Source organism: Crotalus tigris, unplaced genomic scaffold, assembly GCF_016545835.1.
Source record: "Crotalus tigris isolate CLP2741 ecotype Arizona unplaced genomic scaffold, ASM1654583v1 scf7180000024119.3904262, whole genome shotgun sequence".
NCBI lineage: Eukaryota > Metazoa > Chordata > Lepidosauria > Squamata > Viperidae > Crotalus > Crotalus tigris.
Window position 1 is genome coordinate 1,297,692 of NW_024100396.1, and position 71,526 is coordinate 1,369,217.

Here is a 71,526-nt window from a genome sequence, read left to right on the forward strand (position 1 = left end):
GCGGAGGATGTCAGATTGCATCTTAGCTTGATTGTAGCCTTCACAAACACAGTCACTCCTCTATCTTCTTTGTTGTACTGCCTTTAGTAGCTGATTTTTGCATGTTCATAATTGGCACCATCTTTTTGCCTTGCTCCATATTTGTGGGTAGCTCTGGATGCACTCTTATCTGCAAGAACCACCAAGGTGCTAGAGCAGGGGTGTCAAACTCAATTTCATTGAGGGCCGCATCAGCATTGCTGTTGCCCTCAGGGGGGCGGGTGGGTGTGGCCAGGGTGGGAGTAGCCTACTGGGTGGGCATAGCCAGCTCTACATTGTTCGCATCAAGGGTGTCTATGGGGGCTTGGGCAGGAGTGGGACAGATCTGAGGGTCTCTGGCAGAAGGGGGTGGGACCGGGGCAAGTGCGAAGGCAAGTGCCAAGATGGCCACTACAAAATTGTACATTGGCTCCCAGCTGGCCTGGGCGAGGGCCAAGGCAACAGGGTCTGTTCCCTCACTGTTTCCAGGATGGCTTTGTGGGCCACAGGAAACCACTTTGTGGGCTGCATCCAGCCCCCAGGCCTTGTGTTTGACATGTTTGTGCTAGTGTAATCTAGTGCAATATATATAACCAATGCTTTTTTTGTAAAAAAAAAAAAAGGTGCTGGAACTCACACGTCATGGTTTTGCTGGCTGAGGAATTCTGGGAGTTGAAGTCCACAAGTCTTAAAGTTGCCAAGGTTGAGGACCTTTGCCCTAGACAATTGACCAAGCCATTTCTTCTCTTCAGCTTTTTTCCATTGTGGAGAGGCAGTGGGGGAAGTCTTACTGAAGGTAGACCCATCTTCTTAGTCTGAACTTCCCAGCATTCCTAATTTGTACAAGAGTCTCTTTTGGTCCAAAATACAGATCAGAGGATGCAATACTGCAGTGTTCCATCCACAAACAAACCAGCAACTTTGCGACATCACCTTCTTTGACCTCTCGGTGTGTATCTCTCTCTTGCTCGTCCCTTGTTCCCTCCCCAACTGGGAGGCACAGTTAGGGACAGCCAAGATCACAGATTACAGGTGGCGCCGAGCACACAAATGGACAGGCGACAGGCAGGCTAGCCAAGGCGCTTCCCAGCACCATCATTCATTTGGGTAACTGGTACCACCATGTCCTTGGCTGGGTGGGGGTGAGGCAGACAGTGTCACCTTGTGGTCATAGTAGCTCAAGGACAACATTACTACAGGCAAAACACAACATTTACCTCCACTCCCTCCCAGTTCTGGCCATACCGATGTAAATGTGTCAGAAAGTTCACAGTGTTGTTTTTTTTTAAAGAAAGCACAAAACATTCTTTTGCAAGTGGTCAAGGAAAGCCGTGTCCACAAACATGTGACAACACAGCACATTTCAGGATTTGAGCAACTTCAGAAGCAGCTTCCCTACAAGTCTTAAGGCCCTTTGCTGTGAGTAATCTATAAACACTAAGCCCAGCAAATCCCCTTTTTTGAATATACTAAATGTGGTTCATTCATATACAGGAAGTCCTCAACTTACCATCACAATGGAGCCCAAAATTGACGTCGCTAGGTGAGAAATTTGTGAACTGAGTTTTGTCCCGTTTTATGACATTTCTTGCCCTGTTTGTTAAGTGAATCGCTGCAGTTGTTTAATTAGTTACACGGTTGTTAAGGTTTCCTTATTGACGTAGCCTGTGAGAAGGTTGCAAAAGGAAATCAAGTGACTCCAGGATGCTGTAACCGTCATAAATGTGAGTCAGTTGTCAAGCAGCTGAATGTAAATCACGTGACCATGGGGATGCTGCAATGGTCATAAGTCACTTTTTTTCAGTGCCGTTGTAACTATGAACGGTCACTAAGCCAACTGTTGTAAGTTGAGGGTACTGCATACATTGTCCATATTGGATGTAGTCCCCCGACCCCCAAAGTGATAAAAGAGGAAGTAAAGAAGAATGGAATATGGCTGAAAGCAAGGAAGAACACACACCCCTTGGTCACTAAGTGTCTAACCTGTGAGAAGTTCATCAGAATTTTCTTTTAGGACTAAATTCTTGAAAGGGAAAAGGCAGAGAACAGGGATGTTATGTGCCAGTTCAGAAAGTTAAAAACCAGTCAGTACTAGTTAAAAAAATGCTTTTAAATACAGATAGTTCTCCACTTCTGAGCATAATTAAGCCTGGAATTACAACAGCAGTCGCAAATTGAGAGAACATGTGACCAGACTTGATTTTTCAGCATTTTATGTGGTGGTCGTTAACACAGCAGTCATTAAGGGACTGCTGCAGTCATTAAGTGAATCCATTTTACCCAATGGGTGTTTGTGCCATTCTAACTTTGATGCTGTATTGCATGTAGCTTTTAGGGAGTCATAATTTCAAGTGGTAGCTAAGCAACTGGATGTAAGTTGGAGAGTAGAAAGATAAAAAGGAAAGATAAAAGATAAAAAATACATTGAAAGATAAAAAGGACAAGTATAGAAAGTGGAAAGAGGGGAACATAACTAAGTCGGAATATCAGCAAATAGCCCGAGCCTGCAAAGATGAAGTGAAGAAAGCCAAGGCTCAAAATGAACTAAAGCTTGCGACCAAAGACAAAAATAACAAAAAAACAAAAAAAAAGCTTCTTTCAACATGTAAAAAACAAGAAAAAGTGAAGGAAATGATTGCTCCATTAGTGGGGGAAAGTGGCAAGAAGGTGACAAGCAACAGGGAGAAAGCAGAACTATTTAACTCATTTTTTGCATCTGTCTTTACACAAAGGGAAAAAACAGACCAACCTACCAAAAATAGTGCCATAAAAAACAGAATAGAAATGCAAGTTAAGATAGGCAAGAAAACGGTAAGTGAGCACCTGTCCAGCCTAGACGAATTCAAATCACCAGGACCAGATGGATTACACCCCAGGGTTCTCAAGGAACTGGCAGATGTGATCTTGGAACCATTGAACTATATTTTTCAAAGATCCTGGAGCACTGGGGAACTACCGGAGGACTGGAAAAGAGCTGATGTAGTTCCCATCTTCAAAAAAGGAAAAAAAATGGACCCAGGAAATTACAGACCTATCAGCCTGACCTCAATACCTGGGAAGATTCTGGAAAAGATAATCAAATAACGAATCAGTGAACACCTAGAGGCAAACAAAGTCATTACTAAAAGCCAACATGGGTTTGTCAAAAGCAGATCATGCCACACAAATCTTATTGCATTCTTTGACCAAGTGACAAAATTAGTGGATCAGAGGAATGCTGTGGATATAATTTACTTGGACTTCAGTAAGGCATTTGATAAAGTAGATCACAACCTACTACTTGATAAGATAGAAAACTGTGGGTTAGACAGCATCACCACCAGATGGATCCGTAGCTGGCTGATCAGCCAAACTCAGCGTGTGGTCCTCAATGGAACCGCATCTACATGGAGGAAAGTGTGTAGTGGGGTGCTCCAGGGCTCTGTTCTGGACTCTTCAACATCTTCATCAACGATTTGGATGAGGGGATAGATGGGGAAATCATAAAATTTGCAGATGACACCAAGCTGGCAGGAATAGCCAACACTCCAGAAGACAGGCTTAGGATACAGGAGGATCTGGACAGACTTGAACACTGGGCGCTATCTAACAAAATGAAATTCAATGGTGAAAAAAGTAAGGTTCTACATTTAGGCAAGAAAAACCAAATGTACAGTTATAGTATAGGGGGTACCTTGCTCAATAGTAGTAACTGTGAGAGGGACTTCGAAGTCCTAGTGGACAATCACTTAAATATGAGCCAGCAGTGTGCTGCAGCTGCCAAAAAGGCCAACACAGTGCTGGGCTGCATTAACAGAGGGATAGAATCAAGATCACGTGAAGTATTAATACCACTTTACAATGCTTTGATAAGGCCACACTTGGAATACTGCATCCAGTTTTGGTCACCATGATGTAAAAAAGATGTTGAGACTCTAGAAAGAGTATAGAGAAGAGCAACAAAGATGATCAGGAGACTGGAGGCCAAAGCATATAAGAAAAGGCTGCTGGAATTGGGTATGTCTAGTTTAATGAAGAGAAGGACAAGGGGGGACATGATAGCAGTATTCCAATATCTCAGGGGCTGCCACAAAGAAGAGGGAGCCGAGCTATTTTCCAAGGCAGGACAAGAAGCAACAGATGGAAACTCATCAAGGAGAGAAGCAACCTAGGAGAAACTTCCTGACAGAACAATTAACCAATGGAACAACCTGCCTCCAGAAGTGGTGAATGCTCCAACACTGGAAGCTTTTAAGAAGAGACTGGACAGCCATTTGTCTGAAATGGTATAGGGTTTCCTGCCTGAGCAGGGGATTGGACTAGATGACCTCCAAGTCCCTTCCAACTTTATTATTATTATTATTATTATTATTATTATTATTATTATTATTATTATTATTATTGTTGTTGTTGTTGTTGTTGTATTGGAACAGAGGCACAAAGCAAAGATGGGTGGGAGTATGGGGGACGCTGCTCCACCTGCTTTTCAAAGATAAAGGTACAGCCTCACTCTGGTTACTGCAAAACTCAAGAACCCAACATATTGCAATGCATACTCCAGCTGATAGAAACCACTGGACTTTTAGAACAGGGAGGAATAATATGGGATCTTCTCAAAAGCTCTCTTATCTCCAAGCAGTGGCCCTGCTGGATAGGAAAGATCACAGCTCTAAGATCTGGAGGGCGACATCAGGCTTTAGATATTTCTTTTTAAGCGCTTTTATGCCACTTCAATCCAAACAACAAGGCATCTTACACAAAAGTAAGGCCTTAAATATAGTTTGCAACCATTTGGAGGAACACATGCACTTGGAATTTCAATAGGTGGCAGAGCCTTCAAGGGTCAAATGGATCACAATTTAAATTGATGTTACGGGTCCTGTAAGAACTTAGTTTATTCACTGGGATGGGGGGGGGAGCATCTGCAAGGAAGGGGTGGTCGAAATCAAGACGGTGGATGGAATGTTGGGATGCAAGCCCCGCCCCTTTGGAATGCCCATGTTCAAAAGGGCTCCCATCTCGACATTCCTTCTTGCCAACTTGCCAATTTCATCCCCCCTTCTCTGGATGACCCTAGAAATACTCAGAGTCAGGAACTGGGATTCTAGCACACTGATCTTCCTGAAACCCTTGAATTATCAACATTTCCACTGCACCCGTAAGCAAGAAAACAGATTGAGCATGGTGTACGTGCACGTTGAAGGGGCAGGATGGGCACATTTTGTCCATCAGGAGTGATAGCAGCATTAAGCTTAGTTGGGCAGTGAACATGGGAACTAGGGCATTGTAATCCCAAAGGTGCTTTTTCATGAGGCAACCGGACTTTGTTTTTCTTGGAAGACGTTTTGCTTCTCATCCAAGAAGCTTCTTCAGCTCTGACTAGATGGTGGGGAATAAATCTTTCCATTCCCCACCATCCAGTCAGAGCTGAAGAAGCTTCTTGGATGAGAAGCAAAACGTCTTCCAAGAAAAACAAAGTCCAGTTGCCTCCTGAAAAAGCACTTTTGGGACAACCCTGATATAAGCTAAGTTAGTGGACCAACACAAGGCAAACACACGCTCCAGTCCACTGACAGCCACAAGCATCCATTGGGTGATTTTGGACCAATTTCCTCTCTTTTACCCCAAGGACTTGGGTGAGGTAGTGGTGAAAATGCTGGACTAGGATTGGGCAGACCCAAGTTGTAGCCCTCTTTCAATCACCACAGTTCAACTAGGTGATTCTGGATCAGTTCCTGTAAGCCCAAGATCCAGTGTTATGTATGGAACTGGAAAAGTTCATAATGGTATTGAAAAGCCAGGTTCTATTCTCTCTTCAGCCACCAAAACTGATTGCTATCACAGAACTGTTGTGGTGGGGAAAACAGGCGAGATGGTTATATACATCGGCTTGAGTTCTCAATGAAAGGGAGAATCTAAACCTAATGCTGAGTCTAATAAATAACTGCTGTACAGGTGATGTTCCACCTCTATCTATAGCGTTAAACCAAATGCAGCTGTCTTGTTTGGCCATAGAGATAGTCCTTGACGTACAACCCTTGGTTAATGACCAGTTACAACAGAACTGAAAATAATAATAATAATAATAACAATAATAATAATAAAGTTGGAAGGGACCTTGGATGTCATCTAGTCCAACTCCCTGCTCAGGGAGGAAACCCTATACCATTTCAAACAAATGGCTGTCCAGTCTCTTCTTGAAAACTTCCAGTGTTGGAGCATTCATCACTTTTGGAGGCAGGTTGTTCCACTGGTTAATTGTTCTAACCGTCAGGAAGTTTCTCCTTTGATTGGTTTCCATCCGTTGCTTCTTGCCCTGCCTTCAGGCACTTTGGAGAATAGCTTGACTGCCTCTTCTTTGTGGCAGCCCCTGAGATATTGGAACACTGCTATCATGTCCCCCCTCGTCCTTCTCTTCATTAAACCAGACATACCCAATTCCAGCAGCCTTTCCTTATATGTTTTAGCCTCCGGTCCCCTGATCATCTTTGTTGCTCTTCTCTGTACTCTTTTAGAGTCTCAGCATCTTTTTTACATCGGGGTAACCAAAACTGGATGCAGTATTCCTAGTGTGGCCTTACGAAGGCATTGTAAAGTGGTATTAGCACTTCACGTGATCTTGATTCTATCCCTCTGTTAATGCAGCCTAGCACTGTGTCGGCTTTTTTGGCAGCTGCAAGCGACTTATGACCATTTGTTGTGCTTACGACCGTTTACAGTATCTCCATAGTCATGTCCTCAAAATCTGGATATTTGGCAACCAGTTCCTATTTATGACGGTCACATGTCCCTAGGTCACGCGATACCCTTTGGCAAACTTCTGACAAGCAAACTCAATGGGGAAGCCAGATTCACTTAACAACCGTCTTATGTCATGACCTTTCTTGACACCGTTGTTAAGTGAATCACTGTAGTCATTTTATTCCACCCTCATAACCAACCCAAGGAATTGCTGAACCACAAAATGATCAGATAACAGTATTTTTTTTCTGTGCAGGTTTTTTCTTTTTTATATATAAACAGATTTCCTACTTTGCAACAAACTCCGCAAGCCAACTCCTTAATCTTCTTTTTTAACATATATATTTATATATACCATATGCTTTTTTTTCTGCCTGATTTTTGCTTTGTTTTTTTTTCCCCCTCCTCATATTCACGGAGGTGTCAACAGGATCAAACAGTACAAATTGTGACTATAAATCCAGTTGGCAACCTTAAAGATATTTTTTTTTCCTTTTTTTTAGGGAAGGACAGGTGACTGGTATATATAGATATCTTTTTTTAAAAAAAATCAGATCTACGTTACTTGCTGTTACAATAGTATTTTATCATTTTAGGAACCATTTATTGTTTTTCTTTTATTTAAAAAAAATTCTGTTCAGAAGTGGGTAGAAGGGAAGGACACAAAATAGAGATTTCTTTTTTTAAAAAAAAAACTCATCTCCTGATTTTTTTTTCTTTTAACCTGAAATCCTAAAACACTGCTGAAGTTTAATTAAAAAATTATATAATATCAAAAAACACACACAAAAAAAGCAACCCTGTTGTCATTCAACCCACCACTATTGCCTTTCCTAACGACCTGGGTTTCAGCTATCATACAAACACCGTACCTCTATACAAACGCGCTTTTAAACTAATAAAATAAAGATTACTTACAAGAAAGAGAAGGGGAAAGAGAAAAAGACAGAGACAGGGAGGGTGACTGAAGGGGGAACTTTTTTTGGGGGGGAGGGGGTGTTTCTGCCCAGTGCCTTACAAAATGGGAAAGTAAAAGAATGTGAGACAATGATTGGAGGAACTGGGTGCCTTGAGTTAAGAGGGCGGGAGCAAAAAGGCATAAATTCGGCATCATGCTTGTTCTCTCGGGGACAAAATGCAGCTAAAAATCCTGTTGGTTGGATTTGCAAGTCCCCAGAAACTGAGATAGATTAAAAAGAAAAAAAAGAAAAGAACGCACCTTGCCTGCAAATGCAAGTTTTTTTCTTTTCTTTTTTTTTTCTGCCTAAGCCCGTTTCCAACCTCGTCACGAAACGGTGCGCTCACTGTCTGCAGGCCGTGTTCAAATTAACTGGCTAGTTCATGCACGGAGTGTGCATGTGTGTGTGTATATGTGTGTGTGAAGCTGACCCGGTGCATTTTTTTTTTCCATTACACCAGACGTACCTCTGACAAGGAGTCCCTCTGGCTATGTTTGCACCCAAACAGGAGAGTGCCCTGGGTTGCAAGAGGCCCAAAACGTGCAGAAGAGACAAGAGAAAAATCTAGGGGGTTTTGTTTTTTTTTCCTTTTAAACAGCCAAACTCAAGGAAGGGTGTGTGCTCCCCACCTCCCTCGAGTCCCCACCCAGGAAAGGGCGACAGAAGTCAGTGAACCCGTGTTAAAAATCTATTATATATATATATATATATATAAAAAAAAATTGCAGGATTTTGCCTGTTAAATCTTAATACGTCCCGGGGGAAAGAAAGGGAGGACAGAGGGAGGGAGACAAGGATGCACCTTTTAGAGCAGTAGCAAGGTTTGGGGTAGAAAAGCCCCCCCCCCCCCAAGTCCCCTGACTCCACTACCTCCTCCCTCCTGCCCCTCCCCTCCCCACATCCCTGCCCTCAAACGGATCCGCAGGCCATGGTTTTGGTGTGTCATTGTTGTCGGGATTCAGAGGGGATTCGGTTTATATAAAAAAAAAACCCCAGAAGAACTGGAGATGCTGAGATTCGTTCGGCGTGTAGGCAGAGGCGAAAAAAGGGGCTACTGCCCTGGGGCATCGCCCACCATTTCAATTCCGTGCTGTTGAAGCTGTGCTCTCAAAAGGGCGTTTTCGTTCTTCAGCTGCTCGATCTATTGCGGAGGGGAGGGGGGAGGAGGAGGAGGAGGAGGAGAAGAAAAGGATGAGTGTCTCAAACTTGGGAAAAGCAGAGTCGAGAATAAGGAAATGCAACTGGGTACTGCAAAAAGGTACAACAGGCGGACCGTAATGGAGCCTGAAATTTCCATCATAGGTCATGACGGTTGTAAGTTGGGGGGGCTCACGTCACCAAGTCAGAATAACAGAATAACAAGAGTTGGAAGGGGCCTTGGAGGTCTTCTAGTCCAATCCCCTGTAGGCAACCTTGGCCCCTTCATGACTGGTGGACTTCAACTCCCAGAATTCCTGAGCCAGCCATGCTAAGGTGAAAGGGAGAGGTTTCCATGCTGAGCCATGCTGGCTCAGGAATTCTGGGAGTTGAAGTCCAGAAGTCATGAAAGAGCTAAGGTTGCCTACCCCTGCCCTTTACCATTTCAGACAATTAGTTGTCCAATCTCTTCTTAAAAACTTTCACAACTTCTGGAGGCAGGTTGTTCCACGGATTAAGTGTTCTAACTGTCAGGAAATTTCTCCTTATTTCTAGGTTGCTTCTCTCTTTGATGAGTTTCCATCTGTTGCTTCTTGTCCTGCCTTCAGGCGCTTTGGAGAATAGCTTTGACCCCCCTTTTGTCTGTGGCAGCCCTCAAATACTGGAACCTTGCTATCATGTCTCCCCTAATCCTTCTTTTCATTAAACTAGGCATACTGAATTCCTGCAATTGTTCATAGTATATTTTATCCTCCAGTCCCCTAATCATTTTTGTTGCTCTTCTCTGCACTCTTTCTAGAGCCTCAACATCTTTTTTTTTTCTATCACAGCGACTAAAACTGGATTTCTATTTTTGTAACTTTTTTTTGTGATAGCTCTAAAGTGGACACCATGGCCATAAAGGAAGTATTTATTCTTAGGGATGTTTTTCAGCAGATACAGGCTGAAAGAAAACACATACCAGGCAGGCAGGTGTATGTGCGCAGATGCAGCCATTTTGTGAAAGCAAAGGGACGTACTCTGTTTATATTATACATGCAAACATATAAACTGCCCGTCTCCTCTTGTTCTGATAGCATTTAACTGCAACAGCTGAAATTATACTTTGCCAGACCTAACAGAATTTGCTCCAAGACCGTGTGACCTGGAAGAAGTCCCTGAAGCAGGACATCTGTACCAAATCACAACTCACTACTGTGACTACAAGTAGCCCTCAACTTACAATTCATTCAGTGAATGTTTAAGATTACAACGGCACTGAAAAAAGTGATTTACAACCATTTTTCACAGTTATGACCTTTGGAGCAGCCCCCTAATCATGGGATCAAAATTCCGAGACATGGCCACTGGTTCATATTTATGACCGTGTCCAGGGATCGTGTGATCCCCTTTTGTGACAAGCCAAGGGGTAAACCACTCATTTAACAACCGGGTTATCAATTTATCAGCTGCGGTGACTCACTTAACGACTTGGGCAAGAAAAGTTGTAAAATGAGGCAAAACCCAACACGTGTTTCACTGAACAACAGAAATTTGGGGCTCCATTTTGGTCGTAAGTCAAGGACTACGTGTACTCGGTTTTATTGCTCTCTACAATCCCAAACCCTGCTCCAAAGCAAGAGGGGAAGAACGTGGGCTGAGCTACCTGTTGCCGTAGCAGGTCATTATCCATCTGAAGCCTCTCGGCTTCCTTGAACGTCTCCTGCATACGCTGGTTCGTCTGGCGCAGCTCCCGGATGTAGTCACAGGCTTTGGAGAGGATGCCCCCTTTGCTCTGGAAGAGAGAAAAAAGGACCAAGCCCTCAACTGGGTGACCCCCTTCTGCTCTGCCTCAACTTGGATGGGAAGCATCTTCACGATCACCAGACTTCTCTAAGGTCCTTCCTCCTTTACACACCTTCAAATATGCAAGGAATAGCTGGTTCTGTTTTTAGGATGGGACTTATTTATTTGTGACTGGCGAATGGAATATGAATAGAATAGAGTAGAGTAGAGTACAGTAGAGTAGAACAGAATACTGGACTGGACTGGACTGGACTAGACTAGACTAGGAGCTGGAAGGGACCTTGAAGGTCTTCTAGTCCAGCTCCCTGCTCAAGCAGGAGAACCTATACCATTTCAGACAAATGGTTGTCCAGTCTCTTCTTAAAAACTTCCAGTATTGGGGCATTCACAATTTCTTGAGGCAGGTTGTTCCACTGATTAATTGTTCTAACTGTCAGGAAATTTCAGATAAATATTGATTTATTTGAATTTACAGAGCTTGCTGTTATAGTCAAAAAGTAAGCGTTAAATGCTGTTTTCTATCTGCCTGAGTCAACCTCAGTGCCTGGTGACGTCTTTATCTCTGTCTTGAAAACCACAAAGAAATTGTTCATCACAGACTTTCCTCAAGATGGTTGAAGTTGTTTCCATCACAACCACACTCACTCACACACACACTTCCTAGAGCTTTAGGACTATTTATGGACCTGGTAGCTTCCCATTCGAGTACTAATGAGGTCCAAGCCTCTTAACCTTTTGAGTTTAGGCAAAACTGGCCAACTGTGGCCACAGCTTCAGGACTTCTCAGGTGGAAAAGGTGTCTTGTGGGGTTCTACTCAGCTAAGGAGAAATCACTAGGAATAAATGTCTGCAAATCTATGGAATTCTTCAAGCAGGAACTCTCAATTATGACTGTGCCAGGTTATGAAAATGTAGAAACAACAGCTCATTTGCATGTCTTCCTCCTTCTACTGCAGGGGTCTTCAAACTTGGCCCTTTTATGACTTGTGGACTTCAACTCCCAGAATTCCTCAGCCAGGCACACTGGCTGAAGAATTCTGGGAGTTGAAGTCCACAAGTCATGAAGGGGCCATAGTTCCCCCATGCTGGCTGAGGAATTCTGGAAGTCCACAATCATAAAAGGGCCAAGTTTGAAGACCCCTGTTCTACTGAGTTGGATGACATTATCTATCTCCCATTAGAGTAAAATAAGTGGGATCTCAGCCTCCCAACTAATCAATTAGCTATTTCAGAAGACTGCAAAGGTAATCTCATTGCTACCATCACTGGAATTAATGAATAGACAGACTGTCAACTGAAGAGCCAGGGATAGGTCAAGGTAGTGGTAGATATCAGGGTCCATGCCAGAATTTCTGTAGTCTCTGCTACCTCAAAGATGCCAATAGTTTGGAATTCAAGATCAGAATTATTTGGTATAGTTCTTTTTATCAAAAGTGCAGTAGGAGAAAGGGATTGCTAACTTTCTTCCTAGTTATCGTCCCCCCAAAATTGGACTATAACTTCTCATTATCTTGAGCAGGCAATGGCCCCACAACTCAATACTCAAGCAGGAGCGGATGTTTCCACATGATATAATCTGACTGAACAGTACTGGTGGTTCCAATTAGTCTACAATTCTGCTATCTATAGGCAGGCCAATGAGGCTGTAATTACCCAAAACAATTTAAACAAGATAACACAACAGGGAAAATTCATCTGGGAAAAACAATCGGGCAAAGTCTCCAGCCTTGCTGGAACCATGGAAGGGTGACCTGGGGCATCTCTTCACGAGAGAAGCCTAACATCTCCTCCCCAAAGCAAAACATTGTTCCTTCTGGGCTACCCACCCCCCAAGCAACTGCCCTCACCGCCCCTGTCTTGCTGTTGTCTGTATTGCAGTCTGGAATGATTTTTGACAGCTGTACGATCCAATTGTTGATCTTGTCCCGCCTCCTCCGTTCAACTAAAAGAAAAAGAAAAAAAAAGATGCGGATCAAATATGGCAACCTGACAATAACATGTGGAAGGACGGAATGACTGGCGTTAGAGTCTGGGCAACATGTGTTCCATCAGATGTTGCTGAACTACAATTCCCAGCATTCTTCTCCAATAGGTGGGATGTCAGGAGCCAATAGGTACTGGAAGTTCACTATCTGGAGCGCTTCCTTCCTTTGCCAATTTGGAAAAATAGTAATAATACTTATATACTGCTTCAGAGTGCTTTACAGCCCCTCTCTAAGCGGTTTACAGAGTCAGCCTATGGCCCCCAACAATCTGGGTCCTCATTTTACCAACCTTGGAAGGATGGAAGGCTGAGTCAACCTTGAGCCAGTCAGGATCAAACTCTTGGCTGTGGGCAGTTAGCCTGAAATACTGCATTCTAACCACTGCGCCACCATGGCCCTTTCCAAGAATTGGAAAAAGGGAAAGAACTTGGTCTTTCTAAATCAGTGGTTCTCAACCTTTTTAATGCCGCGACCCCCAACCGGTCGTAAGTCGAGGACTACTCAACCGGTCGTAAGTCGAGGACTACTCAACTGGTGCAGCACCGTTTGCAGAATGGGACTTTTGGTGGGCTCAGCAGGGCAGAGACAGCCTGGACAAGTCCTATTGGCTTTTGAAAGCCAATAGAATTAGACTCTATTCAAGAGAGTCTATTCTATTGGCTTTCAAAAGCCAATAGAATAAAAGGGAGTAGCACAGCTAAGGAAAAGGGGGAAAAAATGGCGGACTGCATTGTTTGGCGACCCCCGTGAAATGGTCGTTCGACCCCAAATGGGGTCCCGACCCACAGGTTGAGAACCACTGTTCTAAATCATGTTTTATAGAGCAGGGGTAGTCAACCTTGGCTCTTTTATGACTCGTGGACTTCAACTCCCAGAATTTGCTCAGGAATTCTAGGAGTTGAAAGTCCACGAGTCATAAAAGAGCCAAGGTTGACTACCCCCGTTTTAGAGCAATGCTTCCTCATCTGATTAGGGCACAAATCTGGAGACTGGAGAGAACTCCCTCAGCTTTGCTGGTCTGCCTACCTTCGTTGTGTTGAGCTCTTCTCCTCTCATCCCGGGGCGTTCGCGTCCCGTCCATTTTCCTAGAATTTGAAGGGAATGAGTTGAACGAATCAGAAGGCCAGCAGCTTTCAGAGACCCTGTCCCCATCTCAGAACCTTTTCTATTATTTTAAAAGACGAAGTTAAAAAGTGCCAAATCTTACGTCAACTCCTTTAACACAGATGGGAGTATCTTAAGAATCAAGAAATGGGGGAAGCTAACTCTGAATAGAATAGACCTGGAAGGGACTTTTGAGGTCTTCTAGTCCAGCCCCCCCCCCTTAAGCAGGAAAACATACACCATCTCAGACAGGTGATTGTCTAGTCTTTTCTTAAAGATCTCCAGCAATGGGGCGCCCACAATTTCTGGAGATAAGCTGTTCCACTAGTTGATTGTCCTCACTGTCAGGAAGCTTCTCCTTAAATCCAGGTTGCTTCTCTCCTTAATCAGTTTCCAACCATTGTTTCTTGTCCTTCCCTCTGGTGCTCTGGTGACCCCCTCTGCCTTGTGGCAGCCCCTCAAATACTGGAATACTGCTATCATGTCTCCCCTATTTCTTCTATTCTTTAGACTAGCCAAGTCCCGCAGCCATTCTTCATATGTTTTAGCCTCCAGGCCTTTGATCATCTTAGTTGCTCTTCTCTGGATTTTTTCTAAACTCTCAACATCTTTTTTTGTGATATGGGGACCAAAATTGGCTGCAGTATTCCAGGTACTCCTCATGGACATCCTGAATTGGAAGGAAGAGGATTGCCGAAACAGAGAGTTTGTTTTTCTACAACTGTCAGAAATGCAACAATTAGGGTGGACCCTTTCTCCCTATTGCCTCCATAATGTTGCAAAGTTCAACAGTTTTGGAAAATGGTTTACATCTTTTTTTTTTCCCCTTTCTCAAAGATGTTTTCAAAAGAATAACAAAACAAACAAACAAACAAACAAACAAGGAGTTAGAAGAAGAAATATCCACATTCTTTTCTGGGAGAAAACAAGTGTACTTGAGCAACAATTGTGAAGTTAGACAAGCTTTCAAGACTGAAGGCAACCCTTTCAAGTAGGCCAGGTCAAGAAACAGATATGGCAAGGATTCAAGGACTTGTGTTGATTGTAATACGGTAGGATAAGAGTCTCGAGCAGAAATTTTACTCTTAGTCACCCATGTTACAAGAATGTTGCCAGGCTGACTGCATTCCCTTGGGAATGGTCAGATAAGGCTTCAGGGATGATAACAACAATAACAACAAAAATAAAATAACAATAATAATAATAATAGTTGGAAGGGACCTTGGAGGTCATCTAGTCCAACCCCCTGCTCAGGCAGGAAACCCTATACCATTTCGGACAAATGGCTGTCCACTCTCTTCTTTAAAACTTCCAGTGTTGGAGCATTCACAGCTTCTGGAGGCAGGTTGTTCCATTGGTTAATTGTTCTCACGGTCAGGAAATTTCTTCTTAGTTCCAGGTTGCTTCTCTCCTTGATTAGTTTCCATCTGTTGCTTCTCGTCCTGCCTTCAGGCGCTTTGGAGGATAGCTTGACTCCCTCTTCTTTGTGGCAGCCCCTGAGATATTGGAACACTGCTATCATGTCCCCCCCCTCGCCCTTCTCTTCATTAAACTAGACATACCCAATTCCAGCAGCCTTTCCTTATATGTTTTAGCCTCGTCCTCTGATCATCTTTGTTGCTCTTCTCTGTACCCTTTCTAGAGTCTCAGCATCTTTTTTACATCGTGGTGACCAAAACTGGATGCAGTATTCCAAGTATGGCCTTACCAAGGCCTTGTAAAGTGGTACTAACACTTCACGTGATCTTGATTCTATCCCTCCGTTAATGCAGGCTAGCACTGTGTTGGCTTTTTTGGCAGCTGCAGCACACGGCTGGCTTTTGAGGAAGTTAATCCTGTGCTTCTTTCTGCAGTGCAAAGACTCTAATCTCGGCCCTTCCTTCACCCCTCCTCCCAGCCTAGCTGGAAATTCCACCCCACAAATCCCCCAGTAATGGTCTGATCCATTCTTCCTTAGCTGCCTTCCTTTATGTTCTGACACACCTGCTTTCTTTCCTCCCCGACACCAGCATTACCTGCTTGTGGTCCCACTTGTTCTGCCTTCTTCCAGCTCGCCTCCCTCCTCCCCCCCCCAGCCACACTACAGAATGTCCAGAACTTCCTTGACTGCAAGACCCTGATTGAAACTTCAAGCGTGTGTCCAAAGCAATACGTACGGGGAATAGGGGTGGGTGCGGGGAGCTATCGTACGTTGCGTTCCCGTCTGCAACACGTCTTGGGGGGTCATCATCACGTAGAACTGACCTGAGGGAGAAGGTTTAGGCCACCAAATAAATAAATAAAAATTGGGGGGAAAGGGGGGGGGGAGAGAGGATGTCTGCAAGAAAATATTGCAATGCCGAATGTTTGCATGAGAAGACCTAGCTGTTGATTTTTGTCCATCTGCCACCCCGCCCCCATTCCCAATTTTCCTCCTCCTTCTCACAATAAATCTGAAATTTGGCTATTGAGATAGTCTGTCTTCCCTGGGCTGTTCCTTTATCTCTTCTACTCCCCCCTCCCCACAAAAAAAAAAAAACAGTTTCAAGGAATGGATGTAGTTATTGCCTATGTGTGGCAATACTAAACACATGGCTATTTTTATATATATAAGAAACTATTCACTGATTTGCTAACATAAGGAGCTAAACCGAGCTTGGATAGTTTACAATTTATTGACTTGTGGGGCGGACCCACAATCTTAACATGTGGTGTCCATTAGACCAAGTCAGATGGTTTATTTGTCTGGAGTAAAGCCTGTTAGGTAAACAGAGCAACTATTTTGTTCATCAGAATTTTAACCTGTGGCGCTGTGATCTTTTCTTGTAATCAATATAGTTTTGACTCTTTTTTTCATAGAATATAACAACTATGAACATCTAGCTAGATAGTAGCATTTAATTAGTCTGGGCTAATTTTGATAAGGTAAACAGGATCCAACTTAGTTTTGTTTTTGCATTTGCGGACACCAGGAAATTCCAAGAAGGAAAGCCGAAACAACATTCTAGAAAAAAAGCAATGAAAAACTATTTTTGTATCTGGTGGCCAAGAATACTGATTCCAATGATGTTTGTAAGCCGAAGACTTCAAAGACACTTCAAAGAAAGGTTTGGATTTGTAGATTATTCAGCAACTTTGCCCCACAATGTTATTTAGCTTCTTTCTGCCCTCTAGAACTGGGGATCTCAACACCCAGCCTTCTCAAAGAACAAGACCAGTATTGAAATTCACAGGTCTGAAAGCCACCCAGATGAGGAAGACTAGCCTTGGAAAAACAAGCAAAGAGACAGGAATGGCCTAGTACAGGAGTAGGCCACCTTGGCTCTTTTATGACTCGTGGACTTCAACTCCCAGAATTCCTGAGCCAGCCATGCTGAGGGGAAAGGGAGAAGTTTCCATGCTGAGCCATGCTGCCTCAGGAATTCTGGGAGTTGAAGTCCACGAGTCGTAAAAGAACCAAGGATGCCTACCCCTGGCCTAGTAGTTTAAGGTACCAGCAATAGTCTTGCTTTAGGCATGACAAGCCGGCTGGGCCAATCACCAGGAGACTGTGAGTTCTAGTCCTGCCTTAGCTGTGGAAGCTGACTGAGTGACTTTGGGTCAGTCCTTCTCTCTCAGCTCAAGTTACTTCACAAGATGTGGAGAAAATAGGAGGAGAAAAGAATACTGTGCGTGTTCACCCCCTTGAGTTATTTATAAAAATAATACAAGCAGGATAATAAATACACACTGATAGTCTTTGACTTAATGACCACAACTGAGCCAAAAGTTTCTGTTGCTAAGCAAGGCAATTCGTTGAGTGAGTTTTGCCCCATTTGACAAACTTTTTGCCCCAGCCATTAAGCGAATCCCTGCAGCTGTTAAGTGAATCATGAAGTCGTTAAGTGAATCTGACTTCCCCCCATTGACTTTGACCATTGGAAGCCAGCTGGGAACGTCGCCAATGGTGATCACATGACTCTAGGACAGTGCAATGTCATAAGTACATGCCAGTTGCCAAATGTTCGAATTTTGATCAAGTGAACATGTCCTAAATCACTTTTTTTTCAGTGCCGTTGTAACTCTGAATGGTCACTAAACAAATGATTGTTAAGTCAAGGACTACCGGCAAATAAATATAAAGGTAGGCAATACCTGGACCCTCCTAGGGATTGTGATTCCAATCCCCATCAGCTCCAGATAGTATGGTCAATGACTGGGGATGGCAGGGGTGGCAGCTCAAGAAAAGTGGAGGCCATCAAAGCACCTTTCTGGGGCCCCTGATTTCCTACCTCCAGCTTGTGTCAGCGACTGATCAGTTGTCTGTACGGACACTGCGGTGGCATCCCCCACGGTGGAAGCAGGGAAGTATGCAAAACGGGCTTCACCGCTCACAGCATCTGTGGCTGGGCTCCCACCATTACTGAAAGGGTTCTGAATCACAGCCTGGAAACAGAAGGGGGATGCATTTGTGGACCTGTGCGCAGCAAAAACCAAACCACTCAAAGCAAGATAAATAATGCAGAAAGAGCAAGGGGAAGCCTTGAGTCTACCGCACGGGATGATTGACACCGAAAACCCAGCCCTAACTGTTATTCATGCTGGCTAGGAGTGATCAGAGTAGCTGGCCAACAGCTGGGTCTAAACATTAGGAATGCTCAATTGAGTCAAGATTTTGTGCTAAGTATGACACGGTCCAGAAACAGCTTTCCATTAGTAGAGGAGAGAGGAAACCAAGGAGTGAAGCTGTAGTGATTAACTCAAGGTATACACTGCCCTCTTGTGTTTAAGAACGGGTAACAGATTAAAAACAGCCAGTTTGGTGTGCTGATAGAAAGTGGGAGATGGTGAGTTCTAGTCCTGCTTTAGGCAAAAAGCCATCTGGCTGATTTTGTGCCAGTCACTTTCTCTCAGCCCCAGGAAACAGACAACGGCAAACCACTTCTGCAAAGTCTTGCCAAGAAATTTGCATGGATACCATATGTCTGCAAGCAAAGTCATTGAAAAAGAAGAAGGCAAAGTGCTTCTGGATTTTAGAATTCAACACACAAGCACCCACTACACAACACCCCAGACTTAGCAACTTGATGAGAAAGAACTGGAGAAAAATCACAAAACACAAAGACCTGCAAACAGAAGTAGAACAACTGTGGCAAAAGAAAGCAAAGACGTTCCAATAGCGATAGGGCCTTGGGTGTTCATACCAAAACATCTGGAGCACCACTTGAACATCACTGGCATTGACAAAAATCACCGTTAAAGTGATTTTTGCAAAAGGCAGCTTTACTCAGAAGAGCTTACATCCTCTGACGCCATCAAACCACAACATCTGTCTATCTCAGGACCTTTGGAAGGACTTGACAGGTGTTTAAAATAGCAAATCCAGTCTGAACATCTGGTTACATCTGTGCGACCAATCATAACAATAATACTAATACTGGGGTTAGCCAAACCACTTCTCACCTGAGCAACAGCTTGCTGACCACTGGTGAAAGCTGCGGTTGAGACCACACTAACGGCCCCCGTTGCATCCGTTTGTCCATCCAGCTGACTGTCCGTCACCTGAACTACTCTGTATGTCACCTGGGGAGAAACAGCAGAAGCCATGTCATGCTTCTGGCTGAAGCAGTATTTATAAAGATGGGGAAGAATAAGGCGATGTTCCAACCCCCTTGAACAGGGGTAGGCAACCTTGGCTCTTTTATGACTCGTGGACTTCAACTCCCAGAATTCCTGAGCCAGCCATGCTGAGGGGAAAGGGAGAGGTTTCCAAGCTGAACCATGCTGGCTCAGGAATTCTTGGAGTTGAAGTCCACGAGTCATAAAAGAGCCAAGGTTGCCTACCCCTGCCCTTGAAGATCTCAAACCATCAAACCCTGCTATAGGGTGATTTCCACAATGAAAAACGCTTTTGTTTTTTGTTTTTGGAGTGCAATGAAATCAATCAGAAACGGGAGCGAATTCCCATAAGCTAGGCCAGGGGTAGACAACCTTGGCTCTTTTATGACTCGTGGACTTCAACTCCCAGAATTCCTGAGCCAGCACGGCTGGCTCAGGAATTCTGGGAGTTGAAGTCCACGAGTCATAAAAGAGCCAAGGTTGTCTACCCCTGAGCTAGGCGTTTGCCCGCTGTATCCCATCATCTTCAAATTGCAAGGGAGGCTGTCTTTAATTGCTGGAACTCCATCCAAAGTCCCAAATCCAACCTTCCCAACACGGGCATTACCTGTCCACCATTGTTCTCTGTTCGAAACTGATACTGAATATTATGGTCTGCAAAAGCTGCTTGCTGGACACTGGCAATGGCCACTGCGGTCTGTTCATCTGCATTTGTGCCGTCCCCTGCAGAGAAAGGAAAGAGATTTCAGTTGACAGCTATGACCAATGGACCAGAAAGCTTAACAACATCCAGTGAATTCTAGATCTCTGACAGACAGGAAACCAGGTTGGGAGGGTATGGATTTGTGTCAGGGACTGCAGAAGGCTGATTTTTTTGGGGGGGGGGAGCTGCTCTTGAGAGTGGAACTCTCACTATCAGCCTATTTCAAACATCAGCCGTAGCAGGATTGAATATTTTCACATTTACATCAGGCTGATCTGGATTGCGATTTTAATGTCCATTGTTCTCTTCTATCTGGGATGTACAGCTGTGACAGCCAGTGGGGCATTTGGAAGAGAAGAAAGTGCACAGGCAGTCCTCGACTTACAACAGTCCATTCAGTGGCTGTGTTGAAGTTACGACTGCGCTGAAAAAAAGGGACTTGTGATTGTTTTTCACGCTTAACGACCGTTGCGGCCTTCCCCATGGTCACGTGAATCAAAATTCAGACACACTTGGTGCTCCTCTTTATTTATTTATTTATTTTATTTATTTACAAATATTTATATGCCGCCCAATCCCAAAGGACTCAGGGCGGCGTACAAAGTTAAAACAGTCATAAAACAATAAAATAATCCAGTCATACCGCGAGTCCGATCATATCCCGGCCCCCCGGGGACATCAGCCCCAGGCCTCATAAAAGAGCCAAGGTTGTCTACCCCTGAGCTAGGCGTTTGCCCGCTGTATCCCATCATCTTCAAATTGCAAGGGAGGCTGTCTTTAATTGCTGGAACTCCATCCAAAGTCCCAAATCCAACCTTCCCAACACGGGCATTACCTGTCCACCATTGTTCTCTGTTCGAAACTGATACTGAATATTATGGTCTGCAAAAGCTGCTTGCTGGACACTGGCAATGGCCACTGCGGTCTGTTCATCTGCATTTGTGCCGTCCCCTGCAGAGAAAGGAAAGAGATTTCAGTTGACAGCTATGACCAATGGACCAGAAAGCTTAACAACATCCAGTGAATTCTAGATCTCTGACAGACAGGAAACCAGGTTGGGAGGGTATGGATTTGTGTCAGGGACTGCAGAAGGCCTGCTCTTGAGAGTGGAACTCTCACTATCAGCCTATTTCAAACATCAGCCGTAGCAGGATTGAATATTTTCACATTTACATCAGGCTGATCTGGATTGCGATTTTAATGTCCATTGTTCTCTTCTATCTGGGATGTACAGCTGTGACAGCCAGTGGGGCATTTGGAAGAGAAGAAAGTGCACAGGCAGTCCTCGACTTACAACAGTCCATTCAGTGGCTGTGTTGAAGTTACGACTGTGCTGAAAAAAAGGGACTTGTGATTGTTTTTCACGCTTAACGACCGTTGCGGCCTCCCCCATGGTCACGTGAATCAAAATTCAGACACACTTGGTGCTCCTCTTTATTTATTTATTTATTTTATTTATTTACAAATATTTATATGCCGCCCAATCCCAAAGGACTCAGGGCGGCGTACAAAGTTAAAACAGTCATAAAACAATAAAATAATCCAGTCATACCGCGAGTCCGATCATATCCCGGCCCCCCGGGGACATCTGCTTTTAACGGCTTTCTTAAAGGCCGGCAGGGTGGGAGTAGTTCTCGGGGGGAAGTTGATTCCACCAGGTCGGAGCCACCACAGAAAAGGCCCTTCCCCGGGGGCCCGCCAGCCGACATTGTCTGGCTGACGGGACCTGAAGGAGGCCCAATCTATGGGACCTCACCGGTCTCTGGGAGCTGTGCGGCAGAATATGATAATGTGGTCGCCCTTTGTAACCTTCTTACAGGCCACGCCAGTGGGAAGGCCAGATTCATTTAACAACCGGAGGGCTAGCTTCACAACTGCAGTGTTTCACTTAACGGCTGGGGCGAGAAAGGTCATTCAATGGAGCAAAACTCACTCAACTGTCTTGCCCACCAACAGAAATGTTGGGTTTGTGAGTCGAGGGCTCACATGTAGGTTGCCCACTTTGGAACCCCACAGAGCTGAGCGTGTGTCAAAACGCTGTGCAAACCTGGAGCACATGTTACCTTTCGAACTGATCTTAGTAGTGTGGTTGTGGGATCAGGGGAGGCAGACTGAGAACTCCTAGCACAGGCTTGCTTGACTGCCATGAGAGTGACGGCACATTACACACCTAACGGGGAACAGAATCCGGAGCTCTCCAAAGGCATAACCCAGGGATCTTCAAACTTGGTCCTTTTATGACTTGTGGACTTCAACTCCCAGAATTCCTCAGCCAGCGTGCCTGGCTGAGGAATTTTGGGAGTTGAAGTCCACAAGTCATAAAAGGACCAAGTTTGAAGATCCCTGATGTAGACCCTCTTCCTATCCATTCCTTTTCCTATCCATTCCTTTTTGCCCTGCAAAACTGGCAGAACTGGCCAACTGTGGCCACAGCTTCAGGGTTTCTCAGGTGGAAAAGGTGTCTTGTGGGGTTCTACTCAGCAAAGGAGAAATCACTAGGAATAAATGTCTGCAAATCTATGGAATTCTTCAAGCAGGAACTCTCAATTATGACTGTGCCAGGTTATGCAAATGTAGAAACAACAGCTCATTTGCATGTCTTCCTCCTTCTACTGCACAGGTCTTCAAACTTGGCCCTTTTTTGACCTGTGGACTTCAACTCCCAGAATTCCTCAGCTTGAGCCAGCCTGGTGTATGGCAGCTGCTGCCCAGACAAGAGAAAGCCAGTGGGGATTGGTGTGGTTGTCAACAAAATTTTTCCTTTCAGAACAGTCAGTTAGAAAGTTGGCCTTTTCCAACAAATTAACCCAGTGGCTTTGATCGGTAGTTGCTTTTAAACCATGGGTCTTCAAACTTGGCCCTTCCTGGCTGAGGAATTCTGGGAGTTGAAGTCCACAAGTCATAAAAGGGCCAAGTTTGAAGACCTCTGGTATAACCAGCTGTGGTCTGGTTATATGTGCAGGACTCTGGGCTTCCTTGAGACAAGGGACAGTCTCCCTTGCAGATGGATAGTTCTCCTCTCTCTCAAATTAGTATTCAACAGTGTATTTTGTACCCTGTGTGTGCTAGGCCGCAAAAACCTAAGCATGCTAACAGCAGCGAGAATTGTATTTGCTCAGCACTGGAAAAATGAAAAAAAAAAAAAAACACCGTTGGAGGAAGAGATAACCAAGAAAATGCTGGACTGTGCTGAAATGGACAGACTGACACTGAGAATCAAAGAAAAAGAAGACGCGGAATATTTTCAAACACAGAACTTATTTTATCAAGGGCTGGGAAAACGAGATGGAGAGCTATTACTAAGCAAAAAATTAACCCAGACAACACGTAGTTCATTAAGCACCACTGAATCACAATAATAGAAAATTAATAAAATAGTTTAAACAACAACAACAACAACACAAGCATGCTAGATTTTGGCTGCAAAAACCTCTGCAAACTAGATCCAGACAGAAGGCAAGACAGCTATGCTCTCATTTTTATACTTTGGGATCCCCGGCTGCAGAAATCCCAGCCACGCAACATATTTGGGGGATTTCTGGACCCCCAAAGTTTTCCTCACCTTCCCGTAGCTCAACTCCATCTTCACTTTCTTGATCTTTCTCGTGGCTGAAACACAAAAGGAAGAACAAGAGTTCAGCTCTATTTCCTTCCTGCCAGATGTGGGGAGGGAACTCAGCAATTAAGCATGCAGGATTTTTTTTTTTTTAACCCTTGTAGGATCAAAATGAGTCAGATGAAAAGTTTTAGCAGCACAGAATCACTCCCCCCCCCACACACATACCTTCAAATGGCTGCCTCCTTTTTAAGGAATTTTGCAATGCAATTGCCTTGTAATTAACAGCAACACAGAAGTTGCAAAACAGCCTTGGTTTGCTACCCTGTATTATAGGAATGCTGCAGCACAGCGCACTTCGAATTTTAGTCTCCAGCCCTGGTGTTCACCTGTACAGAAAGGCTTCAGAGGCCAAGGATGGAACTTTTGGCAAGGAAAAAAAGATCCTGGATGGGCCAGGGTTACAATTCATGATCAATAAGCTTCTTGGTCTCGGGTTCCCCAAATGAAGGGCGGAAATCAAATGGCCAATGAGTGGTTGAGGACTTCAAAAGAGCAGGAGTTGAAAACATGGTCAGTTGAGAGGGGAGCTTCAGCTCTTGGGACCTGCAAAGCAGAATGTACACCTCCCCCCCACTCACCCCACCATGCTCAACTGTGCAATGAAACAACATTGTGTGCAACTGAAAAGATGCCATCACCTGCAGCTTTCTCCTCCTTACAGAATTCTTTAGGATAGAATAGAGCTGGAAGGGACCTTGGAGGTCTTCTAGTCCAGCCCCCTGCTCAAGCAGGAGAACCTACACCGTCTCAGACAGGTGAATGTCTGGTCGAGGGGTAGGCAACCTTGGCTCTTTTATGACTCGTGGACTTCAACTCCCAGAATTCCTGAACTAGCCATGGTCTAGTCCAGGGGTAGGCAACCTTGGCTCTTTTATGACTCATGGACTTCAACTCCCAGAATTCTTGAGCCAGCATAGCTGGCTCAGGAATTCTGGGAGTTGAAGTCCATGAGTCATAAAACAGCCAAGGTTGCCTACCCGTGGTCTAGTCTCTTCTTAAAAATCTCCAATGATGGAGCGCCCACGATTCTCTCAGTGCAGAATTTCAAGGACCCAAGCTGGGGATTTGTCATTGTGTAGAGAGTCCTTGGTGCTCTCTGACCTTGGTGGTTGGCTTGCAGACATGATGGATTGATGATGTTATCTAGTTGGGTAATGAAACTGCACCCAAACAACCAAACTCAGAGAACACCAAGGACGCCACAGTTCAACCCTCAGCTGCAGAGTTTCTTCTCTATTAGACTGCAATTCTTCCTGCCCCAGTATGGAACATCTCCCACTAATTCAAGAGGTCCGCTTGGTGTAATAAACCCACTTTTGCTAGGTGAGATGGCGCTTACATCAACTGATGGATTGAGGCCCAAAGAAAGCCTCACCTTTGCAGGGTGCCACAGCTATCATTTCCATTTCCTCCTGGAATCCATGGACCTCAAGACTGCACCCCCAGGAAATGTCTGGGCTAATATCAACCACCAAGTTCAACTTTCCCATTTGAGAGACTGGAAGGAGAAACAGCTTTACAGCTCCGGAATCCTTCGCTCATGGCAGAGAGTGATAAGGATAATCAGTTATTGCAGAACAGGCTGAAAGCACAAGGCAGAGGGGCAAAGGTGTCCAAAGGAAGGTATGGCAGTTACCGGATATATTGGTGGATAAGCCCATCCAGATAAGATAACCCTCACATTTTTAACCCAAATACCACGAAAAATATGCCACTCGTGGAAAAGCCAACCCACATTTTTCATGGTATTTTGGTTAAAAACTGGGGGAGGGTGTCAGCTTATCTAAACATGTGCATTACACGATATACAAGTACTTTTATAAAGGGTTATTATGTATACTTGCAGATAAGCCCATTCGTGGATGAGCCGAACCAATTTTTTTTTTTGGGGGGGGGGGCATTTTGGCTTATTTGCAAATATATATGGTAACCAAGACCGAATTAAATAGGCTTAGAACAGGGGTCTTCAAACTTGGCCCTTTTATGACTTGTGGACTTCAACTCCCAGAATTCCTCAGCCAGGCATGCTGGCTGAGGAATTCTGGGAGCTGAAGTCCACAAGTCATAAAAGGGCCAAGTTTGAAGACCCCGGGCTTAGAAGAATCCTTTCCCCCTCTGGGGTCATATTCCCCAAGGGACAATCCATTAAGGACCTGTGACATAATGGGTGGGCTACGGGCTTATTTTTTCCTTCTACTTCTAAATGCTAAATGCATTTCTGCTAAATGCATTTCTTTCCTACTTGCATAATTTGAACCTGCCCTCCAAAGGAGAGCTATTTATTTATGTTATGTGTTTGTTTATTTGATCAATTTATGTAGCTGCCTATCTCACAATGGGAACTCTGCAGGTCTACGTGGGATCAAAAACCAAAGTTTCAGGCTATTGGAGGGACTGTGCATTTCAAAATGTTTCTGCTCATCCTATCAGAATTAGATATTCTCTATTAAGCAATGCCATCTTTGCTAATTCTGCCTTCTCTGTTGCAGAACATGCCTTATGAAGCATAATCGCTCCCCAACTATGTTAGTCTTCCGTAAAGGTTTTAAAGACCTGGATGTTCCCTAAACTTTGAGTTTAGCGGCAGAACAGGCTCTAACGGTTAATTGGCTTCTTCTTCTTTTCTTTGTAAATGGAATTATTTTGGCAACCTCAGACATTTGTTAGTTAGATGGTTTTGTTGCTATCGTTGGTTATAGTTATTTCCACGAGATGGGCAGGTATGGAAGTCATTTGAGTGGACACCAGTTCAAAACACAAAGGAAAAAAAAAATCAGTAAAGAAATACAAGGAGTCCTTGCTTAATGGCCACTCAAAATTATGACGGTGCTGAATGAGTGATGAAGTTCTGGCCCTCCCACGGTCTCATGATCATGGTCTGGATAGAATGCACTCTGTTTGTACTTAGGAGGGAGACCATGTCCCTGTGGTAACCACTTGAGACCTTCCCTGCCAGCTTCCCACAAACAAAGTTAATGGGGAAACAGGCTGGGAAGGGTACAAGACGCTACCGTCAAGTGGTTCACATTCCCACGGCTTTTTCTTGGGTTACAAGGTCCCAAGAATGTTGCATTCCATAGCAAGTGTACGCAGCATTGCTCCTGTGCACCCTATTGTTCTGGGGGCAAGGGCGGAGACGTGGAAAAAAGGCTTTCCAGGCCTTGGGAAATGACACTGTTTAACACAGTGGTTCTCAACCTGTGGGTCGGGACCCCATTTGGGGTCGAACGACCATTTCACGGGGGTCGCCAAACAACGCAGTCTGCCATTTTTTTCCCCCTTTTCCTTAGCTGTGCTACTCCCTTTTATTCTATTGGCTTTTGAAAGCCAATAGAATAGACTCTCTTGAATAGAGTCTAATTCTATTGGCTTTCAAAAGCCAATAGGAATTGTCCAGGCTGTCTCTGCCCTGCTAAGCCCGTCAAAAGTCCCATTCTACAAACGGTGCTGCACCAGTTGAGTAGTCCTCGACTTATGACCGGTTGGGGGGTCGCGGCATTAAAAAGGTTGAGAACCACTGGTTTAACAGATGAGGCCCAGAGTGTGTCCACCCTGTTGGATCTAATGGGACAAGCAGAACAATGAGAGAGAGAGACAGTCCTCTGCATATGAGCATAGTGGCTCATGAGGTTAGGACACTGGGCTGATGTTCGTCAGCTTCGCATTTGAGACCTATTTGCCAACGCGGGATGGGGTGAGCTCCCGTCACACGCTGACCCAGCAATTTGAACCTGGGTGATTGTGAGTAGATAAATGGGCACCACGTTGGTGGGCAATTTAACAGGGACATGAAAGGAGCCCCCAACTGGTCATCCCCAGGACAAGGGTGATGTCACTGTTCAATCCTTTCAACATGGCAACGCTTCTGCGCTCTCCATTGGACTGTAGTAGTAGTAGCAGTAGCAGTCCTCCATCATTTTCTATGCATTCCTAAGAGCGAGGCCGAGCTACACAACACACCAGCTGTAACAAAACCTCAGCTGTCACCCTCTGAACGATTCTACTCTTCCCAATTCCTCTTTGCTCCCATTTTTGCTCTGCTCCTTCTGGATTCGCCCTCAAACTCCAAACCAGCCTAGCTAATCCCATCCATCCTTCCTGTAAGTCAGTGGTTCTCAACCTTTTTATACGGCGACCCCGGTCATAAGGACGTGCCGCGCATGGGGGGTGCGGCGCACATGTGTGGCGCCGCCCCATGCGGGGGGCGGTGCACATGCGGGGGGCGGTGCACATGCGGGGCGTTGTTTGGCGACCCCCGTAAAATGGTCGTTCAACTCCAAATGGGGTCGCGACCCTCAGGTTGAGAACCGCTGCTGAAAGTCCTCGGCTTATCACCAAAACTGGAACTGAAACATCCATCGCTAACTGAGGTAGTTGCAAAATGAGTCACGCCTGATTTTCCCATCTTTTTTGCTACTCTTGTTAAACAAAGCACCCTGCTTCTTAAGTGAATCCGTCTTCCCCCCGTGTCTTTGCTTGTCAGAAGCTGGCTGGGAAATCGCAAATGGCGATCATATGAACCCGGGATGCTGCAACTGTGGTATAAACATATGTTAGTTACCAACTGCCTGAACGGTGATCGCATTATAGCAGGGATGAAAGTTGTAAATCACTTTTTTCAGTGCCAGTGTAACTTTGAATGGTGGCTAAACAAATGATGGTAAACTGAGTTTTTTGCAGAAGTGGAAAGTTGAACAGAATTTTAGGGAGTTGAAGTCCAGACATCTTAAAGCAGGGGTCTTCAAACTTGGCCCTTTTATGACTTGTGGACTTGTGCCTGGCTGAGGAATTCTGGGAGTTGAAGTCCACAAGTCATAAAAGGGCCAAGTTTGAAGACCCGTGTCTTAAAGCTACCAAGTTTGAAAACCATTGTTCTAGCCTATCATCACCACCTTTAAAAGAGAGAGGAAAAAGCCATGTGAATAGAAAACACCCACCGCCCCAGATCACATTAACTATGGAAGGCCAGTTTGCACTCTGAAAAATAACATATACCTACCTCATTCCTTTAAATTATTACCAGAACGATAAAAAGATCTGAGGTTGTCTCATGCTTGCTTTCCTAATAGTTTTAACTGTATCTGGAAATCCCGGTGTTTATTTATTTGGAAATCCGTGTATCACATTTGCAGAACAATAGAAGCTATCCAAGGAATTTCCCTACTTCAAGAATGGTTTAGAAACCTCCTTTGATGGAGTGAAAATACTGACGCATATGTGTCTCATGCGTAAACACTTCATTTTTTAGCAGCGGTGTGTGAATGTACGTGTGTGGGATCTTTTCTTATTTTGGTGCCCCACCTAAATCTGCGTTCACAGATTTATGCCCAAAATTCACTGCAGAGAGAAAGGGGTCTCTGTAGTGAGAAAGGGATACCCGAAAACGTTAATTTGGTGAAGTTTGTTCATTGTCATTCTTTCTCACCTAAATCTAATTTATTAAGACTTTCCTATTTCAACTCCCAATGGCCTTTTTTTCTAATCCAGAGCCAGTTCAGTGCCCCATCCCAGCATTAGAGTACCTGCTGAGTAGCAAATACTAATAATAGATGGCCTTTTCTGCTTTGTCCCTGTTCTACTTTTTGTCAAATCAGGTTGGTTTGGGTTATTTTTTCTTTTTTGAAAGGGGGGACTAACGTCCCCTCCCCAATATAGTACATCAATAGAGGCAGAGAAACGAGGCGGCAGGAATAGCCTCAGGTAAAGTCCAAAGAGGAATAAGAGAAATATGATAAATAATTAAAGGACAAGCCGGGGGGGGGGGCAGAATGAATGAGAGTTCAATGCAAAAAGAAAAGTGATTGAAAAGAACCATCAAATTGGATGGGATTTGGGGAGTTAAACTAACTCAAGCTATTCTGCCCAGTTTGACACACAAAATCCAGAGCATCCCCAAAAGTCCTTGCTTGGAAGATTTTTTTTTTTTTTTCCTCAATCTGTGCTGCTGCAACTTTTACTGAGCCAATTAACATAACGGCAAAATTCCAGAAGGGTTCAGAGAGAAAGCACAGAATTTAATACTCTGAGCTTTGCGGTTTGTCCCCCAATCTTTACTGGTTCTCTTTGAGGGGTGGTTATTAGAAAAAGAACGAGCCACCCATCCGCTCACCTTCCTACTATTTCTAATCGCCGTTAGTGATGAAGCAAGTCTATAAAATATCAAGGCTGAATTATTTAGTATTTCAGCATACTCATTCCCCTCAAAGGAGTTTTGAACAGCCTGCCTGATTCTGGCACGATCACTTTATTCTCCTTTTACCACAATGTAGTGGCTGAAAAAGGCAGTTGAGTGTCATAGTTAAGGTACTGGACTGGGAGCAGAGGTGATTCAGAGTACAGCCACTGTCTCAACCCAGCCAACTTCACAGAGCTGCTATTGTTGTTGGTGGAGGGGGCAGAGAGGGGGAGAAATGGAGGAAAACACCACACAGCTGCTTTGAGCTCCTGTGTGAACAACAGAATATAAATCTAAGAAATAGAGAATAGAATAGAATACTATAACAGAAGAATAGAATAGAATAGAATAGAATAGAGTAGAGTAGAGTAGAGTAGAGTAGAGTAGAGTAGAGTAGAGTAGAGTAGAGTAGAGTAGAATAGAATAGAATATAGGATGGAATGGAATAGAAAATGGAATAGAATAGAAATATAGAATAGAATAGAAATATAGAATGGAATAGAAAATGGAATAGAATAGAATAGAATAGGATAGGATAGGATAGGATAAGACAGGACAGGACAGGACAGGACAGGACAGAATAGGAGTTGGAAGGGACCTTGGAGGTCTTCTAGTCCAACCCCCTGCTCAGGCAGGATACCATTTCAGAACTGTTTGTTGGAAAGGCGAGCCTATTCACTACTTTGTCAGCACTGCTCTGAGGTGAGAATTATTCTCTGTCCCAGATCTATCCATATGATCTGAACCAAAACTGGATTAAGTGTATTGTGCAAGCCAGCCAGATAAGAAGACACCCAGAAGACAACAGTATCACTCCAAACTGCCTGATCTGCGCTCAGCCCACATCATACCCCTCCCAGTTCAGACCATCAGTTTCACTGTGCTTCCTCCCCCGTTTTCTCTCTCCCCCCCCCCTCCCAACCCAGACGTCCTTCCTTTCTGCAACCACTTCCCTGTATTCCAACTTACTGACAAACAGCCCTTAGCCCAGGGGTCTTCAAACTTGGCCCTTTTAGGACTTGTGGACTGCAACTCCCAGAATTCCTCAGCCAGGCATGCCTGGCTGAGGAATTCTGGGAGTTGAAGTCCACAAGTCCTAAAAGGGCCAAGTTTGAAGACCCCTGCCTTAGACCAGTGTTTCCCAAACTTGACAATTTTAAGGCATGAGGACTTCACTCCCAGAATTCCACAGCCAGCGTTGCTGGCTGCTGGCTGTGGAATTCTGGGAGTTGAAGTCCACATGCCTTAAAATTGTCAAGTTTGGGAAACACTGCCTTAGACGAAGGGAGAAGGACACAGGGGTCCCTCTTTCAGTCTTCCTAACAACCCCACGAGGTAGGCCAGACAGAGACACCATAAGCACAAGGTCAGCCAATGAGAATACGAATCCTGATCCGAAAGTGAAACACGGGTGTTTGAAGGCCCCTTGGAGGTCCGGATGTTTCCTCGCCTTCACCCCAAGGACTTCCCATCCCTGTTTGACAGCGGGCTCTGGATGTGGGGTTGACCTCCCCCCCCCCTCCCTTCTTCCCTCCCTCTCTCCTTGACGGCAGCCAACCAACCAATCTCCGCGCGGCTGCCCTTTTCAGTGTGACAGCAAAAGCGCCGGACACCCAAAACCGACGGCTGCTTTTCCTTCCTTTCCGGATCGCCCCGGACATTTCCTATCTTGGACAGGTGGGGAGGGAAATCCCCACCCGCCTCCTCGCGAGGCTTGTCCTTTGGAGAACGCAGACCCAGCCTTCCCCCGTGCTCTCCTCCCACCCCCCCACAAGCCACTGGGAAGGATGGGAGTTGTAGTCCCAGCCTCCCCCCCCTTCCCCGAAAGCAAAAGAGGGGTTAGGAATCCCACCACCCGGAGAGCATAATGACACACCCAGCATTAGAGATCGCGGGACGGTGTATGTGTGTATGTGTGTGTCTGTGTGTCCCCCGACCCAGTTTTTGTTTCCTCTCCGTTCCCACGACCCCGAGACTCCTCTCCCCCAGGTGTAGAAGGAGCGGATCGCCCAAGCTCGGCCGTGTCCTCCATTTTGTTCTCCCCCTCCCGCCGCCGCCGCCTCCTCCTCCTCCTCTCCTCCACCGCAGGACCATGCAAGGCGGTGGATCGAGGCTGGCTCCACTCCCCTCCCCCACCCTCCGTAGGCCTGGGAGGCCGGAAAATCCGGGATCCCTGCCGAAGAAAGGGAGCGCCCTGGAGGATCCGGCCGGGCTCCGGGGCAGCAGCGGCGGCGGCTCGTCCTGCCCTTACCTGGAAGCAGCGGCGGCGGTGGCTGTATCCAGTCCGGGTTCCAGCATGTCCATGGGGGGAGAGGGGAGGGGGAGGGGGAAGGGAGAGGGAGGGGGCGCCCCGCTGGCCCCAAGGGGGACGGGTGGGGGGGGGAGGAAGCAGGAGAAGGAGGGGACGAGTTTTAAATCTCACGCCGGATGGAGGTAGAGGGGACGCGGAGGAGACACGGGAGCCGAGGCGCTGATCACGGGGACAAACACTCGGGTCATGTGAGAAGGAAAGAGCGAGCGAGCGGTTCTCTCCCTCCCTCCTTCCCCAGCTGGGAGCCCGGGACACGTGAGGGGGAAGAGTCGGGAGAAGAGCGTGGGAACCGCAGGAGGAGGAGGAGAAGAAGGACGAGGAGAAGGAGGACGAGGACGGCGTCGAGGCCCCGGGAAGCCCGGCTCAGCCAGCGCGGCTGCCGATGGAGCGTCCGCGGCCTGCTTCGGAGCGTCGGCGGGCAGGCAGCGGATGGAACGTTGCAGCAAGACGGAGCGAGAGGGGGAGGGGAAATGGAACGTTGCGACGATCCGGGGCGGGGGGAAGAGGGAGGGGTGGGAATGGAACGTTGCAACCTCGCGGATGGAACGCGGCGGGGTTCGATCGAACGTTCAGACAACAGCAGCGGCGCCGCGCGCGTGGGGGGGGGGGAAGCCGGCGGAGGGAGGGCTTTTTGTATCTACATCGCGGGAAAGAGCGGAGGAACGAAGCGGGCAGAAGAGGACGAGAGTGCGGAGGGAGGGAGTAGCCGAGCGCGATCGGCTGCACTCGTTCGCTCGCTTCCTCCTTCCCTCCGTGTAGTCCCCAGGGCGCATGCGCGCAGTTTCAAGGGCATCGGCTTCTAAGAAGGGATAGTTTTATTTGGGGGGGGGGGGAAGAGAAAGGGAGAAGGTTGAGCTCGCAGGAAGCGGGAGTCTCCCGTACGCCCTTCTCTATAGAGCAGGGGTCTTCAAACTTGGCCCTTTGATGACTTGTGGACTTCAACTCCCAGAATTCCTCAGCCAGCAACGCTGGCTGAGGAATTCTGGGAGTTGAAGTCCACAAGTCATCAAAGGGCCAAGTTTGAAGACCCCTGCTCGCTATATAGGAAGGCCTGTGCATTGTTGCTAGCCCGTTGCGATTTTTGTATTTCAAACTTGCAGGGCGGGACTTGGGCGAGCCACCTTGCGTTGGGTGTCCCTAGCAGTTGTAATGTACACAGGGCGATGCAGGGGATTGCGGAACTAGGACGTCGGGAAGTCGGATGGGGCTGGGTTCGGACAGACGCTGAGCCACCGCAGAACAAAACAAAACAACAAAAAACCCCGAAGGGACATTGTATCGAATTTTAAATCTTGCAGGCTGTGTGTGAACGGGGTCCGAGCGAAGTTCCGTGCAGCCTCTTTGCAGGCCGTTCGAATTCGATGAGAAAAATCGAGCAGATTCTTAGGCAAAAGCGGTGGAATTGGATGTGTGTGTGTGTGTGTGTGTGTGTGTGTGTTTATAATTTGGACGCGCGGAGGAAAAGGGGGCGCCAGGTGCCATTTCGTGAGGGAAGAAACGTGTCAATAACAAGCTTATTCTGCTAGGTCACAGTGACTGAGTTCACACAGTGCGCTGGGTAGGCCCAATATGGCTTAGTCTTAGTGCGAGGTGGAACCGGGCTTCTAGACAAGCCAGGATTAAAGCAAGCCGTGGCATGGTTTCATGTTCGAAATTCAGCTCTTGTTCCTTTTTTATCCGCTGGTATAGATCCTAATGCTCAACGAATTTTTTAAAGTTCACACTGGCTGGTTGTTTGAACCTTTGTTAATCAACAATAAAATTTCATGAGTATAAATCAGAGGCCGGCAACCTTGGCTCTTTTATGACTCGTGGACTTCAACTCCCAGAATTCCTGAGACAGCCATGCTGAGGGGAAAGGGAGAGGTTTCAGGAATTCTGGGAGTTGAAGTCCATGAGTCATGAAAGAGCCAAAGTTGCCTACCCCTGGTATAAATGGACTGTGTGGCATGAGTGTCTGTGGAGATTCTCAGTTATCCAGGTCATGGTTGGCCCCAAAGGTGCTTTTTTTCAGGAGGCACCTGAACTTTTGCGTTTTTTTCTTTGAAGGCCTTTTGCTTCTCATCCAAGAAGCTTCTTCAGCTCTGGCTCACCTTCCAGTCAGAGCTGAAGAAGCTTCTTGGATGAGAAGCAAAAGGTCTTCAAAGAAAAAAAACGAGAACATCCAGTTGCCTCCTGAAAAAGCACCTTTGGGACCGTGTCGTGAGTATTGAACTTTTCAGAAACTCTACCTACACTGTACAAATAATATTAAAACTGAAATATTGACAGTATTACATCCAAAAATTTACTGGTGGGCAAAAAAAGGAACAAGCCCCTGAATTCATTGAGTTTAGTGAGATTTTTCAGTGGAGTGTTTGTAAACAGTGACAGCTTAATCAGTGTTTCTCAACCTTGACAATTTTAAGGCATGTGGACTTCAACTCCCAGAATTCCACAGCCAGCATAGTTGGCTGTGGAATTCTGGGAGTTGAAGTCCACATGCCTTAAAATTGTCAAGGTTGAGAAACACTGGCTTAGATTGTCTAAATCAGAGGTAGTCAACCTTGGCTCTTTTATGACTTGTGGACTTCAACTCCCAGAATTCCTGAGCCAGCATGGCTCAGCATGGAAACCTCTGCTTTTCCCCTCAGCATGGCTGGCTCAGGAATTCTGGGAGTTGAAGTCCACAAGTCATAAAAGAGCCAAGGTTGACTACCCCTGGTCTAAATAACAGATAAAAATAGACTCCTGTTCTTTTTTTGCAAGTGGCTAGTATTAAAATCTCACGTCTGAAAAGATTTCGCCTGCCATGGATATAATTGATTGGTACGATTATACCTGTTGTGATTATAGAATGGGTACAATTATTTGCACAGATAATTCTCAAAAGTTGATAGATAATTCTAGCTCTTATGGAGAAGGACAGGGAGACAAAACAAGGGGATATAAATTGATTACTGCACAAAATTGTGGGCAAAAGCTTTTTGACCGGCAAAAAAAGAGACAGTTATTTAAAATGGGGAGTTTAAGGCTAGAAAGTGGCCAATTCATTCCATTCTGTGGAATACAAAGGCTGAATTCACCCACTATGTCTAAACGAAGCTATACTGTGGTTTAATTTATAAAGGGTCCTGTTATGGGAAATACTGCCTGTCCTAGACTAAAATTGCCTGTCCTGGCAATTTTAAGATGTGCGAACTTCAGCTCCCATAATTCTGAGGAATTCTGGGAGTTGAAGTCCACACCTCTTAATTAACCATAATTTATTTGTGCAGATATCAGTCATTGGAAATACAGTTGTTTTTTGTTAAACAGGGTTTACAAATGTTGTGGGTATTGGGCCTGAGCCCTGAACTCTTAAACTGTTATTTCTGCCAAGAATGAGGTGGGTTGTGGGTTGTTTTTTGCAGCCCTTAGTCTGGGAGAGGCAGTGTGTTTCTCTTACATCCCTGCAGACATTTTGCTCAGATCTGCCAAACTCACTTTCTATTTTATTTTTGGATACCTTCAGGTGTGCTTACTGGGGATTTAAAAAAGTCCGGATTGCGGGACAACAGCCATGTGATGGAAGCACCGTTGTACCCCATGTAAAAAATAGTTAATTAGATTATTAATTAGATGATGTAAGATGGTGAGAAATAGAATATATTCAAATAGATAAGACGTGTATCCCGAATATTAGACTTTGTGATGAATTGTGTTAAAGGGAATTTTGGTCACTTAAAACTTGGAAATTATAAATTTTAAATGTAAATATTAATGGGAAACTAAAAATTGGGAAAAACTAATTAGGACATTGATTGTCTATAAAGACTGAATGTTAAAATAACCAGGATGTGTATAAGCTAAAAAGTATTGATAAATGTAAGAATGTTATTTTTATTTAATTGATATAATAAGAATTGTATTAGTTTAAATATGAGACAGTAAATACTAAGCGGAAAAGAGAGGAAATATTTAATGAGGTAGTTTGAGACTTGTACTAAAGATACTTGTATGTCATTGAATTTTCGATTAACTCAGCTGGCACGTTGCTTTTTAAATACTTAAATGTAAAATTAGAAAATCAATAAAACATTTTTTAAAAAAATGGTTAAGGCTTTGGTCGCTTAGTTGTGGCTTCTGTTCTTTTTTTTACCTTCCTGGATGCTCTTATGCTAGTTGAGCGTATGCTGATGACAGCCCTTTGAGGTGGACAAAATTAGGAAACCAGTTTCATGCGTGCTATTGCTGCTTTTGTTAGAAGGTCATAGTTACAGAGAAACAAGAATCTGAATGTGCTTCCCCTTTCCTTCCTTTCTTCCTCTTTGTGAGAATGAGGGAAAATGCTGCCTGAAATGCTTTCTCCAATTACATTTCTGCCCTGGACTCAAGTTTCATTTATCTGAATGTTGTTGTCTCAATAGGCTCTTCCTCCTGTTGATCAGGTTATTCCTTCTGCCCGGTCTGCCTGCCTGCCTGCCTGCCTGTCTGTCTGTCTCCTTCCTTCCTTCCTTCCTTCCTTCCTTCCTTCCTTCCTTCCTTCCTTCCTTCCTTCCTTCCTTCCTTCCTTCCTTCCTTCCTTCCTTCCTTCCTATCCATCCATCCATGTCTGTCTGTCTGTCTGTCTGCCTGCCTGCCTGCCTATCTATCTATCTATCTATCTATCTATCTATCTATCTATCTATCTATCTATCTATCTATCTATCCAGTGATTCTCAACCTTTCTAATGCCGCGACCCCATAATACAGTTCCCCATGTTGTGGTGACCCCCCAAGTGCGTGTGGCCACCAATAAGAGGGAGTAGGACAGCTAGGGAAAAGGGAAAAAAATGGCGGACAGCATGGTTTGGCGACCCCCGTGAAATGGTCATTCGACCCCAAATGGGGTCCCGACCCACAGGTTGAGAACCACTGATCTATCATCTTCTATCATCTATCATTTATGTATATCCATCTACTAAACCATCTGTCTGTCTATCTATCTATCTATCTATCTATCTATCTATCTATCTATCTATCTATCTATCTATGTAATCTATCATCTTCTATCATCTATCATTTATGTATATCCATCTACTAAACCATCTGTCTCTGTCTGTCTGTCTATCTATCTATCTAATCTATCATCATCTATCATTTATGTATATCCATCCACTCAGCTGCCTGTCTGTCTATCTGTCTGTCTATCTATCTATCTATCTATCTATCTATCTATCTATCTATCTATCTATCTATCTATCTATCTATCTATCTATCATCTAATCTAGAGACTGCCCATCCCACTCACAGGGTGACTACCATACCACATAGGACCCGTAAGTTTTTTTTTTTAAAAAAAAATACAAAACGGCCGAGGGCTGCATGTATTGCAGGGTTTTTTCAGAAACAGAGTCACTTGTTCATTACAAAAAAAAAAAAAAAGATAATTCGTGGTGCTGAGCTTCCTACATGAACTGGAGGGAGTGGTCGAAAGCTTATCAGTTTATCTTCTGATAACTGGGCGTTCCTTTTCCTACAGAAGCCATTTTGTGAATCTGCTCACAACATGCTAATAAAACCGCCCAGGTAGCCTACAACTCAAAAATTGCCTAAAGTCACTAACCTCGTGTCCTATTTTACAATTACAGGGGAAAGTGCTCTAGAAAAGAGGTCCTGACCCACAATATTTAGGCAACATATTCCAGCAAAACTGGAAATTTTTGTGAGACTGGGGAAGATTGCTGGATCAGGTGTGAGCAAGAGGCAGATCGTGATTTACTGGTAAATATTGCTGATCATCCAGAAGTGTCCTAATTTACAACCCACATATAGGGATCAACTCCTCGTCCTTCTAGATTAACTTCCAGATTATCCCGAGATGAACAAAATCTTTAGCAAGAAAGATAAAAAAAAATAGCTTTGGCGCAATGTGTGCCTGGTTTTAGTATCTGAAATGGACTCTGGGATTGTGTTGCTTCCCTTTAAGGTTATCTTTCTAGTCCTGATTTGTGTCTGTTGTTCAGCTTTAGGATTCTAAGTGATTTATTTATCTATCTCATTTGTGTGGCCGCCAGCCTCACAAGAAGTGATTCTAGGGGGCATAAAACAATCAAGTAATAATTAAAATACAATCATTTTAAAAATATAAAACAATAATTATTAATACTGAAGTAGTCCTCAACTTACAACAGTTGTTTAGGGTTAAGTTCGAAGTTACAACGGCACTAAAAAAAATGACTTACGAACATTTTTCACCCTTACAATTGTTGCAGCATCTTCGTGATCAAAATCCAGACGTTTGGCGACTGATTCATATTTGTGATTGTGGCAGTGCCCCGGGATCATGTGATCCCCTGGGAAGCAAAGTCCATAGGGAAGCCAGATTCGGCTTAACCGTGATTCACTTAAACTGTGGCAAGGAACGTCATTAAAAAAGTCACTTAACGGCTGTCTTACCTAACAACAGAAAGTTTGGCGTTCATAGAAGTAAAGGAAGGGTCTTCAAAAATTTAATATTGAAAGAGAAATTTAAAATTGAATTTGCTGCAGTGGAAATTTACTGAGTGGAGAAGCAACTAAAATGGATGGGAAACAGGAAAGGATAGTTAGTATAAAGGCAGGATGTAAGAGAAACACGTAGGCAAAATTGTTATCTGGGTCTTCAGAATGGGAAAAGGAGCTGTAAGAGAAGGTAACTAGCAAAACAGGAAAGAACCTATTTTTCTAAGATGTCATAAAAGGGGGGGGCAGAATTCAGGCAACTGAGCATGTGCAATTAGTTGATTAATATTAACTGACACACCTTGCATAAATTATCTCTTAATTTTAATGTACATGTGATGTATGATTTAATATGTAGCAGGAAATATGTAGGAGGCGGTCGGAAAGAGTATAACCTCGTAGTACCTCAGCCAATGAGGAAAGAGGACGGATGTGGTGGCCGGGACAGGGTTGTATAAAGAAGGGAATATTTTGGGTTGAAACTTTGGAGAGAACCAAGCTTTGGTAGGTTCTCTCCCCGCTTATTGCAATAAACGAAACAAAAGGCCTTCACTGTGTCTTGGTTGGTTATTGGTCAGGCGAGCTCGCCTCTGGTCACAAAGGAAAGTAGCCAGGAGCACACAACAGCGTCAATTGTGGACGTAAGTCGAGAACTACCTATGTATTTAAAAAGAGAATGTGGGCACACAGAGAGTGACTGTATCAATAATGGAGCTATTTTAAGATATGATTGATTCCCTGATGATATAGTCAGGTCTTGAGGGATTTCCAGAACATTAGCAGAGATGGAGCTACCCTAACTTTTATTTATTGATTAAATTTTTATGTCTCCCATCCTGCTGAGAGCGAATCTGGGCAGCGTATGGTGAAATAAAAGATAAAATACAGTTATAGAAACAGTTAAAATTACAAGAATCAAATAGGGGGAAAAAAGAGTAAAAAAAAAAAACCCAAAATCCAAGGGGTCACGTGGAGTGGAGGTGGAGCCTTTTGTCAACTTTAGAAACGGGAGGGGATGCTCTATTATTAATTATGATTATTATTTTAGTTTATTATCTTGTTTCTAAGAAAAGGCCTTGTGCTGGTCAGCAATCACAAACTTTGGCCCCAGGTGCAGCTTCTAAACCCATTTTCAAGGGCAGCCTTGTAGTTGAAACAAAAGTTCTAATCAATATGGCAGATTCATTTAGAGTAGGGGTCTCCAAATTCATCTACTTTAAGAGTGTTAAAGTTGTCAGATTTGGAGACCCCTGATTTAGAGAAAGAGTTACCCTGTTTTTCCAAAAATAAGACCCAACTGGAAAATAAGCTCTAGCATGATTTTTCAGGATACTCCTAATATAATCCCCACCCTAAAAATAAACCCCAGTTAAGCAGACGGACGCATTTAGTACCGTATTTTCCCCAAAATAAGACCTCATGCGACTTTTAGAGCAAAAATTAATATAAGACACAGTCTTATTTTGGGGGAAACACAGTAATGAAGGAGACCCCACTTTGCCTGCCTTAAAATTCTCATCCAAAAAGCTCCACAGCATAGAAGACAGTCTTTTTTATTATTATTATTCCAAATACTGGGATATAGATGGCAAGATTAATGTCTGCTCCTTGCTGAAACATTTAGTAGCACAATGGCAGGCTGATATTAAACTCGGAAGCTTTTAGCTTCCCCCCCAAAACAACAACAACAACAAAACCCTGAATTGAATGTAGTGCCCCAGCAGTGATGAAATTTCTCAAGAAACTTATCGTTCTCTGTTGTACAAAATAATAATAAAAAAAATCCACTTGTTAGTATTCTAAACCGAACGCTTGGATGCTAAAATGCTCCGTGTTGTGTGGGGTTCATAAACTGAAGGCTGATGGGCTGCATGGAAGCTGAATTGGGGATACCGATGGGGGCAGGTTGAAGGGTCTGCTGACTTTTGTTGTCCTGCAGGAGAAAAGATGGCTCCGTAGACGTGGCAGCCATACAAGGCATGCTGGTGATCACCATGATATCTGGACGCAAGGAGGAGCTGGTTTCTGATGGGGTTGGTAGACCTGCAGCCCCAGCGATGGAGCCTTGGCTGGCATAGCTGAGTGCCAACTGCTCCAAGCGTCTCTTCTTGAAGAAAGCCTGGGTGGTGGCATGCAGTGGCTGGAGAAGACGAGGGATGGGTTGTCCTGGGTGTAGGAAGAAATCAAAGCCGGAGCAATCCGCAGGATCATAGGCCAAGGGGCAGGGGGACCCTTCGTTCTCGCCAGGCCAGGCAAAAGGGAAAGGGAGTGTAAAGTCTTCGGTGAGTACCCGAATGGCAAAGTCATCTTCTTTGCCAAATTCCTTGTAGGCCCTCTGGATGCTGTGGAAGTGCTCTTCCCATTTTTTCATGTCTCCGTCGTAGATGTCTGGAAAGGAACCCGGAAGTGTCTGGAAGAGCCTGGAGAGGGTTGGGCCAGCTGGAGAACCGGACAAGCTGTAGATGACTCCGGTTGGGGTGCTGGGCGAACCCGTCTGGTTGAAGATGGGTGGTGGCTGGAGGGATGTCAGAGATGGGGGCAGCAGGAAGTCTTGTGAGCTGCTTCCGAGGTCTCCTCCAAACGTGGATCCACTACCTGTAGTGGGAAGGGACTTGCCCTGTTGCAGTGAAGCCAGGGGACCTGAAACTCCGCCATCACCTGCATGGAACATAAGAGAAAAGACAGGAAAGTTAGGCTACATTTCAGCAAACTCGCTTGTTGGGGAGAAGTTCTCTTGAGGCTCTCCAAAGAAGATGGTAAATAATCCTTCTCAAAGGACTCCCTTGTGATACAAGAGGCAAATGGCAGAAAAGTCCAAGTAGCAGAAGAGTTGTATGGATGGTATAGTCTCCCTCAATGAAACAAGAGCTTCTTGTTCAACTTGTGCTAATGCAGTGGTTCTCAACCTGTGGGTTAGGACCCCATTTGGGGTCGAACGACCATTTCACGGGGGTCGCCAAACAACGCAGTCCGCCATTTTTTCCCCCTTTTCCTTAGCTGTGCTATTCCCTTTTATTCTATTGGCTTTTGAAAGCCAATAGAATAGACTCTCTTGAATAGAGTCTAATTCTATTGGCTTTCAAAAGCCAATAGGAATTATCCAGGCTGTCTCTCCCCTGCTGAGCCCGCCAAAAGTCCCATTCTGCAAACGGTGCTGCACCAGTTGAGTAGTCCTTGACTTACGACCGGTTGAGTAGTCCTCAATTTACGACTGGTTGGGGGTCGTGACATTAAAAAGGTTGAGAACCACTGTGCTAATGGATTCAGAAGAGAGAGAAAAAAAATGTTGGCCCTCACAAATGAGGACTAGCTTGGAAATATCCCTAAAACTTGTGGATTTTTGGTGAGACATAAGAGGTTGCAAGACAGAAAAAAGAAGTATCTTGATTAGCCGAAGACCCATCAAAACGAAGAAATCTTTAAAATAGTGTTAAACAATATTATCCCTTCAAACGAACATCTAGCAGGAAGGAAAACTCAACAAGGATCTTCCAAAACAAATACAATCCATTACTTCTCCCCACCCCCACCCCTTGCTATTTTGATTCTTGGCTTTGACTTTTGGTTTTTTTCCCCCCATTTTTTTTTTCATGTCATTTCAATATCTTTGATCAATTTTATTGAAAAAGCAATCCATAAAGTAGGACAGACACCCCCCCCCCCAAAAAAAAACCCCTGAAGGGGAACAGCTAATGATTCAGTAATATTACTGGCCGGTAAAGTCTTCAGCTTACTGTATTTTGGGGGGCAATTTTAAGGGGCAAAATAGTTGTGTTCAGCTTCTTATAGATGCAGAAAATCTATTTTGCCTGTTCATTGGACGTTGATGGTTTTGCCATGAAGTTTTGGTGGCGCATTCTGGACATCGTCTATGTGTTGTTAAAAAAAGGGGGGGACTGGGTGTATGCTGCGAATTGCTCGCTCCTTCTTTGAATTTTGCTAGTAAATAAAACAGCAGCAACAAAGCATCTCCAAGGAGACGAGAGAGAATATGGCTATAGTAATAAAACGATGGTTGGAGCAGCAACAAAGAGTCTTTAGAAATTATGTAGATTTCTTGATGGGAAGATTGCCATATATAAGCGGATGATATTAAAGGGCTATTATATATGGTGATTGGTAAGGGATCAGACTTACTTTAGGTTTAGAGCCACACTCATCTGTGTTACTTCCTGGATGACCTTAGAATAAGAGAGTGACAAATTTAGACTGTAGGATTGTTGTAGGGAAAATATGAAAGAAAACTACCACGCAAGCAGCCTTAAGCTCTTCAAAAAGCTTGGATATAAGTATTAACAACACTACATGATTTTCAGTCCAGCACTTGTAAGAATGGAATAGAATTGTTGATAGGTCCTAGTTAGCGTCCAGTGGAGGATGCTTGACCCCCAGTTTCTCACGCTTGACACTGCCAAGAACTTTAGCTGCTGCATGCAATTGGACATCAAGATGGACCATCTTGTAGGGGTGAGATTTGGTCCTGCAACAGTCAGTTGTTAAGACCTACCCTACGCTCTCCATATGGCCTACGCTAGGGCCTGCTCAGTCTTTCCTTCTTTAGTCCCTGCAAAGTTCTTCACCTGGAGGATGGGATGGGTTATCCAAAGCCTCTGCCTCTAAAGAAGCCATTGTCATGCCTGGGAAGTTGATAAGAAAGGGGTGGAGGGCCCATTGTTGACTGCAGTTTCCTAGGAAACTACAATGGCTTTCTGATGACATCACAGCTGATCAAAGGGGAAATGACTGTGATGCAAATAATCAGAACTGAATGGGGCATTGGATGTTTTGCTAGGAAGAGAACATCTGTTGGGGAATTAAATCAGTGGCCATGTTTCTACAATCTTTTAATCCTGGATATCAAATTCACATTTTCCAAGTTCATGCAATGCATTGAATCCTTAATCCAAACAAGCCAGGTTTATACAACATGTTAAATTACAAAATACTTAACCCAGGTGAGCACTAATGAAGCTTAGCATGTTAGTGAGTATATTTGCTAGGGCTTTTCTTGATTTGATTGGGAATTCCATGCTATTGGCCATCACAAAGAGCTTGTCAAACCTTCTGCTTAAGATGAAGCCATTTCACACTAATCATAATCCAACAAATCCAGGTTCAGCTCTTCTTTAGAGATCTTGCTAAGTGAAGCACATGTTTTACCTCCTATAGACTGGATCCATGCATATTAAATGGTAATATGATTTGAGACAGGAGCATTTACTGAGTGGGAGTTTGCCCCCACTGGCGCTTGCACAATATCTGCTCAATAACTTTGACGTTAATTCCCAGTGGAAAGCCAAATGGGTTGCTGAACATTCAGACATAGGAAGACATGTACAGGACCCCATGTCAAAAGGCTTTGAACTACTATGTCAGCAATGGACAATCCTGAATAGGATTCACACCTCACATGACCAGGACTTACTGTATAAATGGGGCATAGTATCCTCCCCTCTATGACTATTGGGTCTCATATCAAACTAGACCACATGTGATCAGCTGTAAGCTGAGGGCATATACTGGTCCATTATCTGATATTTTTCATATAAATGATGCTGCGCTTCATTGGTTAGGTGGCCTAGACATTGGTGTCTGTAGATCTTTTTAACATGCATATTTCATGTGTGTTTTTAATTTAGGTGAAGTGCTAATATATATTGCAAGTGTATGTATGATAGGGAGTCAAGCTATTCTCCAAAGCGCCTGAAGGCAGGACAAGACGCAACGGATGGAAACTAGCCAAGGAGAGAAGCAACCTAGAATTAATGAGAAATTTTCTGATAGAACAATTAACCAGTAGAACAACCTGCCTCCAGAAGCGGTGAATGCTCCAACACTGGAAGTTTTTAAGAAGAGACTGGACAGCCATTTAATACAGTTCCTCATGTTGTGGTGACCCCCAACCATAAAATTATTCCAGGGTCATGTGATCACCTTTTGCAACCTTGTGACAAGCAAAGTTAATGGGGAAACCAGATTCACTGAACAACCATGTTACTAATTTAATTTCTCTCCCTTTCTTTCTTTCTTTCTTTCTTTCTTTCTTTCTTTCTTTCTTTCTTTCTTTCCTTCCTTCCTTCCTTCCTTCCTTCCTTCCTTCCTTCCTTCCTTCTTTCTTTCTTTCTTTCTTTCTTTCTTTCTTTCTTTCTTTCTTTCTTTCTTTCTCTCCCTCTCTTTCTCTCTCTCTCCCTTTCTCTTTCCTTCTCTCCTTTCTTTCTTTCTTTCTTTCTCCCTCCCTGTCTCTCTTTCTCTCTCCCTCTTTCTCTCCCTCTGTCTCCCTTTCTTTCTCTCTCTCCACCTCCCTTTCTCTCTCCCTCTCTCATTCTCTTTCTCTCTCTCTCTCTCCCTCTGTCTCCCTCTCTTCTCTCTCCCTCTTTCTCCCTCTCCTCTTTCTCTCTCTCCCCCTCTCTGTTTCTTTTTCCCTCTTTCTCTCCCTCTCAAAGATCCTTAAAATCCTTAAAAGTTATGCTTGGGTGGAAGACTTTTTCTTTTACAGATGGGGCGGGTGGGCCCGATATTCGCAGACAGGAAGGACCCCGCCTGTCAAGCTGCTGCCTCCCCATCACCCTTCACGCTCTCTTGCCAGACCCCCCAGCTGACAAGCGCAAGTTTGGGGGTCGCCAGCTGACGGGCGCAGCGTTCGGCACTGCAGCGGGCTCCCCTTCACCTTCCTCACCAGCCAAAGCATTGCCGGACATTCCAGCTGACGGGCGCAGATCTGGAGGTCGCCAGCTGACGGGTGCAGGAGGTCAGCGCCATGGCAGCCCACCTGCTTCTTAGGATGGAGCAGTTGCCAGGGCTTGCATGGTTGTCGGTGGTGGGGAGCGAGTCAGCGGCCATTGGGGACCACGCCAGCGGTCCTGTGCCATGGGGGCTTGAGGCACAGAGGCACGGGATGTGGAGCGGTGCAGTGCCATGGGAGGCAGCAGGACAGGGAGGAGGGGTTACCCGCATCCTGCCCGCGGAACTCTGGAAGCCTGCCTGAATGAAGAATTTTAGGGGGTGTTGAAAGGGAGACAGACTGAGGACTGTATTAAGACCATAGATGGCTGCGTAAGGAGAGTGGAAGGGAGGCGAATTCGGGGTGAAGCAGAAAACATGGGGGAGGAAGGCGTTAGGAAATAAGCACCAAGGTACATGGTGCCTTGCAAGGGATTCCTGAATGTTCCTTAATTGTTTCTCTTCTCTGTGTGAGAAAAACTTTTGCAGTGTAAATCTGAAACCAGGTGAGATGGCGCAGGAGGTTCTTGGGAGAGGCGAGGACAAGCTTGGCGTTTCCTCTCTCCCAATCCCCTTCCTCTTCTTCACCCCCTTCCCCGGCCTGCCTGCGATCTGAGCTCACGGCTCTGTGGCTTTTCTTGGCCTAGCCTAGCCAAGCTTTCTTCCGCCCACCCTATTCCCGGGAGTGCTGAAGAGGTACGGCAGAAACACATAAATTGGGATTGTGGCGCCCTTGGGAAGCTGATCATGCTTTGAACCTTAGGAGAGGAGGAGGAGTCCCTTCCTCCTTCTCTCCCTCTCTCCCTGTCAAGCCCCCGCGGGCTCGACATGAACGGGCAGGGGAGGGGTCGAGGACAACGTGCGGGGCGGCAAAGAAGACCAGTGGCAGGCGCTGTTCTACCTGGCAGCGTGGATGTCGGCTCTGTGGGCATCCCGACCAACAGCTGAGCGGCTCCAACTTCTGGCCGCCGAACAGCTGAGTCCTCCGGGAGGCAACATGAGGGGTATCGCAAACTCGCGGGGAGGTGGGAAGGAAAAGAAGATGGAAGAGAGTGAGGCTGCAACAGAGAGAGCGGTGTCTCGGTTCCTAAGACTATTGGAAATATGTGTTTTCTGATGGTTTTAGGCGACCCCTGTGAAAGGGTTGTTGGAACCCCAAAAGAGTTGCGACCCACAGGTTGAGAACCGCTGGTATAGAGTTTCCTGCCCGAGCAGGGGGTTGGACTATATGACCTCCAAGGTCTCTTCCATCTGTTATTCTGTTATTCTTTTTTTCCTCCCTCCCTCCCTCCCTCCCTCCCTCCCTCCCTTCCTTCCTTCCTTCCTTCCTTCCTTCCTTCCTTCTCCAATGCTGGAAGTTTTAAAGAAGACACTGGACAGCCATTTGTCTGAAATGGTATAAGGTTTCCTGTCTGAGCAGGGGGTTGGACTAGATGACCTCCAAGGTCCCTTCCAACTGTTGTTGTTGTTATTGTTGTTGTTGTTATTATTATTATTATTATTATTATTATTAGCCATAACAATAAATAAATGTGAGTTTGGAGTCATTGGGCAAATCTCAGGAGATTTTGGAGAAGAAAAAGGCAATGAGTATTGAAAATATCCTTGATAACTCAGGAACCCCAATGGTTGTTTAATAAAGGGGGGCATATGATCTGTCTTGCAATGTATTGCTTTTCACACTAAGCCCTGATTTTTACTACAATATCTGACTATTTTTCCCATCTTGTTTTTTTTTCCCCTCTTGCCCAGCTGGTTTTACAGTTGTCCAGGTAACCAGCCACAATTCCCACACACACACAAATATTCCTAGCATTTTCTTCAATACCTCACAGTCCACTACAGCAACTTTGGCCTTCCAGATGTGCCAATGTCCCAGAATTCCTCCACCAGCCGGGGCATTGTTGAGGATTTTCAAAGTCTGAAGTCTGCAAATCTGGAAGACACCCAAGGTGGGAAAAGCTGAGCTAGAAATTAAAGGAGATGACAGTCCCAGACGTCAGATTTCTCTGACATCAACTTAAGGATCTCAAAAGAATTACTAGCCTATTAACAATGCTGGTGGATCCCACCTTTGTTGATGTTTGGTTGAGTGTTTTTGCAGTTTTTTGCTTTATCCACCAGGTGGCAGTAGAACCCAATAGATTGCCTTTTCCAAAATTCTAAATGAACTGTAGATGAATTGTCTAAATACTTTGCCTGCAAGTTATTCTTGTTATACTTACTATACTGTAGGAGCAAAAGAAACGGATCCTTCAGCTAATAATTGTAAATATGCTTCATACTTCAGATAAAAATAAATGGCAAACCCAGTTTCTTCTGACTCAGCTTTCCTTACTTGTGGAAAAAAAAATGCAAAAGTTGATATATTATATAATATATACTATTATTATATAATAATAAAATGAGTGGGACATGTTATAATTAATGATCTAAAGCATCATTATAGCTTTTATCTGTGCCATTGGACTGAATTTACAGGAAGGTAGCTGAAAGTTAAAATTGCTTGCCACATCAGTCACTCCATTCCATAAAGTGTGTGGATGTTTTTCTGTTAATTGAGTTAACTTATTTTTACCCTTGTTTGACTCACAAAGTAGTTCCACAGAATGGCTATGTCCAAGAGCAGGGGTCTTCAAACTTGGCCCTTTTATGACTTGTGGACTTCAACTCCCAGAATTCCTCAGCCAGGCACTTCAACTCCCAGAATTCCTCAGCCAGTGTGCCTGGCTGAGGAATTCTGGGAGTTGAAGTCCACAAGTCATAAAAGGGCCAAGTCTGAAGACCACTGTCCTACTGGAAAAGTGATGGCGAACCTTGTAGAGACCGCAACCCAAAAACTCACTTATTTATCACAAAGTGCCAGGGCCGCATCAGCATTGTAGTGCCCTCATTGGGGGGGGGGGTAGGGAGGCGCCTCTGAGTGCCACCTCTGGCACTCAAAAACTGGGGGCGCAAAAATGGGCCACCGTGCTGCAAGGTGCAAAAACGGCTGTGCCGTGGGGTGCAGATACAAGGCGCTGCACCATGCAAGAATGGGGCAGGGCTAGTGAGTAACACACATGCACTAGCCCCGCCCCATTTGCAGCACATGTGTGCTTGTGGCCCCGTGCACGCACGCATGCATGTAAAATGCTTCCCCTTCCCTTTTCTTCCATTCCACTCATCAACAATTGTTGGTGACCTCTGCTCTACCATCTCTACTCCAGCTTGCTAGTCAGCCTCTTCACCTCCTTTGTGCTGGGCGGGGCTCCTGCTTCGGGCAGCAGTGGTGGCCTGAGGCCCCTGCTACTGACAGCGGTGGCATGCATGCCAACAGAGAGGGCTCTGAGTGCCGCCTCTGGCATGCGTGCCATAGGTTCGCCACCACTGGACTAGGATAATATTTGGTGCTTTGTGTCACTCAGATTCCAATCCAGGAACAGCAAAGGACAGTTACTAAACTTGTTTTTCTCTACAGATTTTTTTAAAAAATTCTATGGGATACAAGTTGCAGCATCCAAGTCCTTTTCATTTGCAATATTGAGTACATTGCCAACAACAAACAAAGTGAATCACAACACAAGCATTGCATAAACATAATGACCTGCTGTAGTCAAAATCAAGAATAAAGTCAAAATGAGGATTAAAGTGAAGAGTATATAGCTGCTCAGTCAGTAATTCTGTGCCTGATTTCTGTCATCGCCTTAAAATAATGCTGTTTTAATAGAAAGAACCTCTGTGAATTAATCTCTTATGTTTCCCTGCGTTGATTTCTGAAAATCAGTGCATTTTGGAAAGGAATGTATTTTTCTCCCCTAAATCACTTCCCTTTCAAACTTACTCAAGACGTGTCTAAATTTTGTTGCAGGTTTTCCCACCGTGGTGGCTGTTCTGTCCCATTAATATTTCAACCAACACAGAGAGATTTTTTTTTTAAAAAGACATGTAGTTCAGAAGTTCCATTTCAGAACTGTATACCATTTTCTGCAAACAAAACATCTTAAAAGGGCTATAGATCTAAAAACCCTGCCTAATTCCTGTAAAACTGAGCAAGTTTCTCCCTCTTTGGAGCCATCTAATTTTCCTTTAAATTGCATTCATTTTTAATCTGTTTACTTTTAAAAGTCACTTATTTAGCTGTCCATGTTGAATCCATGCAACATAATAACAGGAGATATTTTTTTTTCCAAATCTCTGGGGAGAGAAGATTTAATACAACCTGGTGTTTGAAAAATAACTCAGGGGACTGTTGCATTCTAATGGCTTTGGAATAAAACGGGTGTCCAATCTTGGTAACTTTTAAGACCTGTGTAAGGACCCACCCCACTTTGCATCTTAAGAAGACAGAACTCTTGGAATAATTCTTCCAACAGGCATCCTTTATTAAGAGAAAATGGTTGCAGGCGTTCTAGACAGGACTTGGGGTCCAAGCTCTCCCATTCAAGGTTTTAAGGGGTTCCCCAGTAGCCCCACCCAATCACCCCCTCCTCAGGCATTACACTCCCACCTCCTTTTCCTTACTGCCGACTGGATGAAGACTTCAGAGAGAACTACATGAAGGTAATAGCCCCATTCTTATGGTTAGTCCTTTTGGCGATATCCACATCCAGTTCCTTTGAAGTGTACCAAAGGAAGTGAGGGCCATAAAGCCCCTTTGTTCACCCCCTTCCCTTCACCGTATGACAGAATCCATAGAAGGCAGAAATGGGGTTTTCTATAGTTGATAACTAGAGATGAAATATAATTGGATTCTGACAACCTGTGGACTTCAACTCCCAGAATTTTCCAGCCAACCATGATGGGGAATTCTGAGATTTGAAGTTCACAAATCTTTACAGTTGCCAGAGTTGGATACTCTTGGTATAAATTGACAATAAGGTGACTGTTGCGTCCTTGGCGGGAAAACAGACACGAGAAGCAGCTGGAGTTCTCAGTTTCTTTTATTCAGCGTTCAGCTTACAGGAAGATGGCTTCAGCCTCGCCCAAACGCCTCGCAGCCTCTTATATAGGCAACTCCCGGGTAAATGGGTTACTTTTCCCGCGCCAGCACCCGCGCATGCGCACGGCGCTGGCGACAGCCTGTCTGGTCCCGGGCAGCTTTGCACCTGCCTGGACTGCCTGCAAACGCCCGAGCCGTTTGCAAAGGCTCGGGACATAACACCCCTTTCCCCCGGGCTAAAACTACTACCAACATACAACATTTATTTTATATGACATTTTGCTCCCCAGTGCTCCCACTGTTTACTGGCCTTTGCCTTGCCAGCAATGTTATGTAGTCTTCTAGGTACTTGGGAGATTTCTTTGCTCTCTGTGACCTTCTTAGCTCTGGGTTACTGGCATAAGTCCCCTGACTGGAGGGAGGCGTGAGCCTGTTCTCTCTATTGTGCCCTGGTGTCTTCCAAGGACTGTGCCCCGATGCCTGGCCTGCTTGCTTGCCCACCGGGCTCGTCAGGCCAGGGCGTCTGTTACTTTGTGACCTGGTTGACCTACCTAGCTGTAGACCCTCAGGCCCCTTGAAGTGATAGCCGCTGCTGGGCGTCTCTGTAGAACCTCCTAGGTCAGTCCAAGACCTGTCAGGAGGCTGTCCATTCCCTGAACCCCATTCTGTGTGCGGGCTCGTGTGGGTTTCTGTACTTTCCCAAAACTCAGGTGTTCCCTGATTTGTGCTAGGGTTGTTGTAGTCGGGACTTGGTTCCTCGACTAGCTCTGTGTATGTTTGACCCCATGTAGGATTTGGGGTAAGGTCAGGCCAACCTTGGGAATTGTGTGCCAGCTCTCTTGCGGGGAATGATTTGTTGGGATGCCCCCGGGTATCCTCCGTTGCTGGAGTGCTGTGTGCTGTGTGTGGAAAGTGAGTATGCCACCGGGGTAACTCCCTGGCTGGAGTAGGCGTGAGTGCCTGTTGTGTGGGTAAGCTCCAAGACTTCCTTTTCGGAGCAATGCGGGAATCTGGGACAGGCCAGTCTGTGCTCCCTCAGGGGAGATGGGCTAGCAGCCGTGCCCTTCCCTTTGCTACAACAGGGTCCACCTACACCCCTGGACAAAGACCCCAGGGTCTCAGCAGAAAAGTATCGCCTAGAGCGAAGTGTGGTCGATTTGTGCCGAAACGTAGGACCGACGTTGTCACAGGCCAACCTCGAGAGAGAGAGGACCTGTGATCCTGGACACAGAAGCGGTTCCGGGACCCGATGGTTTATGACCGCAGGCCCGTAATTGCGAGCCCCAAACCGGGGCACCCACAAGTAGTTGTTCTAAGGATGCCCTAGGTTGAGTAGATGAAGGCAGTCTGTACGGACTGACAATCCCCCCGGTCACAGTACAAGTCTAGTAGTAAGTTGGCGCCAACCCACGAAGTTCAGCTGGACTTCTCCCTGTAGAAGTGGACGGTGTGGTGTGATAAGAAAGGAGAAAGTCAGCCAACCTGTGATGCCAGTCCCCGTAGGTGAGTCTCTTCAAGGCGTCCGTTGCGATGCGCACCATGCGTTCAGCCATACCGTTGGTGGACGGGTGAAAAGGCGCAGACGGGGCATGACGAATCAGGTTTGCCTGTAAGAAAGCTTGGAATTCGGAGGAGGTGAATTGAGGGCCGTTGTCGGACACAATGACATCTGGCAGCCCGTGTGCAGCAAAAATCCCCCTCAGGAGAATAGTCTTTGCAGTGGTGGTGGATGAGACAGGCACAACCTCAAGCCATTTTGAATGGCTGTCAACAAGGACCAAGAAGAACTGGCCCTGAAAGGGCCCAGCGTAGTCAATGGGCACCCTAGACCATGGGGACTGTGTTTCCTCCCATTTATGCACAGGAGCTTGGGGCATCTCTGGGCGAGATCGTTGGCACATGTGGCATGCGTGTACCTTAGCCTCAATATCTTTATCTAAAGCAGGCCACCACAAGTGGCTGCGTGCAAGAGCCTTCATACGAACAATGCCAGGATGACCCTCGGGGAGGGATTCTAAGACCCTAGTCCTCATTGAGGTGGGAATGACAACTCTGTTTCCCCAAAGCAGACAACCCTGAGAAAGGGACAGTTCGTTTCTTTTGGACCAGAAACTCTGAAACTCAGGACTAGGGCAGGGCTCAGGCCACCCGGACAGGACCCAGGAGCGGACACGTGAAAGTGTGTGATCTGTACCTGTTTCAGCGGTAACATCCCTGGCACTAAGAGGGAGCTCGGGCAAGGCTTGGATTGATAGAATGTTGACAGCTGGCGCGGGGTCAGCTTCTACTACTGGCAGAGGTAATCTACTGAGGCCATCAGCATGGCCCATTTCTTTCCCAGGCTTGTGGAGTAATGAAAAATCATATGCAGACAAGAAAATAGACCACCTAAGCATTCTAGGGGAAATGATGTGGAGAGTCTGCTTACGTGTGGTAAACAGTCCCAGCAGAGGCTTATGGTCAGTGAAGACCGTGAAATGCCTGCCATATAGAAAATCGTGGAAATTTTTAATTCCAGCAACAACAGCCAGAGCCTCCCTGTCTATCTGAGCGTAGTTGCGCTCGGCAGAAGACAATGTTCTGGAGTAGTATGCAATAGGAACCTGAGTTCCATCAGCCCTGAGGTGACTCAGGACAGCTCCAACCCCGTAGGGGGATGCATCACAAGCGATGCACACAGGGAGAGACTCGTTGAAATGTGCAAGAACACTGTTAGAAGTGAGCAAGGCCTTGACTTCTTTAAAGCAAGCCTCATGCGCTTGTGACCACAGCCACACAGCCTGTTTGTCTAGTAGCCTGTGAAGAGGCTCAGCTACACTAGCTTTATGTGGAAGAAAAGAATTGTAGAAATTCAGGAGGCCTAGGAAGGCCTGAAGTTCGGCCTTCGACTTTGGCCTGGGTGCTTCTAAAATAGCAGTTAGTTTGGATTCAGCAGGATGAATCCCAGCAGCATCAATTTTGAATCCCAGAAATTCAGTAGAAGGCACCCCAATCTGGCATTTGTCTTTTCTGAGCTTGAGGCCTGATTTCCTGAATCTTAACAGGACAGCCTAAGCCTTTCAGCTAGAATGTGTGTGGAGTCTCCTGCAATCAAGACATCGTCAAAGTAGGGGCAGACCCCTGGTATACCTCGTAGTGTGTTTTCCATAACGCTTTGGAAAATCCCAGGAGCGACATTCACTCCAAACTGTAGCATTTTTACTTTAAAGGCACCCCTGTGGGTCACAATGGTCTGAGCTATGGCAGCATCATCATCAACAGGCAGCTGTTGATATGCTTGAGCTAGGTCAAGCTTTGCAAAAACACGCCCCCCCTTGAGAGAGGCCAGGATGTGACTGACCACAGGAACAGGATAGGAATGTTGCTGCAATGCCTTATTGAGTGTGCATTTGTAATCAGCACAAATGCGAATGTCCCCATTTGCCTTTAGAGGCGTGACAATGGGGGTCTCCCACGGGCTGGAATCAACAGGTTCTAGGATTCCATGTTGGATTAGTTTGTCTAGTTCAGTGTCAATCTTACTTTTTAAAGCAAAAGGGACCCTTCTTGCTTTAATCCTAATGGGAGTGACAGTGGGGTCTAGCTTTAAGGACACAGGTGGTCCTTTGAATGTGCCCAGCTGGGGGCTAAAAACATCTGCAAATTCTTTGCAGACTTCCTGTAGGTCGAGTGTTTGTAAGCTATTGAGTCCTGTGACGTGTATCCCCAGGGCCTCAAACCAATCGAGTCCTATGAGACTCGTTCGTTCACCCCCTACTACTAATAAGTCTAGTGGACCTTCAAAACTCTTGTAGTGCACGTTAAGGGTGGCCTCCCCCTTAACACACACTCGTGAATTTTGAAAATCTGTTAACACAATGTCAGAAGGCCTTAACTTGGCCTGAGTTCCACTACCGGAACAAATCTTCCTAAATGTATGCAAGGAGATAATTGAAAGGGCAGACCCTGTGTCTAGTTCCATAGTTAATGGAACCCCTTGTAGCTTCACCTTGAGTGACAGCTTTTTTTTAATGGGCTTGTGTGTGCCTGTCCTGAGGATGCTTCTTCGCGAAGCGCAAAACCCTACCCTATTCTGGCTGGGAATTGGTACCATTCAGGCGTTTCTTCTTGGGGTTGTGGCCTTCGTCGGCCCAGGCAAACAGCTGCAATGTGCCCTGTTTTACCGCATGCCCGGCAGGTAGCGGAGCGGAAATTGCAGTCGGTTCTCCTGTGGCGACCTCCACAGCCGATGCACTTGAGCGAAGCCGAAGAGCTTCCCTTCTGGTTTATTTCCTTCGCGGGGTGTAGACGGTCGACTTCCTCGTAGGATCCTCCTCGGTTTCGGTCGGACGTCTTCCTGGTGCACGGACGCACCCTCTGCACTGTTTCTGATCGGCCGCATGTTTTGACGGCGCCGCTGCTGCTTCTTTCTGCGGTGACTTCCCTAGGCGTCTTGGAAGGCTAATTCTTCCTTTGCGAAAAGCTCTGTGTAGCTCGCCCACCCCCCCCCTGTGATGCCTGAACCCGCACACGAATCGGTCCCTCAGTCGTTCCTCGAGGTCCTTGAACTCGCAGGGCTTGGCGGCCTTCCGTAACGCCGCGATGTATTCCTTGGCTGACTCACCGGACCGTTGATCCCTTTGTTCGAAGGTGTGGCGCCATGAGATAACGGACACCTTGGGATGGAAATGCTCCTTCAGCAGCTTCTTCAGGTCTGCGTAGCTTACAGACTCTACTGGGACAGGTGCTGCAAGGTTTTCTGCGATTTCGAAGGCGTCTTGGCTGCAAACGCAAAGCAGGGTGGCCGCCTTCAAGCTATCTTCCCTCACTTGGTTTGCCTTGAAGTAGTTCTCCATTCTGGATACGTAGGACTCCCACCGCTCTGGATGTGAGACGTCGAATTCCGAAAGCATTCCGATTTTCGCCATCTTCGGATCTTCAGGAGACGGGTCTATCAGCCAGCCTACCCCCGAATGCGCACCGGATTGGCGGGCAGCTGCCGAGGCGACGCCGTTCCTCTTTCGCCGCTCAGGACTCCTTGGGTAAGCTTACACTTCTTCCTTTCCAGGTAGTGCAAGGCCATCCCATACTCGTCGCCAGTGTGAGTCCGTGGCGGGAAAACAGACACGAGAGCAGCTGGGAGCTTCTCAGTTTCATTTATTCAGCGTTCAGCTTACAGGAAGATGGCTTCAGCCTGCCCAAACGCCTTCGCAGCCTCTTATTAGGAACTCCCGGGTAAATGGGTTACTTTTCCCGCGCCAGCACCCGCGCATGCGCACGGCACTGGCGACAGCCTGTCTGGTCCCGGGCAGCTTTGCACCTGCCCGGGACTGCCTGCAAACGCCCGAGCCGTTTGCAAGGCTCGGGACATAACAGTAAGTATATATTTTCTGTTCACACCGCGTAGAAGACAATGGTAAGCCATTTCTGTATCTTATCAAGAACACCACATGGAAAGGCAAGATAAAGTGATTGACAATACAGTGAAGAATGATGGATGGATGCCACCCAGGTTTGATGGCATCCAACATGCTACTGAGGAGTTGTTGAGGATCTTTCAGAGTACTAAAGGTACTTGTCATGTGACTAGATTTATGTTTTCAGGGTTGCTAATTGCTGATGGTGCTATGAAGTTAATCCAAAGCTGCAAAAAAAAATTACAATGAGGACACGGAATCTAAGAAGCATAAAAATGGGAAAACTCAATCCAGTTAAAGATGAAATGAATCAACTGCACATTGATCTCATAGATATCAGCAAACTGAAATAGATTGGAATTGGGCATGTTTACACAGAAGATCCTACTGCTTGTTATACTCAGGACATGAAAAACAAGGAAGGACTAGCATTGCTTTCATATTCAAAAAAAGGATACAGTGAAATCTGAACTTGGTAGAGTGCAGCCAATGACCAGTTAGATTTCAAAGGCGACCCTTTAACACTAACCCTGAATTGATTTGTTTTATGATTCGTTTGTTTGTTTCTTTGGATACCAATGGTACTCTCAAGAGTTTTCTCAAAAAATGAAGGTTGTTGGATAAAACAAGTCACAATTCTCAGTCAAGGCCCAAATGTTCATGCTCAAACTATCATAATTCAGACACATTAGGCAAACTCCCATCTTAAAAAGTCCATAATACTGGAAAAAGTGGATGAAGAGAGAAGAAAAGGACAACTAGTAGCAACGTAGGAGGACTTAATTACATTAGTGATGTATGTGATACTGGGATACCTGAAGGGCTAGCATGGGGATAGATCATCTTGGAGAAGATATATATGATAACTAAAAGTCAACACCAACCTGATTGTCCTTAATCAAGCAATCAATTTTGATGCTCTATATTCGAAAAGGACTTCTCAAAGATCTCAAAGATAATTATACAATCCTCAAACTTTATCGCATTTCAACATTTATTTAATTCACCCAATCTCACTCATAATCAAATACACAATTCTCAATATTCACTACATTTCAACATTGACGGTAATTTACTCATACACTTGATACACATGATGAAATCTAACATATAAACTGTAGAAAAGTTTTATTATTAGAAGAAACACCATCATGCAAATTGGAGCCTTTAGTTGTAACTTTTGCCAAACCTTGGCATTTTGCCTCAATATTCTAAACTATAAATGATAAGGTGCATACTTGGAGCTGATAAGGAAAAAAGTGTGCTTTTAGTATAATTTTAATAAAATCCAGCAATTTCTATTTTCTCATCTTATCTATAAATATACAGCCAACCCCCCAAAAAAACGTTTCTCTTTCATTTTTTCATTCTGATCATCAAATCACCTCTCTGCTTTTCACTGCTTGCCTTCCCCTTCAAATGACCAATTGTTCTATGCCCCACGTTTTAGTCATGAGAAACCAAGAAAGTGGGCAGGTTTTACACACATATCATTGGAAGGTTACATCCCACAATTTTCTATTTTGGGAGCAAATAACCAGCAGTGTAATGCTAACTTGGAGAACAGATGCAAATTGGGCAAAATTTCAAACTAAACAAAATTCTTCTTTTAAGATGCCCTTTCCAGCTGTTTTAAAAAAATAGAACCAAAATTGCATGCAAATGAAAGGGGTATAATGATAAAAATTGGGACTAAACAAATATATGCATGAATATACCAAAACTGATACGTATACATATACATGCTGAAAGGAGTATCTATCTTGAATTTGACAAAATTTCAGAAAGCTCACAGACATGTAAATTAAAAACTGCAAGTTTGAATCGTTGTTGTTGTTGTTAGTTGCGAAGTCATGTCCGACCCATCGTGACCCCATGGACAACGTTCCTCCAGGCTTTCCTGTCCTCTACCAACTTTTGAAGTCCATTTAAGCTCATGCCTACTGCTTCAGTGACTCCATCCAGCCACCTCATTCTCTGTCATCCCCTTCTTCTGTTGCCCTCAATTTTTCCCAACATTAGGCTCTACTCCAGTGAGTCCTTCCTTCTCATTAGGTGGCCAAAACACTTGAGTTTCAACTTCAGGATCTGGCCTTCTAAAGAGCAGTCAGGGTTGATCTCCTCTAGGACCGACTCGTTTGAATCATAGCTAATCGTATTTTAGCTTACCTATTCTAAATCAGAAATGATCATTATGTTTAGATCTAGACTGAAGTTTCCCATCAGACGCTGGATGGGTTACTGAAGACTGCAGTAGCTGATATACACATTCACATATATCCTCTTTGTTTCGCTCCAATGACTCCATTATAGCTTGTTGCTTCTCCATTAACGATCAGACCAACAAGCATTAAGAATGAAGAGGTTCCTATTTCCCAGCAGTTCTCCAGATTGCTGTTCTCTCCTGTTATTAATAGCAGAAAAGCAACAGGTTTAAGTACGCACCTTGGGAAAGTACCTTTCTCCTTCTAGCAATTGATCAACCACAAATTTCATAGGCTACTGGGACAAATTGTTCTCTAGCACTCTTCCACACCTAAACAACCTAGCAATGCTAGAGAGAATATGGAGACAGCACCCAGAGAATTTTATAGAAAGGGATCAAGGTCATTGAGTATCCCTGCTCCAAGCCATCCCATCGTCTAAATGATTACTAACAGTTTTTTATGAGCTCCATGTCTGCCCAACCAGACTGTTGACTAGCATTCAGGTAAGGAATTGATACTGTGAAAATAAGTCAAAACCTCTGCTTTATAAAATCCAAGTTTATGTTTTTTTTTCTTTCTCAGAGAGGATACAATCATTAATTCTCAGCCTCAAGGACTTTAACTCACAACACTTTAGCTGCAGCCAACATTTTACAAAATAATAACTTTCAGAGGTAATACATATTCCAGATATGTCACTATGAGTGTGGACCAATTTCTCATACCATCAGACGGTGAGGATGCAAATAACTATCTTTTTGATTATACCAAAGCTGTAATTCTGATAAAATATATTTTTTCTCTATTTGTTAACAACAGCAGTATTTACCCTTTGTATATTTCCATGCACTGTCCTTTTCCTAAGGAACGCTCAACTCAACAATTTCATAAACAGATTGTGCTTTGCTTTTTGTTCAATCAGTATGAAAAGGCTCACATTCTAAACAGGAAGGAGACCTCAAAAACTTTTTATTTCGAATGTTGATGTTCAAAGCGTGCTCAAAACCGAGATAGCAGACCAACTTCAAAACAACTTTGTGGGCAGCAAGGAAAGTTGATCAGTTTTGGCAGTGCTATTAGCAAAACAGACCGCAGCCTTTCAAAGACCAACATAGTGCATCTTCTTTTGGCAGAAGCATTAGCCAATCTGTAGGCTTTAATAACAAACTAGAAAACAACCAAATAAATAAATTGCAAAATAGAAAGAGTTGGGGAGGAGGGGAGGAGATATTTCTTTTTCATGAAATCAGCTTGTGGAGATAAAAAATCTTGTCCTTGTATTATGCGAGAAAAACAGTTCCTCCGTTGAGCTCTAAGCTGGGTAGCCAGATGGAGGTTTGAATCATAGATTATACTTGCATTCCTGGGATACACAAAACCACATGAGGTGGTAAGTATTAGCTCCATTTTTCTATGAACATGTGTTGAGAGTTCCATATGCTGCCAAATCCTTTCTTCTCTTGTCCCTGGGTATGTACCAAACTGAATATCCCCATTTCAAAACATTTCCCCTCAACATTCAAGATGCAGAAATTTTCAATCTATTGGGAGCATTAAATGAATGGGGTAACAAAGTAGTCCTCACATCTTTTTCCACTGGGAAAACTAGCTAATTTTTGAAAATGGCTTTTAAGATCTGTATTCTCATCATGACTGCAAGAATAAATTTGTTTTAATTTGGGAGAAAATTGGGAATCCTGTTTCCTTGAATGCTTGCCATCACCATCGTATTAAAAGGGGGGGGGGGAGAAACGAAAAAAACCAGCAACAAGACATCTCCATGTTGCTTTATTTCAATATTCTTCCCTCCCATTTTTTAAAAAAACTGTTCAGAAGCAAAATATACAATAGCTATGGAATACCTTTTCACTGCTAGCATGAGAACAGTCCATGTGGAAGAATCCAAGATTTACTAATTCCAGTTAAGTGACACAATTAGGTATTGATTGCTGAATGAAACATTTCTTTCAAGAAAGAAGCTGATGGCTTCCTGTTCAGAAGAGGATCGCTTCCTAGTTTTTTCCAGGGACTATGCTGAAGCAGTTAGTAGAATACTTTTCCCAGAAACAGTGGCTAATCATAAATGACCGAATGTTGTCCCAGTGTCAATTTAAAACCAACTCGGCAAAGATGTAAGCTTCCTTCAATCTTTCTTGTTTATCAATACAGTGTCTCTTTTCTGGTAGACGTTCATTGTGCAAATATATATCTGCTGCAAGGCCCACTAGCTTTCCACTGCTTAGAACAGAAAGATAAGATTTACAACAAAGTTCTAATATATACATGTTTTGCCCTTGAAAATACTAAAGATTAACCGCTGGATGTAATTCAAATGTTTAATAGTTACTCCAAAAGTGGAAGCCCCTTTCTTCCCTCCAACATTTTTTTTCAGATGGAGAAATACATCAACTTTTTTCAGCAATCTCATTTGAGGCATGTCAGCTGAAATGTCCAGATGAGGTGTGTGAACATTCAGAATCTGCTCAATTCAGACATTTCCTTAATCTTTCTCTATCTTTCCGGTTCAATAGCAGTTCAGAACAGAGCTGAAGCCAATATTCCTTTCCCATACTAGGAAGCGATATAACTCCTGACACAATCTTTCTGTGCAAGTCGAAAACGACCTGAATGATCTCTTAAGGATTTGATAGCTATCACAATATAATTTCAGACACTTCCTATTTCCACTGACAGCAGTATACAAGGGTGTGGGTGTGTGTATTAGATAGATGATAGGAAGATAGGTGGATAGTTAGGTAGTTAAGTAGATAGGTAGGGATATGAGTATAAATTAGATATATAGAGTTGGGGCTGGGTTACTTACTTAACAGGACCTTCTCTCCTCAGTGATATCTATTTGTCCCATTAGATATAGCAGGGGAGGTGAGTCCTGCCTGCGAGGGAGTGCCACTTCACTGGACCCAGGAAGAAAGCTTTTCTGTCATGGCACCTGCCTGCAGAGCATCACCTGCTAGATATCAGACTCCCCAACTGTGCTGGCTTTCCACAAGACCTTAAGATCTTTGTTTTGCCATTCAGCCCAGAGTCCTGAGGTTGAGTCCATTTCTTGGCTGTATTGGTTGATTGCGGAAGACTGTTAGTGTTGATGCTCAGTTGGTATGTTATGTGGTTTATAATTTTGAAGATTGTTTTTTATTTTGTTTTTAATTATTAGCCATCCAGTTATGTATCTGAGATGGGCAGCTCTATTAATTTAATATTGTGTGTCTTTTTTAATAGTAAATAAAAGTCACATAATCTCAGTTTCTTATCAATTATTTGGATTTTCTTGTGGAGTCTGGAGGTGACCAATCAGATTTCAATTTATACCTGTGTTGCAGGGATTTGGGTCACCTGATCCTAATCTAGAACAGTTGGCATGATGGATCTAATACCTTTGCTCTTACCTTTGCTCTTATCCTGCCAGGAAGAGGTCAAAGTCAAAGTCCCCAACATGGAAAACTTATTACTGTTTTCAAAGCAGAGATAATTAGCTGCACCTTCCTTGACTCTTGCAAGTGAAAGTGAGATTCTCCTTCCAGGGAGCAGAATTCTTTGTTCCCTTTTCAAGAGTGCATGACTGATTCATTTCTTGCAAAGGAGAACTTTCCCCTGTGATTAAATATTCATCACACGTAAGGCCAGCCAAAGGTGTAAGTGCTCCCAATTAACCATAGCAAAAGGCGACAGGAGATGATGGGACGAGTATGAATATTTTATTCTTAAAAAAGCAGGTTAGGGCCATGAATAGTCCTGTCTCTTCTTGTATTGTTTTTTATTTGTTGGTAAACAAATATTCACCTTCCCCCCCCCCCCGTTTTCCTTACCATCGCATATACTTCTGTAGTCAGGGAAGAGGTTTAGGATGCCGTTATCTTCCTTATTAAGGACTTTCCTTATTGATCTTGAAGAACAAATAGGAGAAAAGTTGAAAGGATGGGCTGGTGCTTTGCAAATTCCTGGATGAGGCATTATGCACATTGGCTTACTGGGAAGGCAACAGTGGATAATTGAGACAGGTATAACTCACACCTTACGTTTTCTAAGTTATTCAGCCATCGTGGCGTAAGGTAAAATTGCCTTCTCTGCTATAGAATCATATTAGATCTGAATTGCCATGGGCAGACTACCTACCAAGATCATTATCTTTTCTCTTTTCAAAAAATGCCATGGCAATAATAATTGAGCAGGTATATCTAGAAGCAGGTGTCTTATTTCTCCATTTATATTTCTCCTCTCTAGTCACACATACATACATCATTGACCATGCCAAAAAGTATGTGAACAATGTGCCCAGGTGAAAATACACATTCAATTTTGCAACTACTAAAATTGTTGGACAGGCAGGCACAACAACAGCCAGGGAAGTGATTGAAGCCTGGGAAACAGGCGCCTCTCAACAGGAGTGCTGATTTACCACCAGCCTATCAAGTACTTAGAAGGCGAAGACTGGGCAGCACCAGCAAACGACAGCTAATGACTTAAAAGCCAGCCATCAACACACTCCAATCAACATTTAAAAAGCCACTTACAACAGGCACTATAAATACCACACCCAGAACAGCACACACTCTGCTAGAGAGAAGTTCCCTGAAGATGGGCTCCAGCACAAGTCTGAAAGCTCGGAAGATAAAGTCTCTGATCCCTGTGACTGACCCATATTAGATCCTGCAATATTAACCTGGGGCATGTATATTTGCCTTCATTCCAGATGAAAGTATTTTACATTCATGCATTGACTGCTGAGGGGAACAGATATCAGAAAGCTAATATTAGCCAGAATTGTAGCTAGATGGGAAATTTTACACCCAGAGAAAAGTAGATGTTTTCAAGTTGACATTGGAAGAAATTATATGAGACTGTGAGTGGGAACTCAGCTTTTCCTTTGGGGTTGCTCCATCCTCTGCATGATCAAAAGCGGTTCCATCCCTCTTTTAGAAAGCAGGACCACCCTCTGCCCCTTGAAGTTCAGTTGCACACATTTAGACCTTCATTTTGTCCTACTTCCAATGATCTCAAACAAAATTGGAAACTAAATCCATTCCAATGTATAAAGGATGTGCTATAATTGGCATGCTCCTAGGATATTTTCAGAACAACAATGCAAAGAAATTAGCAGCAAGGTTTCAGTCAATCAAATAGCAAACAAACAAATAAAAACAAACAACCCCCCCCCCAAAAAAACCAGCTTGAACTGTAAAAGGGTTTATCTGCTCTCTCCTTGAGATCTTAATTTTTACTTTCTATCTAGGACGTGCACAGGCTGAGTGCCATGCAAAAGGCAGCTTTGACACAAGTTAACTAAAGACATTCAGATACAAATTCAAGTAAAGATAGTGCTATTTGGCATGACTCCCTGTTCTTGCTTTGCCTCTTGAGGAGCCCTTACTGCAATTAATTTTGCTGCTGTTAGACACAGTGACATTGTTCAGACCCTCCAGATGCAATGGTGCAAAAATGCTCATAATATAGCTCCTCTCGAAGGAGGTTGGTTATAGAATCTGTATTAGTAATTGCTCTAGGCTTACTATTTTTTCCCAGGCAGGGGAGATGCTAGTGCCTGCTTTCAGGAATGAGCTTTGGCCCAGACTAAGAAACCAATAACGCCATTTACTTTAGGTCTAAAGCAATGGTTCTCAACCTTTTTAATGCCACGACCCCCAACTGGTCATAAGTTGAGGATTACTCAACCGGTTGTAAGTCGAGGACTACTTAACTGGTGCAGCACCGTTTGCAGAATGGGACTTTTGGCGGGCTCAGCAGGGCAGAGGCAGCCTGGACAACTCCTATTGGCTTTTGAAAGCCAATAGAATTAGACTCTATTCAAGAGAGTCTATTCTATTGGCTTTCAAAAGCCAATAGAATAAAAGGGAGTAGCACAGCTAAGGAAAAGGGGGAAAAAATGGCGGACTGCGTTGTTTGGCGACCCCCGTGAAATGGTCGTTCGACCCCAAATGGGGTCCTGACCCACAGGTTGAGAACCACCGGTCTAAAGTTACTTTTGTTGGAACAGTTATAGTAACAGATAACGGAGTGAGCTCCTATTACTTGCCCCAGCTCCTGCCCACCTAGCAAATGTAAAGAGATACAGTAAATAGGTACAACTTTGGTGGAAAGTAACAGTGTTCCATGTGCCTTGACACATAGTCATGCTGGCCACATGACCATGGAAATGTCTTTGGACAATGCTGGCTCCCTTGGTTAAGAAATGGAGATGAGCACCCCCCCCCCTAGAGTCAGACACAACTGGACAGAGGAAACTTCTACCTTCAACTTTCTAGTAACAGAATCTTGCAAGCCAGACTGTGCTTCCTTTCTCCCTCACTTTACCTTCCCATAAATGAGGGAGGGGCTTGCCTGAGTCATTTTCTCAGTTCATTTTCTAGCTCTAGAACTCAAGCTCTGATTGATCATTGCCTGGCAGTGGTGCTTCTTCCTGCCCTTCAAGGCCATTCTCTATGCATTCTAAACCTGATTAAACATGACAATAATAATTGTTCAGTTTGTAATTTCTAAAAGAACCAATTTATAATTGTTCAGTTGGTAATGGTTAATTAACACATACAATATTAGGCTATAGTGCAACTTATATCCATTTTTGCTCTTCAACAGACATTCTTTCCTTGAAAAAGAATACATGCTGCCTACTGGAGATCATTTAGTTTATTTTCCTATAAAGGATAATTGCTTTGGCCTACGAGATATTAATTTCAGATCCATTCATCTAATTTCCACCCTGTGGTCTAACATTTGCTGCGAGTCATTCAGATTCTTAACGAAACAACATGGCATCACCTGCATATGCAATCATGTCCCCCAACAAACTTATGTGGAATGTTACTACAAGCATCTTTATACATCTATTCACAAATACATTTAACCAAAAAGCATCTCATATCTTTGTCTTAATCTCTGTTCAGTGTCTGCTAAATATTGTTTCTTCTTATACATGCTTTAGTGATATCAAAAACCATTCATTTTCATATTTGCACAGAATGGTTCACAATCTACATGCCATAAATGCAAAGCCACTACTTCCTATATGCTTATACTATTCCACACAAAACTACATATCAACCATATGCAGGATAGCAGCAGATGAATGATACTTCATAAATAGATTTACCAAGTTCTTTTAACAAGAACAAACCTCTTGGGATAGGTTGTGGAAGATGCAAGCAAATCCACTCTCATATCACTAAACTAGATACAACTGATTTGTGCCTACCAGCTACTTGCACCATTAATTCTGTCAATCCCCCCCAACAATCTGAGGAATATTGCATTTAGATTATTAACAACTCCTCTCTGAGAGAAAGGCAAAAGTTTTCCCATCATCTTGAGTGATTTGATCCACTACTTAATGCAAATATGTTGATCAGCTTGTACTTCCAAAAAGAAAGGCTTCTTAGTATATTATTATATTTACCAACAAAAAATTATTCCAATTAGAGATATTCTTGCAGGATACAATTTTTGTCTATCCTGGGATTATTACATTAATTAGGAGGAATTAGGAGATTGGAGTAGCAAAATAAAAGAGCATGGTACTGTGATTGAAACATTTCTGCCTCCTGTTCCATTATTTCTCCATGCCTACAAGCAAACTTAACATTAATATTCAAGATCACATATAAAAGCAATACTCCTGGTGATAAATAGATGATAGACATATGTTCTCTCTCTCTCTCTCTCTCTCTCTCTCTCTCAAATTTCAGGGATTGTTTTAAATTATGTAATTGCACAAGCTTCCTGAAGAAATCCTGAGGTTTGTATACTTTGTAAGTATTTGCTTCTATGCTGTTATTTCATCTTTCTTAGCAAGCAAGAAACAAACTGAATATCTTATAGGGCTGACTTATTTGACCTACTAATCTAGCAATCTTAGCAGTTTAGGTTAGAAATAATGTACTTCCACCTGCATTGTACCTTTTCTTTCTAGCATTTTTCTGATTATTCTGCTTGTCAACACAGTTCAGAGTTTCTTCCCATTCAGTATTTGTAAGTGGGTTTCATTCTAAATGAATTTAATTGCTATGCAAATTTGGTAATTATTTGATGAATATTAATATTTCCCCCTATGCACAGCAATAAATATATATATTTCATATTCTGCCTGTATTTGCAAAATAGCATGGCAATTAAAATACACTTAAAGAGCATTAATTTGCATGCAAATTGTCAGAATGATGTGGAATATTGAGATAGAAAAAATAATCTGTGAAATTGAAAATTAAACATAGTCATTATTAATATAAATATCCCCAAATATAATTTCGTTTGGAAATGTTACCTGTGATGCTGAACATAATTGCTGATTTGATTGCTTAACTGTGGAATGTTTTTTTTTTTTTATTCTTTAGTGCTGAAGAAAATCAGAAAAAGTGCACCCTTCAGGGGGCTGTTAAATACCATAAGCAACAGAGCAAGTGATTTGTTTTAGTGACTATTAGGTGCAAAACAGATTGTTTTACAATGCCTTTATTTGCCTGCAACTGATTGCTAACTTCTCATGAAGTTGTCCATGCTGATTTATATATCCTAGGTGACATTCACTAGGGGAAAATGTCCTCACGCTGGTTTTCCAGGTTTGGCCAAGGGACAACGACAAAGAAATCTATTCTTCTGTATCATAACAGAAAATGGAGATATATGAGCATATCCTCTGTGTGAAGAGCATGATCTCATAGCCTTCCCTGTGGAAATTTGTTTCCCAACACATAATTTCCCTTCTGTCAGCCTTGCCAGGATAGTTCCAAATGGTGCTGTTTTAACTACATGTAGTCCTTGATTTACAATCATTTGTTTAGCGATCACTCAAAGTTACAATGGCACTGAAAAAAGTGATTTATGATGGATTTTCACACTTATGATTGTTGCAGCATCCCCATGGTCACATGATCAGAATTCGGATGCTTGGCAACTAGTTCATGTTTATGATGGTTGCAGTGTCCTGAGATTATGTGATGACCTTTTGTGACCTCAATGGGGAAGCCAGATTCACTTAACAACCATATTACTAACTTAACAACTGCAATAATTTACTTAAATGTGGTAAAATGGGGCAAAACTCACTTAACAACTATCTTGCTTAACAACAGAAATATTGGGCTCAATTGTAGTTGTACATCGAGGACTACCTGTACATGCATACCTTCCTACACAATAAAAGAGATACTTGCAATTTAGAATCAATACCCCTGTCCTATTTATCCATTCCAAACTTGAGTACAGCAACTATACAATTCTGAAAAACTCAACCTTTTGAATGTTAGTTAGTGACTGCTCTATTCTAATGCCCCTCCCTCCTGGTTAGTGGAGTGGACCTTAGGTGACCTTGTGATAAATGGTGAAGATGTCACAGGAGAGCAGAAACACATACACACCCAGTATGTTATTTTGTTATGGTAACAGAGTTGGAAACAGTTCCAAACACAATATTTTTTATGCTTTCCTTGCCTTATTATATATTCCAATGAACTGATGCTCAGTACTGCTGGCTATACAAGTACAGTAATGGACTGTACAATTTATCAATAATTTCATAAACTTCTTTTTATTAATAGACACCCGTGGTCTATAATTGAAATTAGGAAATAACTGCAGCATTAAACTGAAGATAATGTGTTAACATTATCGGAAGGAGCTGTAAATTGACAGTGGGTTTTCCCCTCTTTTCATCCATATACAATTATTGAGATTTTTCTTCTTCTTTTTTTTCTGTTCAATCATGTCTGAGTCCTGTAGACCATCTGGATAAGTCCCTGAAGTTTCCCTGGCATGATTGTTCAGAAGCAGTTTGCCATTGCCTCCCGTGTAGGGCTGAGACAAGGAGAGTGGCCCAAGGTCACCCAGCTGGCTTTGTGCCAAAGGCAGAACTAGAACTCCCAGTCTCCTGATTTCTAGCTCGATGCCTTAAGCACTGGCTCTCACTGAAAAGTAAGGCTCTCTATATTTAGTTGTTTCAAAGTGTATTTAAGATAGCTGCCTTAATAGTGGACATGCCCCTTTTGCCTTGACCTCTATACCTAGAAAGCAAAAGTCACAGAGAGTGGTAAATTTTACTAAGCCCTCATTTCATCAGGGTCTACTAAGGGAGTCTCCATTTTGGCATGCTATAGCATGATCCCCCCAAAATTGGTAATGGGGACAAGTGTAGATGAGACCAAATGGTTTATTATAAAAGAATGGTGATAAAACAGATGGAACAAGCAGCGACAATGGGGGGAGGGGGCTATGATTTCATTAAATCAAATCCTTTGGATTTTAGTCTAAAATCAAAATCAATTTAGAGGTAAAACCAAATGAAATCACACTGAGAGACAGGCATAGTTAATATTTTATCACAGGACTATATTAATTTATAACACTCTTTCCTGTACTGAAGAGCTGTCATAGCCTTCTGGTGTAGGAATGACATATGATTAGATACAAAATGACTAAGCTGTATGAATTTTTTTTTTAACAATCAGCAAACAGACTTGTTTAACTAAAAATGAGATTGGATGTACTATATAATTATTGGGCTTCGTAAGACAATTGGACTTTGTGCCTGTTTCCTGAAGATATATCTTCAGATTAATTCTTTTGCCATATATTTTTTTATCTTCCTCATTTTACTGCCATTATTTTATTCATGTTTAACTGAAATAAGATTTGTGGTGCATAAGCATGCATATGCATGCATTAATGTTGTATGTGCATATGTGTATTGTGTATTTGTGCTTATGTGTGTACATGACAGCCATTTTGGTGTAGAGCCTGAGGCATTAGGGTAGAAACTGGGAGAGTGTCAGTAGTTCTTCTTTAGGCACAAAACTAGCTGGTGACCTTGGGCCAGCCACGTTTTCTCAGCCCTAGGAAGAAGGCAATGGCAAACCACTTCTGAAAAGTCTTGCCAAGTAAACTGCAGGGGCATGTCCAGATGTCTCCAGGAGTGAACATGACTTGAAGGCACTATATGTATTTCTGTGGGGTGGTGATGGTGATGTTAGTCCTTGGTTAACAATCTCACATTGGCGGGTAAGATATTCCAGAGGACAGGAGCAACAGCAGAGAAGGCCCTCCTTCTGGACCCCACCAGCCAGGAATAATCAGGCTGATGGGACCCATAGCATGCTTCTGCTGCCGACGCAAGTAATACAGGCCGAATAAATGATAAGAACGTTTATTTTGTGAAGAAGTTGATCCATGATGAAAAACTAAAATTAATGTGACTATTTTTTCCAGTTTATCATTGAGAAATCCCTTTTAAAACCTGCCGTATTTCCTGCTTTTGGAAGTACTCATTTTTACAATAATTTATATTGTTTTTCTAAATCCTGACCTCATATTTTCCATACTGTACTTCCCCAGTCAAAAAATCCAATGTTTCTATTCTTTAAAAATAAACACTTATAGGTTCAAATTTCATTCTCCCAAAAGAAATATTGTCAGAACTTGGTACTGTACATATCACTCATATCACATCCCCATTTCACTATATATTTGCCAACCTCCAATGGATATAAAGGGAATATTCAGCTCTTATCTGCTAAACCTTGGTTTACCAGCATCATTCCCATTGATGGTTAATTCCATTTGGGAACGAGGAGGATATCTGCCTCATTCTGCCTCCTGGCTCCTGATGATCCAGTATAGAGCAGTTGTTGGATGTCTTGATGGGAAGGATAGATGGATGATGTGCCATCAAGTCACTGTTGTGTCCTAACCTCCACACAGAGAGTTAGGTCTTTTCATAAAATATCCGAAGTCTGATCTTTTGAGCCTGGCCATTTGTGCTTTGAGTGAGAATTCTGGATTTGTTCAATGGTTCATTGGCTCTTGGCAGTCTACCCCACAGATTGGCCTGCTCTCATAGGGTCCTGACATCTTTACAAATCTAGGATATATAGAGCCTTCCATGCTGCATTGTAATAGTGAAATTAAAAGATGTGAGCAACAAAACACTTGGTCATGTGGAATTACTCAAGGTGTCCTGGGAGAATTCAGCTTTATAAAAGAGACTTATGCTACATCTGGGACCTCTATACAAGTGCCAAACCACAGGAGAACAATAATAATAATAAAAAACCCAATATGAACTGTTTTCTCTTTGAATTTAAATAATTTGCACCTGGCACTCATATTTTAACATTTGATTTATTTACTTAGATAAACCTGTCCAAAACCTCCAGGAAAAAAAAAAAGTATGTTCCCACAGCAGCTAATAAAATATGTAGATACAAGTATATTTCAAACAGAAGATAATAAAACAAGGCATAGAAATGACAAAATATTCAAACAGAAACAACGGATTCCAAAAAAAGGCTTAGTTTGGTATTTCTAGAAAGCCTGGGAACACAGAAATGTTTTGCTTGGCAAATCAAGGATGCGTGAAAGGATCACTTCATTTTCCAACAATGATTGTTCTATCCTATGTTTTAAATAATACCTTTGCTATCTATTTTTAATTCTGTTTTCCCTGCTTGTGTTTCATTCTGCTACTCTTAATTAAGGTACTTCCATTCTTCTTCGGGGTTTTCTAATTGAGAGGTGGTATAAAATCCTCTAAAAGAAATATGCTAATATCTCAGGGCTCCTCCACCACACAAATGCTGTGAACATTTGAAGCTAGTGCTGCTCAGCTCAGCTCAGCTGTTGCTCCCAGGGAAATGGCAAGAACAAAGACATATATAAAAGTAGTCCTATATATTGTTAGGTTTATATCACATTTTTTATTTGGGAGTTCAAGGTGGTTTACATAGCATTGTCTCCTGCTTTTTTTTTCTGTATAACAAACAGCTTGAGGTAAGTTGGGTTGAGAGAAATTGGTCAAAAGTCATCCGGTGAGATTCCATGGCTGATGATGGATTAGAATCAGAATCTCCTCACTGCTCTTCCAACACTTTATATACCAGGGTACCTCTCATATGATAGAAGAAACAGAATAGAATAATAGAATAACAGAGTTGGAAGGGACCTTGGAGGTCTTCTAGTCCAACCCCCTGCTCAGGCAGGAAACCCTATATCATTTCAGATAAATGACTGTTCAGTCACTTCTTAAAATCTCCAAAGTTGGAACACCCACAACTTCTGGAGGCAAGCCATTCCACTAATTAATTGTTCTCACTGTCAGGAAATTTCTCCTTAGTTCTAGATGGTTCGCTCCTTGATAAGTTGATACTACTTGATAAGTAGTCATAACTAGTCCAATGGCACTCAGCAGAATTCAAGTCCATATAAACTGAATTTTTATATTTTGCAAATATGCCTAATACATTTTAACATTTCCCAATTTTAAATCTTTCCAGCATTTTTAATGTCTCCAATTACAAATACAATGTCATACTAGGCAATAGAAATGAGACATTTTGATGTATGAGGGTAATAAATATTCTTTCATTTAAATGGTGATCAATAGCTCTTTTGAGGCTGCATGGGGGAAAATTATGATAAATATTTTTTATTGTTAAATAAAAATAAGCATTTTTACACATTGCATTAAACCAGAAACATTTGCATTTTAGAATGTTGCCTGAAGTTGCCCACTGTATTTTGAAAAACTTGGGTTATAGCTTTGTGTGATATCTGAACAAGCCAACTGTATTTATGCAAAGAACCACGATTAAACAATATATAGCTTCACACAATATATGACTGTGATGGCGAACTTTTTAGAGACCGAATGCCCAAACTGCAACCCAAAACGCACTTATGCATTGTTGAGTGCCGGGTGGGTGTGGCCCATTGGGTGGGCATGGCTG

The 71,526-nt window shown here is 43.8% G+C and overlaps 2 protein-coding genes across 4 annotated transcripts; both read right to left on the reverse strand.

Annotated features, from left to right (window-relative positions):
* Positions 1 to 6,978: 6,978 nt before the first annotated feature.
* USF2 (upstream transcription factor 2, c-fos interacting) lies at positions 6,979 to 32,580 on the reverse strand. Its single transcript, XM_039322650.1, has 10 exons — positions 32,034 to 32,580; positions 23,551 to 23,597; positions 20,824 to 20,939; positions 19,130 to 19,249; positions 17,959 to 18,112; positions 15,865 to 15,952; positions 13,631 to 13,689; positions 12,467 to 12,561; positions 10,480 to 10,608; positions 6,979 to 8,838 (listed from the first exon to the last, which is right to left on the reverse strand). The coding sequence occupies exons 1-10, from the start codon at positions 32,084 to 32,086 to the stop codon at positions 8,749 to 8,751; spliced, it is 951 nt and encodes a 316-aa protein (XP_039178584.1). The 5' UTR covers positions 32,087 to 32,580; the 3' UTR covers positions 6,979 to 8,748.
* A 7,405-nt stretch (positions 32,581 to 39,985) lies between these two features.
* LOC120298703 lies at positions 39,986 to 43,188 on the reverse strand. 3 transcript variants are annotated; one of them, XR_005554185.1, is made up of 3 exons: positions 43,045 to 43,171; positions 42,675 to 42,718; positions 40,072 to 41,195 (listed from the first exon to the last, which is right to left on the reverse strand). XR_005554185.1 is itself a non-coding variant. In XM_039322684.1 (2 exons), the coding sequence occupies exons 1-2, from the start codon at positions 43,170 to 43,172 to the stop codon at positions 40,357 to 40,359; spliced, it is 894 nt and encodes a 297-aa protein (XP_039178618.1). In that variant the 5' UTR covers positions 43,173 to 43,188; the 3' UTR covers positions 40,071 to 40,356. The 3 variants fall into 3 exon arrangements, 1 of the variants encoding a protein (XP_039178618.1); XR_005554184.1 differs by lacking the exon at positions 42,675 to 42,718 and having other exon boundaries at positions 39,986 to 41,195; XM_039322684.1 differs by lacking the exon at positions 42,675 to 42,718 and having other exon boundaries at positions 40,071 to 41,195; positions 43,118 to 43,188.
* Positions 43,189 to 71,526: the final 28,338 nt, after the last annotated feature.

Bases quoted from the DNA above. Each gene is read 5' to 3' on its own strand.
- USF2 (XM_039322650.1), bottom strand. From the start codon at position 32,086: ATGGACATGCTGGAACCCGGACTGGATACAGCCACCGCCGCCGCTGCT. The intron at 23,598-32,033 runs GTAAGGGCAGGA...TTTGTGTTTCAG, and splicing joins ACCGCCGCCGCTGCTTCCAG to CCACGAGAAAGATCAAGAAA. The intron at 12,562-13,630 runs GTAGGCAGACCA...TTTTTCTTTTAG, and splicing joins AAGAGCTCAACACAACGAAG to TTGAACGGAGGAGGCGGGAC.
- LOC120298703 (XM_039322684.1), bottom strand. From the start codon at position 43,172: ATGACAATGGCTTCTTTAGAGGCAGAGGCTTTGGATAACCCATCCCAT. The intron at 41,196-43,117 runs GTGAAGAACTTT...TGTTCCATGCAG, and splicing joins TAACCCATCCCATCCTCCAG to GTGATGGCGGAGTTTCAGGT.